Genomic DNA, 72,089 nt, shown 5'->3' with positions numbered 1-72,089 from the left:
TAATCGTAATGGTGAGGTCTCAACGAATGCCGTCATCAGAATAGGTAGCCGCTGGGGACAACACGTTGCATGAACCGTTACCGAACCAAGCAAAGTATCGATATCCATAGGTACTGATGATGGTAGTGTGAGACAGACGTCCAACACGCATTCTTCTCCGCATATCAGGCATCGTAGAACAGGTAGGATGCAATCTTGCCAGATTGGTCTGAATGAAAGAAACCATGTGGTATTCAGATCTCTTAGCCGAGCTAAGCTGAGTACTTTAGTTATTCTTTCTCGGTATCTCATCACTAGGATCGTTTCTTCCATGGGTGCCTGAGTTTTGTTTGTGGCTGGATTTGCCATATCGGAGCAGAAGGAACAAAAATAAAATTCCTGCTACGAGTCCCAAGATGAGAGGCAGGCCGCCAAACACAGAGTGCATGAAATTCGGGAAGATGCTCAGGACTGCTTCAAAGGATGCTAACAGTCCCGAAAAAATTGTCTTAAATACATGTGCGATGCCACTGGTATCAGACATGTTTAAAATTTGACCTAACATGTCTACGAAATGCACGGGGCAATTTGTTGGTAATAATGTATGTATCTCTGCTGCTGTCCTTGCAACTTGCAGATCATACGTCTCTTTAGACGAGGTTAAAGGCACAGTTGTTTGTAAAAGAATAGACTTCATCCTGCTTAAAGTATCAATTTGAATAGAAGAGATAGAAGAGATATTCAGAGAAGGCCATATTGCTGCCTCCTTGTCTGGTTTGCTGTTTGGATACAATACTTGCATACAGCAAATGACCCTGGAAGTAACGCTCACGAGATAGGCCATTCCTGGCACCATGCCACAACAGCTGTGGTCATTTATTATAACGTAGCTGCCGTTGGAAAGTTGTCTGAAAAAAGGCTCTATCTGTGTAGCAGGGGTGCCGTGCAGGTGGCATGAAAGGTTATTTGATGAACCTTCGCAGGCTCCATGCAAGTTAATACCTTGACACAGAAGTGTACCGCTTAGTGAATTTTTACAGTTGTTACCACTAAGAAATACCTCTTTTTTCCCTTCACTGTAACATCTATGTGTATAAGGTAGATTCCAGGTCGACTTGATGTAACCTTTACCCAACCTTTCATACAGGCCTGCTGGTATATGCTTTTGGCAATGTTGAAACTGAAAAGTCGTTATCGGAATTGTAATTGTACCATGTATTATCCATTCAATGACAGGTCGTTCTGACATTGTTAATGGTAATTTTTCTATTTGTCAATGCTCAGCACCGTATAGTCTGCTCCTTTTTGTGCCAAAGAGATTTGTTTATCTGTAAGGTTAAAGATAGAAAATAATGACGTTGAGTTGATTAGACGCCATGGCACGTAGCCTGAACGGAGACTTTGTAACGTCCAGCCTAGCTGTACAATAGAACGTAATTGGGACTGGCCATGTTGTAACATGAGCATGTCCTGTTCTATTATATCAATAGCAGATGATACAATGCTGTCCAGTGAATATATTCTGGAGGACAGAGTCGTTAACCCATTGTCCACTACAGACAGTGATTTTTCCAAATTAATACGATCAATTTCTTGTATTTTTTCAGCAGTTTCAATTTGCATTACTTTCCAAGCTTCGTTGTAAGCAGCGTATATACCGGCGTATATGAAACGTTTTTGACGCTGTTTGCGAGGTCCCAATATGAAATCTCGGAAGTCAGCACCTTTTTTAAGTAAAGTCAAGTGTTGCTTAATTTCAGGCAGTGTGGATTTCTGTAGCCATTCGAGGCATAGTTTCCCTACACTGTATGTTGTAATTATCTCTGGATGTTGTCTCTGGGAATACCTTGGGTCTGGCCTGTTTTGTTTCAACCCCTATTTTTTATTCAGAAATCTATCTTGACAGTTATTTGTGTCTGTAGGCCAGATCAACCATTTTTTCCAATCAGGATAAGTTCTGTTTTGGTGTAAAATATGGGATACGTCTATTTCCACATCTATAGTGCTATTACTGTCAGGTATGGGCTTTGGTATTGACGGTTTGTTTAAGTCCTTTATCTTGGCTAGGCCAAGACAGGTTGTTTGTTGAATGGTGTCATTCAGGAATATTATCCGTTCTGGGATCATGCAGGCTCTAAATAATGATTCTAGACCTTGTACCCGCCAATCTTTTGTACCCCAAATGGTTTTTGTTTCAATGTTGTCTTTCCAAAATTCAAAACCAAATGTAGACATTTTTTCATAACATTTTGTGGAATATATCAATTTAGTGTTTGTCAACATGTTTTTCATTCCTGTCTTATTTAACATTTTAAAATAAAACGTTTCTGGATCTGTGTTGTTAAACCCTGATGTAGCATGGGAATTTCTCATAAAATGTTTTCGAGCTGCCTTTTGACAGTGTTGGACAATGTTCCCATTGATTGTAAGTAAAAACATTTCTAGGATTAGCAAATTTATGCAAATAGTGATGACCATAATGATTATAGCAATACATTTCTTCATAATGTGATGAGCCTTCTAAATAGTCATGTTCTGTAAATTTTGATGACATTTCTAAATCTGACATCATATTATTAATATTTTCAAAGTCCCAATCATCAGAGAAAGTACTAGGTGATACAAAGTCACTTAATGAAACCTTGAACTGATGTGGATACTTCAAGAGTTCAACCAGGCCATAAATGTTGTAATCAGTAGCGTCCCATGCTACACCACCAGGTATAGGAATGGCTGTGATGTTCACTGATGATAGTTCTCTTTTTTCAATGTGAGAAGATCTGTGAGGTTTTAGGACCAAGTTGATGTTCTGACTTGCTGGGTCCATTGTACTATATTTTCCATCAATGAATGTTCCCAAGCTTAAAACCAAAATGAGCCAGAGTAGGAGGAAAAGTACACCTAACACAATCCATAATTCAATCCATGGTGAAATCAGATATGTTTCTTTGAGTTGATGAAAGAGTTCAGTCATTTTTTCTTTGAAAGTTATAGTTGCTGGCGTTTCTTCATGTTCGCTTGGATCATCAGAAAAGTCATCGAAATTGATGAAGTAGCCAGATGCAGTTCTGTCAATTGTCGGAATTGCTTCCGGATTTTCATTAATCTTTGCACTTGTGTATTCAGAGGCTACATCATTGTAGATTGGTGTTTCTTGACGAACTGTTGCAATTTGGGTTTCAAGAGGCACAAGTTCCATGGCTTTGTTGCATAGTCCTTTTTTATTCATTGCAGGTTTTTCAAATGTGATTAGTCTCTCAGTTTGAACCTCTTGAATTGTAGCAAGGTTTGGTCTTCTGCTACTTCTTGGGAGTCCACTGGGCCTACTACTTAATATTGGCCACATGATTGTGGTTTTACCAGGTCGATTGATACAACTCTGTTCTCCTTTTTACCAGCAAGGGGCGGTAGTACTGCTGATCTTGTTCCGCTGACAGCTAAGACAGGTACTGCTTTTCTGTAAGAAGGCCCAAATTCCTTCTTCACCGCGATCTTTTCTCTGACCAGATCCCCAATCTTTGGAATCCAGACAGGTCTTGCTGGGACAGGTGGTTTTTCTTCAGTGGCCGTTGGCTTTAGCTTTATGTTACTTAGACTTCTTCTTGTTTCATTTAAGTCCTGTAAAACAGCCAAGCGATCTTTGATATCAAAGGTTTTTTGTTCCACCACTGAAGTCTGACAATCGAGGTCACTGATGATCATTCTAGTACCAAACAAAAGTTCATATGGAGTGATTCCCCCCAGAGAATTTCTTGGCAGATTGTTAAGACTACGTTGGACACTTAGATGTTTGACCCACCCGTCACCCGAACCTAATACCCTCGCTGTTATAGATTGCTTTATGTCACGGGTTTTTCTCTCCATTACCGCATTTCCCTCGGGATGGAATGGACTAGAGTACCGCAATGCAATGCCCTAGCTGGCCATGGCCTCCTTGTAAGCTCGAGAGCTAAATGTAGGACCCTGGTCAGAATGTAGCATGCCAATTGCGTATGTGCCGATAAAGACTCGCAAATCTTTTATAACAGTTCTGGCGTCAGCCGAGCGCTGGGGCCACAACCAAATGAATCTTGTCTTAATAATTATGGGATCGCATTTTTCCTCCTGGATGTCTGCGTGTAGATAGCCTAATGCTGTCTAATAGTGGTGTCTGGGCTGGTGTCTGTTCAGGTTCACAACTGCGATCTCTGTTGCAGTCCTGACAATTCATTGCAAAGTTGTAAATTTGCACGCTCATCCCCAGCCACCAGTATTGCGATTGCAATTCTATTAGAGATTTCAAGATCTCTTGGTGCCTCAGACCCATTCCCATGTGTGCTTCTTGAATCAAGTAAGCTCTCCGTTTCGTGTTTGGAATTACTCTGTCCCCCACTCCAGGGATTCGAGTAAACGGAACGGAGTTCGCATCAATTATGTATATATTTCCGAGTGGATAATTTAGAGGTAACGCGGCATAGTTGCCTTCCATTGAGGCTTTTACTGCTAGTAGCGTTTCTCCATCTATTTGTTTTTTAGAACGCTTTTTTGAAGCTACAGAAGCCGGTTTGACAGCTGCCGCTGTGGCTCTGTTAGCCAATGAATTCCCCGCCACGTGAACGCCATCACGTTGAAGACTCTGCGTATGTATCACGTGAGTCTTTTATAGTTCTTTCTGCAAAGGAACAACTTGTTCCCAAAGTTTTTTATGCTTTATTGTGGCACCTGTCTCATCTTTATAACCGTTTTTGATCCAGGTCTGCATGAAATTATTATAAGAATGGACGCAATAATATGAATCGCACACTATTAGTGTGGGGAATTCGCGATCGGCATTTTCAAGCGCCATCTTTAAAGATCTTATTTCAGCTCGCTGAGCTGTACAGTTTCTGAGTGATTCAGTTTTAGTGACCATCGGCCTAAATTTACCTAAGCGCCAGCGACCTTTAACAATCGCGCATGCTGTATTGTAAACTTGTTTGTCCACAACGTAGTGTTGTGCAAATCTGTCCATGTAGATTACACAGGTGTATTGTTCGAGAGGCAGAATTTCGATTGACAGAGGACATTCATGTTGGTATTCTAGATGTTCTAGATTTTTCATTTTGGGATCAAATTCGTGTATCACGTCTGTTGCAGTAAGAGAATTTTCCCATTTTGGATCTAATGCCACAGCATTTGGAATGCTCGGTCTTGTTACTGCCTCAAGGGCTGATACTGCTGTTAATACAGATATGCTCTTCCCTTGGGCTAGGGCTCTTTCTCTTGCTACAGCAGTTTGAACCGCAGTCAGAAATTTTTCAGTAGAACTGAATTTCATTTCAGCTTGTGTGTACAAGTGTGATTTATAAGTTATTGGTACCGTTTCTCCCTCATTAGAGGTCAGGTACGTAAATCCGCATCTTCCTGGGATGACTCGGATTTCAAGGTTGCGTTCGTTTGCGCGTGTTTGCAGTTTTGTTTTAGTTAACATGTCCGTTTGTAATGATCGTAAAATTTCGGTGTGTTTCTGAGTCCAATTAATTGGTCTGAAATCAGGTTTTATTAATTCGTAGAGGGGTTTAACCCTCTCTGCGTAATTTAGAATGTACGTTCTTCCTAAATTCAGGAAACCTAGAATTGATTGTAAGTTTTTCAGTGTTTTTAGAGCTTGGAGTATTGCACACTTCTCTAAGAAGTTGTATGCTAGGCTTTTGCCTTCACTTGATAACTCATATCCCAAAAATAGGACAGTGAGGTGGGCAATTTGTGACTTTTTAATTTGAATTTATACCCTTCAGCTGCGAACCCAAGTATAATGGTGTTCACTCTTTTCAAGTGTGTCTCCAAGTCATCGTCTGTAAGATAGATGTCATCGACATAAGATAATGCCTCATCATCATACATTTGTAGTAATTCTGTTACCCTGGCTGAAAACAATCTTGGGCTGTTCTTGAATCCCTGTGGGAGACGACAAAATTGCTTTTGGCCCCCATACAGGAGAAAGCGGTCAAATACCAGCTTTCTGGTGCAATATTTTGACAGAAGAAACCATTTGAAATATCTAATGTTGTTTTATATTTTTTGCGCACAATGTTATTCATTAGTGCTGCACTGCGTGAATTTTGTACTGCAAATGTTTTGCAGCAGGAGTTTAGGTGTCTGTAGTCCAAAACTAGACAATATGAATCGTCTGGCTTGGAGACAGGAAACAAAGGATTGTTCATTTGTGAGGTGCACGTTTCAATCACCCCCTGATATTCAAGTTGATCTAAGATCTCCCTGACTTGTTTTTTTAGCTTCTTGCTTAACAGGATACTGTCTCTGTGCAGGAGGTTGATTTTTTAACTGAATTTTATGGTGAGGAGAATCCTCATCCCTCCCTACATGATTTTTATATAATGCAGGTACTTGGGCCACTGCCCATTTTCTAGCATATGTGTATGTTTTATGAATTGGAATGCGATTTGAGAAGGCAGGCATAATCATTTCTTCGCCATGTGGGCACTCCCTGACAAACTCTGGTGGCCAGTCTTTCTCTGCTAGAAGGATATCATAGCCTTTTGATAGGTTCTCCCAAAAGAGACCTCTTATTTTCCTAGTTTTGTCCCCCTCTATACGTAATGTTATTTCATATAATTTATGGGGTACACTAACTCTGGTGTCTGCAGTTTCCACCTGAATGTATTCATTCGTGTCCACTGTCTCCAGAAGATTCATCAGGATTTTGCGTGCTATGGTCACTTCTGCTGCACTGTCTAGCATTGTCTGGGCCCATTCTCCGTTCTTGAGTTGTGTCCTCAGAATCATCGGCATGTTTTATTTTAATACTGGCTAGCTTCTTTTTTGGAAATTGTAATTTTTTACTTTGATGAGCAGGTTCCTTGTCTTTGGACTTGACGTGCTCTTCTTTGTGTTCTGACCGTCCTCTTCTTTCCGATTTCTGTGAGGAAGTCTGAAAAGATCGAGAGGGACGTGTATCAATATCTTGATATCTGTCAGGTTTTCTTAATTTATCACTATCTCTAAGGTTGTATCTTTTCTCAGAGGGCTCCCGTTGTGGAGACCTGCCCCCCCGTTCTGGAGATATATTTCTCCGTTGGGTAGACCTTCCTCTGGACTGGAACTGTTTTTCTCTGGGAGTGGTTTGTTTGTTACCCTCCCACTTCTTTTTTGGAGTAATGAGATTATTTTTAATAAAGGTTTTTTCAGGATTTTCAGTTAGTTGGGGTTTTAGTGGTTTCCCACCCAAACTATCTCTACCTAATTCTTCATAGGATTTCTCAATTATTCTGGCAAGTTCAAAAGGTTGTTCTGCTACATCCGTTTCTTTCAATTTTTGGCAGCAGGTTGTACCGTCAATTGTTAACTGAACTAATTGTCTATATGCCTTTGTTAATTCTTTTAGTTTAACTAAAAGTTCTCCGTTTGATATTTTTTCAAAGTCTGGATGTGGTGTATAGCTGGCTAGAACCGGCCATGTGGCTCCTGGTCTACCTAGTGGACCGAGCCTGGTGAAGTGATTTTGATGTTTTAGGGCGCCATTAAACCAGAGCTGGTGCTCTTGGTATGTTAGTGGAATTTCAATGTCCTTGAAAGGAACGTATTCCGTTGGAGATTCCCCTACTTTGTAGTAGTGAAAATCGTGTGTCACAGCATGTGCTGCTTGAAAATGTATCCAGGAATAGAATACCTCTGTCTGCCGATATTCATGGGCCTCTACCACCTCTTGGTGATACTCCATTTTCTATAAGTTTGTAAGTTACACTCTTCCTTACATTGACTGGTATTAGTATAGCCTCCGGGTCATCTTGCCGGAGACTTGTGTCTTGCGCTAAGAGTTGAGCTGCTATTTTAGCTCTCTCCCTTTCGTCGTCACTTTCTGACATGTTTTCTGACAGAATGTTTTTGCAGAGCAAGTATCAAGGAAACAAAGATTAGGTGCACAATATTTTGGAACACTGTATCCTTCAACGTTGACTAAACCAATAACTAATACATAGGATTCTCATCCCACTAAGTTTTGGCGGATATTAACCTTTCACCCACTCAAGATGTCTATTGGAGTATTTACGGGAAAAAGGGGCCTGTGTGAAAAGCACGACTGAGTTACTCTAGTATCTAGCGTTAAATTATCGCCTTACCAAACGTTGGGCGCCATGTAGTGTAGTTCCTATATTCCCAATAGGCTCTGCGCATTGGAATAACATAAACGATAGTTTAGACATAGGACTGAGGTCGACTAGGTCTCTATTGAATATGTTAGACTTAATTATGAATATGGAGGAAAATAAGAGGGGCAAAACGTTACGACCCGAGGAGACCTACTTCTCAGGTTCAACAACACAGATCAAGGGAAGAATTGCGAAAGGTCGGAAAGAGGGAGCCTCTGGGCCAAACGGAACTCCACCTGCCCTTTACAAGCAAGATCCAAATTACTGGGCCGAGCAATTGCTCCCACTCTTTGAAAAAATGTGGGTGGCGGAGCAAATCCCGAGCTCTTGGATGGGTTCAATTATTGCCCCAATCTATAAAAAAGGCCCCAGGAACGAAGCCAAGAATTATAGACTTATTGCTCTTAGTGATATAGATGCTAAATATGTTTCGGGGCTCCTACTAGAAGAGCTAACAGCCTGGGCATCAAAGAAAAATCTAATCCCCATTAATCAGACCGGTTTCCAAAAAAATACAGGGACTACAACAAACATTCTGGCCCTCTCCCTGCTAATAGATTCTATAATCAAATACAAAAAAATGCTATATGTGTGCTTCATCGACTACTCAGCTGCATTTGACAGTATAGATAGAGGAAAACTCTGGGCAAAGCTCTCAAGTTGGGACGCAGATCCCAAACTCCTGAACCTACTAATCTTATTGCACACAGAAACCTGGATCCAAATAAAACTGGGGGCAGGCAATTGCCTATCAAGGAAAATAAAAACAACAAAAGGTCTAAAGCAGGGGTGCGTTCTTGCACCGACCCTGTTCAACCTCTTCATGTCCGACCTTTCCAAAGACCTTGACAAATGCCACCATCACTCTCCAAAATTAGGGGGCCTTACTTTATCGAATCTATTGTACGCGGACGATTTGATACTAATAAGCCAAACTCCTGTTGGCCTTCAACACCTCATCGATACAACAATCAATATCTCAGACAAGAACGGATTAAGCATAAATCAAGGGAAATCAAAGATGATGATATTAAACCAAACAATGAAAAAGCGACACCCACAGTGGTTTCTGCGAGATCAGAAAATGGAAACTGTTAAAGAATATAAATATCTGGGTGTAATTTTCGACTCAAAAGGCTCTTTCAAACAACAAAAAAAGGCAATTAAGAACAGAGGGGTATCACTGGCCATTGCACTAAAGAGCATTAAGAGCAAAATAGCTGGTCCAAACTTAATCTCCCTGCTAGATGTTCTACAAGCAAGATTACTGCCATCGATAACCTACGGTAGCGAATGTATGAGAGGGAGAGATGAGTCCACCTTAGATAAAGTAGTAGCAAAATCAATGCGAATACTATTCAGTCTACCACCGTACACCTCCCCAGCTCAATTAAGGCTTGAGTTTGGCCTACAGCAACAACAATTAGCACGTAAAGGTGCTTATGTAAAATGCTGGCACAAAGTAAAGAGTGCTGAGCTGGGCACCCTGAATACTTATCTATGGAAGGAGCTGGAAAGAGATAAGGACAGCCCTGCAATGGCCTATCTCTAGGCAGCAATAAACACCCTTGCGCTAAAAGACCTTTGGGAAGCAAGATGCACGCAAAAATGTTCCAATCGGCTCGTCAACAAAACTGTTAAGATCTTATCCCTGGAAGAAGACAAAGCAGTACTAACCGGGAGGAGACGCATGGATGGTTCGTGATCCAGAGTTACACCAGGCTGCAACCACAGGCCTACCTAGGCACTGGCTTCTCACGGGCAGCGAAGGAAACCTTCTTGCAGTTGAGGATGGGGGTAATACCATCAAAAGAACACCTACCCCCATGGAAACGCTTGCATTCCAACATAAAGTGCAGACTCTGCAAGTAAACTAAGGAGGACGTATTGCATTTGCTATGCAGCTGTAAAGCTCTAGATACCGAACGAAGGAAACATCTAACACAGCTGTGGAACCAAAAACACCTGCGAACCCGTCGACAGGCATTGCTGGCCTGCTTTATCGGGGAGGACATTCAATTAGCTTGCAGACTGGTTCACTTCATGAAGTCAGTAAACATTGCCCTAAACCCAGCCATTACTCCATGAACTGGGAAAACCATGACCAGCGAAAAACTCCGACAAGTAAAGAACTTTTCACTAGTGAGTGCTTGTCTGAGTTTTTGACTTCCTTGCTACTGCAACTACAAAAGCTACTCACGGACAGTGCCTCACAGGTTTCATTGGGTTTTTAACTTTTTTTCACTTAAGGTCAGCACAAGATGCATTTTTGCACACACTGATTCTATTTCATATTTATTAATATTGCAAATTAAGAAATGTTTTATACTAATGTGATTGTATGAAATGTCTAATTTTTATATCTAGCTTTTATGTACTTTGAATGGTGCTTACCAAGTATTTTTATGAACAATTGCAAAGATTTTTATTAATCAAGCAATAAAGAATTTACTTACTTACTTACTTAATTATGAATGCCAGCTATCTCAGAGGTCATTAGAAACTTTCTCGAGTAAACAAGAAGGTGTTTTTTTTACAGAGTTTTATATAGCGCGAACTAGAAACCAAAGCACACAGCAGCAGACCAAGGTTTCGCACATCAACTTTGCCTGTTTCACAGTTATTAGGTGGTGCTGCTACTCTCACCATCCGCTGCCAGGGATGTATATCATAGCAATAGAAAAAAGAAGCAGAGAGGCGCACTCAATGAAATTAGTAATGCAAAACGTCCATTAAAAATTCAAATCTTCCGTTTCCTTGAGTATATTCTTTATTTTCGTTCACATAAAAACGGCACAGCCAACGCGTTTCATCCCCAATTGTGCCTAGGGAATTTCGTCAGGGCATATACGTAACAAGCCGGTTAATGCGGTGGTCCTAGAGAAGGATGCTTGTGGAAGCTGATGTAATAAAGGTCACAGTGGGTCACGGAGTTTTCCTGAGCAAAATGAGCCACTCAGGTCCGGTTCAGACTAGAAAATCGCGTCCCGCCGGTTAACTGAAGATGTGACTAGGAGCTCCAAAAGTAAATCGGCGTGCTCCGGGCACAATCCGGTATCTGTAGTCAGGTCTCCGCGTAGTAGTGAACAGTACCTCTGATATGGTAGCTGTTCGCCGCTGCTCCTCCTCACGGATTAGTGGAAGCCACTAATCCGTGAGGAGGAGCAGCGGCGAACAGCTACCATATCAGAGGTACTTTTGGAGCTCAATCCCCGCAAGTTACCACATTGACTATAAACAGGGGCCCAGGATCAACTGATACCTGGTCCATTCCTAGTCACATCTTCAGTTAACCGGCGGGACGCGATTTTCTAGTCTGAACCGGACCTGAGTGGCTCATTTTGCTCAGGAAAACTCCGTGACCCACTGTGACCTTTATTACATCAGCTTCCACAAGCATCCTTCTCTAGGACCACCGCATTAACCGGCTTGTTACGTATATGCCCTGACGAAATTCCCTAGGCACAATTGGGGATGAAACGCGTTGGCTGTGCCGTTTTTATGTGAACGAAAATAAAGAATATACTCAAGGAAACGGAAGATTTGAATTTTTAATGGACGTTTTGCATTACTAATTTCATTGAGTGCGCCTCTCTGCTTCTTTTTTCTATAGCGCGAACTAGACCTGAACTGAATCGGGTATCAGAGCGCTTTACATAGCACCAGTTACGTTACATGAGGACACGCATTCATTTTAGGCACGGGGAGATTAAGTGATTTGCCCAGAATCACAGGAGGATTTTTTGGCGTCGTTACCGAGACTCGAACCCAGGTCCCTAGGTCCGAGGTCAAGCGCCCTATCCGTTAGGCCAACTCCTCTCCCCTAAGGTGTTAACTTTCCTGAATAGACAAGAAGGGATTCGTTTCTGACAACCGCATAAACATGACAACTTTGCTCCCTTCAGAATAAGGACTATCAGCCTGATTCGTCAAGCTAAATTGCACTTGCAAAGGGCAAGATTCTCAGAATCTTGCCTTTTGCGAGTGCAATTTTTGCATTTGGGATTCATCATCCCAAATGCAAAATTCGCTAATAAAGAATTCGCACATTTGCGAAGAATTGCATTTAAGGAATCTCTATTTGAGATTCCTTAAATGCAATTCATGAATCATTTTAAAATTGCGAAATTGCAATTTTGGGCCGCTATTTACCGAGAGGTCAGACCTCGTGGTAAATAGCAAAAACTTAGAAAAATACATTTAAATGCATTTTTCTAAGTTGCATGTTACACACACACATGTCCTTTGGACATGTGTGTGCGCAACACCAATGTAGATTACATTTCAGGGGTGCTACAGGGTGTCCTTTGGACACCCCTGCACCCTTGAAATCGCATCCTTATTTGCGATTAGCTAATTGTTAATCGCACATAAGGAATAACTCCCCATGCATTCCTATGGGCCTGTAGGCCCATAGGAATGCATGGGGAGTTATTCCTTATTTGCGATTAGCAATTTGGTAATCGCAAATAAGGAACATGTAGGAATCGCAATATTTTTTGCAATTCCTACATGAATCCCGTTTTGCAAGTCCTTAATAGCGATTTCTTATGAATCGCTATTAGGGGCTCGCAAAACGGGAGAATGATGAATCTGGCTGTATATCTCCAGAGTCGCGGAAACAATAGATAACTATTTTACTCAGTCAATCGTGCATGCTTAGTTTCACCAGAAGCGCAGCGAAACAGAGAGACGAGCGTTTTCAATAAAAGAGGTTATTTATTGAACAGTCTTCTTTCTCATGCAAGAGAAGTGAGTTGCCACAATTGCAATACTTATCATAAAGTAAAGTGCGTACAGTAAAAGAAGTATTATGAAATAATACTGTAAAAGCATGGTACGGTTTCTAAGCCATACCGTGTTTAAAATAGATAAAATATATACATATATAAAATCATTGACTAAACGTACTCAACTGGTGCTTCTAAGATACGCCTACCCCGGTGTACCTAACCTAAGCCTAGTACGTTGGAAGGAGTAAGTGAACTATAGTTTGAGTTAAGATAGTTTTGCCAAGAATCTGAATAAAGAATTCTCTAAGGGTCTAATCAGCTCCATACCTTGTTTATAGAATGAAGGAGGTCTTGTATCTCGTTCTCAGGACTCGATCTCCCAGCAACCCGCAAGGGTGACTGGAAACACTGGAGCTGGATTTCTCGGCCGGAGAAAAGACAGCATCTCTCTCAGTGCGTCAATGGGAGGGTCGGCTTCCTTCTGCACTTGCCACAGCAGGGCGTCGGGCAAGTAGATAGCTGATCTGCTCCAAACCACTGTGTGTTTTGCTAGGGCAGCTGTTGGTATATTTATACCTGGAAGGTGCCGAGTTTGACGTAAAGTTGGACATAAGACGTCACTAAGAACTTGCAGTTCTTTTTAAGACTCCAGGAGTTCTAGGACAAATCAATACAGAAGCAGGGGGAATTCCTGGGCTGCTGGAGGCTTTGTTTGTTTAAGAACACGTTGTGCTTTCTAGGAGTCTATGGAAGTAGCCTTGCCGTATTTGGACTGCATTGGCTATGACTAAATATGGATATGATTCTTATGCCTTTATAAGGATATGATTTGTTATAACCACATAAGGGCATAAATCGGGAATATTTAAATCGGGTCCTAGATATGTTCACAACACCTGCTATGTGGAGAAGAATGCGTGTTGGACGTCTATCAAACACTTCCATCAGCGCTGCCAACGGATGTTGATGCTTTGCTTGGTTCAGTAATGGCCCATGCATCGTGTTGTCCCCAGCGGCTACCAATCCTGATGACGGCATTCATTGAGATCTCACAGACGCAATCGGCTGACGGTGAGATAAGTGGATCGACAGGCACACAGGTACCATCTCCATCTCCGATGAACATTGCTAATGCGGCTAAGGCTGACGGCGATGCTTAACATTTTTGTGCTATCGGTTTACTTAATGAAGTGTTCCAAATGTCACCTACTATGGTAGACGATTTCTTTACCAGCCTAGATGATTTAAATGTTTTCTCCAAACAACGAGAATGACTTTTGAAGTCAGCACACAGCATTCTATGGGACTCTGTATTCGACCTTCACTTTTCAAAGCAGAACTTCCAACTTTATGAACTCTATTTTTTTTTGGGGGCGATTTGACTTTTTCCAAAATTGAACTTTTTTTTGGCACAAAGTAATCTGCTTAAAGTAGAACTATTCTTAGAGAACAAGAAATTCTTTGAAACACTTCCAAGTGACAATATTTGACCTTGTCCACAACCTAAACAATTTATATATTCTGTCATGGAATGGTCTCAACCTTTTTTCTGTATATCAGAGCCATTTCATAAATGTTATTTCATGGCTCATTCTGATAAGCATTTTCGAATGTCACACTACATGTTTTGAATGAAAATATTGCCTTTTAAAAAAAAGATGCGTACACCACAAATGCTCATCTTTCGTGTACAACCATTTCAAATGCATTTTATGTATTTTGGGAGGGATTTTTTAACACATCATGCTTTAGATATGTTCAAAATGCTTAGAATTTAGTAATTTCGAACATAATAAAGTAGAGTGGGTGTTGTGTAGCATTTTAGGATCCAAGCATAATTAACCGAATCATGCCCCTATAGAGGTATAATTTACATTGCCCTTATATAGACATAGAAATCATACCCATATTTAGACATAACCCATCCAGTCCAAATACAGGCATGGCTACTTCCACTAGTTCCAAAAGCCACAACGATTTCTTGGAAAACTCGGCTTCGCAGTCAGGGACATCCCCTTGCTTGAATATTGATTTGTTCAAGAAATCATGGAGTTTTCAAAGAACTACCATTCCCTTGGGGTTCTTTGATGATGTTATTATGTCCGACTTTACGTCAAACTAGGCACCTTCAAGGTATAAATATGCCTACACTTGCCCTAGCAAACACACAGTGGTTCGGAGCAGCTCGACTATCTACTTGCCCGACGCAGCTCGCTACAGCAAGTGCCGAAGGAAGCCAACCCTCCAGCTGACGCACTGACAGAGAAGCTGTCCTTTCTCTCGCTGATAATCCAGCTCCAGTGTTTCCAAGCTCCCCTCACGGGGTGTTGGGAAATCTAGTCCCGAGACAGAGATACCAGACCTCCTTCATTCTACAACCAAGGTACGGAGCTGATTAGACCCTAAGAAAAATCTTGGTTAGATTCTTGGCAAAGACAAACTAAACCTTTGCTACACCTCACTTACTTGTTCCCTCGTACTAGACTTAGGTTAAGTACATTGGGGTAGGCATATTTTAGAAGCACCAGTTGAGTACTTTTTAGCCTCTGTTATTTATGTAGGTATTTATCTATGGTCTAGGAACCATACAATGCTTTTACAGTATTATTTCATACTACTCTTCTTACTGTACGCATTATACTTTGCAACCAGTATTACGATTGTAGCAGTTCATTTCACTTGTTTGAGAAAGAAGACTGTTCAATAAAACTTTTATTGAAAACGCCCGTCTCTCTATTTCTCTGCAACTCTGATGAAACAAAGCATGCACGATTGACTGAGTAAAATATCTATCTATTGTCTCCACGACTCTGAAGATCAGTTTTATTCATGGGGAAACAAAGTTGTCATGTTTATGCGGTTGTCAGAAACTAATCCCTTCTTGTTTATTCAAGAAAGTTTCTAGTGACCTCTGGGCTAGCTGGCACTCACAATTAAGTCTAATATACTCGATAAAGACCTAGTCGACATAAGTCCTAAGTTAAATCTATAGGATATGTTATTCCAATGCGCAGAGCCTATTGGGAATATAGTAACTACACTACAGGTCCTCTAATGATATTGGCTGCAGTCTCCATGTTGGTATTGGGGTAGGGATCCTACCCCACTCATGTATTAACTCCAAGGGATTAAGAACTGATAGTGTCTTTCCAAGGTAGGTAGCGTGTGAAACGTTTCCAAGTAGAGGTGTTGAGCAAAACACCCTATCAATGCATGTATGCAACATATGTGTTGGGGACTAAAATGAGTATTCCTGACTTGTCGGATTATGTACTCGCCATGCATCCACAAGTGCCCAACCCGCCGCCCAGCTCACTAGTGCCTCAGATTGCTATTGGTTCCCGTTACGGGTGGGTGCAAACTGTCCAGGTCCGTATTCAATATAGTATTAAAATCTCCTACCACCACCCAAGGGTACAGGGCCGGACTGGGAACCAAAACCAGCCCTGGCAAAGTGCTCGGCCGGCCCCCCGGGGGAGGTTGGGGGTGCGACCGAGCTCTTTGCCGGGCTATGCTGCAAAAACGACCCTGTAACAAAAACGGCACCCGGCGGCCCAAAACCAACCCCCACCCTTGCGGCGCACCGGGGGATTGCCCGGTGCCCGCAACGGCCAGTCCGGCCCTGCAAGGGTAGCCCTCCCAATCTGCCAGTATTGTGTTCAGTGATGTTAGAAATTTGTCTTGTTCGGTATTAGGGGCATGGATGCTTCCGAGTATAAGTGGCTCCCCATCTAGCGTACCACGGAGAAGAACATATCTACCATTTGTGTCAATTTCCCTACTATAAATGGGGTGCCGGTCCTAACCCAAACAGCTGCACCCCTCGCAAAGGCAGAGTAGGATGTACTGAATATTTGTCCCTGCCATTTTGTCCGCAACTTAACCGCCTCACTATGTGTAAGGTGCGTTTCCTACATTAGTACAATGTGGGCTTTTCTTCTGTTCAGTTGTGCATATATTCTATGTTGTTTATGCACCGGCCTCATCCTCCTAATATTCCAGGTCAAAATTTTGTATTTCCCCACAGTAGACATAACACAAGCTGCGTTGTTGTAGCATGGTTAACCCAATGCAGTCTTGTGTGACAATGAAGAAATTGACAGTGTGTGAGTCTGGTGAAAACTAACCACAATCCCCAATATTAGGTTCCCCCGTAAAACATTACTGGACCAAACTATTACGTTAATAAGAACTAAATGGTCTAACAATTCAAACAATTTAGCAGTTGCGGGGGGGGGGGGGCAACCATGGTCAGTGAGGAGCCCAGGGGTACCTCATATCGGAGTAGCCACACAGCCGGCCAGTCCAGGGCCCCATCATACTCTTTATGTAAACGGTGCCACAAATACCTGTCAATCAGTAAACAGTTACAAAAGCTAGTAATAGCTCTTCTCAACACTTAGACTTACAAACCATTGATTTAAACCCAAGTAGTAGTTCACTGTTTGAGGGGTGATAGAAGGAAATAGTGCCAGGCTACTTTGTGAATCAGAGTGTACAGTGGTATCTTCTGAGGAATCATGCAAGTCCGCTATTGAGTGTGTATCTTGGACGTCCAGCGCCGCAGCTGTCTTTATTGCAGATGTTTTTCCGTCGACAATTTGTTCTCTGGAGGAACTTGCTGCATCATCTAATCCATTTACAACAAGGGGTGGTGATGGACAGAGTCTCTGAATTAAGCAGAGTACTCTCACCCAGTCAAGAGATCAGGGCTAGATCCAACACCGTTTTTTAGCTCATTGCACCATCCTAGTTTCAGAACCTGGCTGTATGCAAATTAGTCTGTCCCTGGCCCAGTGCATCATGGGAACAGGGCAGACCAGACTACAAAAGCCAATTCTTACACTGGGAAGGAAACAAGCTTCCGGGGACCGGTTTCTGGCATTACAGCCGTCTTCGGCCCGGCTTGCTTGAATCCTGATGGTGCAATGAGCAAGGGACTCACATCTGAGTATACCCTTCCACGCTAAGGGTGGACAAAATTATTTACAACAAGGGGTGGTGATGGACAGAGTCTCTGAAATAAGCAGAGTACTCTCACCCAGTCAAGAGATCAGGGCTAGATCCAACACCGTTTTTTAGCTCATTGCACCATCCCAGTTTCAGAACCTGGCTGTATGCAAATTAGTCTGTCCCTGGCCCAGTGCATCATGGGAACAGGGCAGACCAGACTACAAAAGCCAATTCTTACACTGGGAAGGAAACAAGCTTCCGGGGACCGGTTTCTGGCATTACAGCCGTCTTCGGCCCAGCTTGCTTGAATCCTGATGGTGCAATGAGCAAGGGACTCACATCTGAGTATACCCTTCCACGCTGAGGGTGGACAAAATTATTTACAACAAGGGGTGGTGATGGACAGAGTCTCTGAATTAAGCAGAGTACTCTCACCCAGTCAAGAGATCAGGGCTAGATCCAACACTGTTTTTTAGCTCATTGCACCATCCCAGTTTCAGAACCTGGCTGTATGCAAATTAGTCTGTCCCTGGCCCAGTGCATCATGGGAACAGGGCAGACCAGACTACAAAAGCCAATTCTTACAGTGGGAAGGAAACAAGCTTCCGGGGACCGGTTTCTGGCATTACAACCGTCTTCGGCCCGGCTTGCTTGAATCCTGATGGTGCAATGAGCAAGGGACTCACATCTGAGTATACCCTTCCACGCTAAGGGTGGACAAAATTATTTACAACAAGGGGTGGTGATGGACAGAGTCTCTGAATTAAGCAGAGTACTCTCACCCAGTCAAGAGATCAGGGCTAGATCCAACACCGTTTTTTAGCTCATTGCACCATCCCAGTTTCAGAACCTGGCTGTATGCAAATTAGTCTGTCCCTGGCCCAGTGCATCATGGGAACAGGGCAGACCAGACTTCAAAAGCCAATTCTTACACTGGGAAGGAAACAAGCTTCCGGGGACCGGTTTCTGGCATTACAGCCGTCTTCGGCCCGGCTTGCTTGAATCCTGATGGTGCAATGAGCAAGGGACTCACATCTGAGTATACCCTTCCACGCTAAGGGTGGACAAAATTATTTACAACCAGGGGTGGTGATGGACAGAGTCTCTGAATTAAGCAGAGTACTCTCACCCAGTCAAGAGATCAGGGCTAGATCCAACACCGTTTTTTAGCTCATTGCACCATCCCAGTTTCAGAACCTGGCTGTATGCAAATTATTCTGTCCCTGGCCCAGTGCATCATGGGAACAGGGCAGACCAGACTACAAAAGCCAATTCTTACACATCTGAGTATACCCTTCCACGCTAAGGGTGGACCCCCTTTTTGAAATTATTTTGGCCACCATGAGTGTGGAAGGGTATGCTCAGACATGAGTCCCTTGCTCACTGCACCATCAGGATTCAAGCAAGCCGGGCCGAAGACGGCTGTAATGCCAGAAACCGGTCCCCGGAAGCTTGTTTCCTTTCCAGTGAAGAATTGGCTTGGTAGTTTGGTCTGCCCTGTTCCCATGATGCACTGGGCCAGGGACAGACTAATTTGCATATAGCCAGGTTCTGAACTGGGATGGTGCAGTGAGCTAAAAAACGGTGATGGATCAAGCCCTGATCTGTTGACTGGGTAGGAGTGTTCTGATTAACTCAGATACTCTGTCCATCACCACCCCCTTTTTGAAATTATTTTGGCCACCATGAGTGTGGAAGGGTATGCACAGACATGAGTCCCTTGCTCACTGCACCATCAGGATTCAAGCAAGCCGGGCCGAAGACGGCTGTAATGCCAGAAACCGGTCCCCGGAAGCTTGTTTCCATTCCAGTGAAGAATTGGCTTGGTAGTTTGGTCTGCCCTGTTCCCATGATGCACTGGGCCAGGGACAGACTAATTTGCAAATAGCCAGGTTCTGAACTGGGATGGTGCAGTGAGCTAAAAAACGGTGATGGATCAAGCCCTGATCTGTTGACTGGGTAGGAGTGTTCTGATTAACTCAGATACTCTGTCCATCACCACCCCCTTTTTGAAATTATTTTGGCCACCATGAGTGTGGAAGGGTATGCTCAGACATGAGTCCCTTGCTCACTGCACCATCAGGATTCAAGCAAGCCGGGCCGAAGACGGCTGTAATGCCAGAAACCGGTCCCCGGAAGCTTGTTTCCTTTCCAGTGAAGAATTGGCTTGGTAGTTTGGTCTGCCCTGTTCCCATGATGCACTGGGCCAGGGACAGACTAATTTGCATATAGCCAGGTTCTGAACTGGGATGGTGCAGTGAGCTAAAAAACGGTGATGGATCAAGCCCTGATCTGTTGACTGGGTAGGAGTGTTCTGATTAACTCAGATACTCTGTCCATCACCACCCCCTTTTTGAAATTAGCATCATCTAATCCAGCAAGTTTCTAACAATCCTTTTTGCCATGGGCAATCTTCAGAGCTTTGTATGGTTTCAGCTGCAAGGTCTAGGATGCAGTTTGTGAGGGATCCAGCGTCAACGTAACCTCCATCCATTCTTCCACCTCAGCTGGGCTATCGAAAAACATGGATTTTTGCTCGTAAATCACTTTCAGCCTTGCCGGAAAAAGGAGAGCATATTTTAAATTGTGGCCTCTGAGCTGCGTTTTAACTCCTTGGAATGATCCTTTCAGTTTTGTACCGCCAAAGTAAAGTCTGGGTATAGTGATACTCTTTTGTTCTCAAATTGTATTGAGGCTTTTTCACGAGCAGCACGAAGCAGGCTTGCACGATCTTTAAAAATCAGAATACACGCTATTAGCGGCCTTGGTGGGGTGACTGGGGGAGGTGATCGGGCAGGTTTTCCTGTGTGTTCGCTCCACACTGAAGAGCTCAGTGAGGCCTTCTGGTGCAATCACATCACTAAGCCATTGTTCTATATATTGGGTAGGGTTGGATCCTTCGCTCCGTTCTGGTAATCCGACAATTCGCATATTGTTGCGACGGGCCCTTCCTTCACCATCGTCCACTCTGTCACATAGATTCGAGAGCTCTCGTCGTAAGTGTTCAATCGTTCAGAATGGTTCTTGTGTTGAGGCATAATTTCTGCAAGTTGTAACTTGTTGTTGAGGACCGTATCTGCCAGTTTACTGTGATCGGCTTTCAAAAGCATGAGTCCAGTCGCAAGTGTAAGCACTTGCCTTTCGATTGCCTGTCTGGAATCATTTACTTCCTGAAGGATCAGGTTCAATTTGTCAGCTTGACTATCCACATTAGTCGGGGTATACAATCTTGGTCAGAGGCACTGTTTGCATCTTCCTGCTATGTGTGGTCTTGCTTTCCAGACGCCAGTGGGTCTGTCCGTTTTCCCCTGGTACGACCCATTATATATCAATAGTGTTGTGCACTGCGTGCAGTAGAGTATGCAGCATTTTTAGGCAAGTCAAGCAATGTCCACACTACCTAGTTCAGCGGCACATTATAAATTTCAGAGTTATGCTGCCCTCAATAGGACTCCATCCATGTTTCAGCTGCAACACCAATAAATTCCCATAATGCTGGAAAAATGCTGGAAAAACACAACAAACTTTAAGCCACGATCCTTGTGCTCTGGATGTGTGCAGTATACTGTCCATGCAGTCCCAGTACTCACTGTTTGGCTTTATAGAAGCTCTCCTGGGTTTTCAAGCATCCGGTCAGGTCCCTAAACAGTGGGCATAGGAACGTTCCACGTTAATGCTGAAATTCAGGGACAATACCTGCAAGTTTTGTGGGCATTCGGAGTTGGTTGGATGCCCCTAATAGTCTCTGTATATGCAGTCACCGTTATTCCTGCGCCATGTTGGATTGCACTTCCTCCCACATCGACAACTCTGGTCCTGGTGTGCAGTCGGAGGGAGGCACTAAGGTGCCCCAGGGGGCATCTGTGTCAGCCGCCTCAGTTCGTCATTGTGGCCGTCAGCATTTGTACTGAGACTCATGTGAACCCCCACGCAATCCCGATCCAGGGGTCTTCAACTCCGCAGGTCTGGGCCTCCACCCTCTGGCGAAGGAAGTGTTGAGTGCCTCAAGCCCCAGTTAGGGGCAGAATGCCCCACAGGTTTGTTAAGGCTTTCCGGCACTTTTGTTACAGCCCCAGCCACTTCCGATCAAATGCTGCATAGTTCGGCCTCCGCCATTATCTGCCCGGCATACCTCATCAGATCCTCCTCTTCCACACCAAGCCGTATCGCTAGTCTGTGGCAGTCAAGGTGGTGTCTCCAGTAGGTCACAATCGGAGCTGTTGGGCTCCGCAGGTCATTGTATAACTCCACCGTATTTCCGCCGTCGTCATTTGAGATGTCATCAGTGATGTCATGAGTGATGTCACTGACCATGTCATGAGTGATGTAATATGTGACGTCATCAGCAGTGCATTGCGGGCGCGCGAGTTATAGTTAGCTTAACTAACTATAACAGGGGAATTTCAGTGGTTTTATATGAGTGAAATGTCCAGCTAACATGTGTCAAACCTACGGTTAACATGTGTCAAACCTACGGTTCTTTCAGTGAATTTCAAAGGTTTTGCAAATGCTACTTCCTAACTATAACGTGTGTAAAACCTACAGTTTTTTCAGTGAATTTCAAAGGTTTTTTAAATGCTAATTCCTAACTATAACGTGGCTGTAACCTATGGTTTTTTCAGTGAATTTCAATGGTTTTGTAAATGAAAAATTTTTAATGTAATAATTGTTATATTTTTTATACTGATTTACTATAATATTATACATTTTTTATTTTTAGATATATTATTTTTTAAATTACATTATATATTTTTAATATAAATTGATAAAAAATGTTAGTAGTATGGTGATAAAGATTCAGGCCTCAAACAGTTAAAACAACAGACAACACAACACTATCCATACCAGTGCTTGTCTTAGTAAAAAATGGAGTACTGTGAGAAAGTGGGTTTCTGGTTGACTGGGGTGTGAGCTGTGGTCAACCAGCAACCACACACCTTGTCAGAGTAAGGCACAAGCAAACCCCAAATTAACCTGTGCTCGACCCCCTGGTAGCTTGGCACAGATCAGTCAGGCTTAACTTAGAGGCAATGTGTGAAGTATTTGTGCAAAACTTCAAACAGTAAATCAGTGAAACCACCACACAAATAGATCCCACATATGTTAGAGAAATAGAGTAAAAAGTAATAAATAAAACAAGGCCAAAACGACAAAAGTCCAATCAGTAGAACCGGAGTTATGAATTTGTAAAGAATAAAGTGTAAAATAGCACCTAAAAGCACAAAGCGCCAACCGTGGCTATCTGGTTGGACTGGACTGGGTCAAAGTCAAAAGTTCAGTCGGATCGTGATGGAGAGTGCAGGTTGGATAAAGTCCCAGATTAGTCCAGCTTAAGTTTTATCTTCTCAAGTTTTGTGCCAAGGGTACGTTCATGTTGAAGAGGGCTACAGGGCAGAAGGAAAGCATCACGGGAAGCTGTCGGAGTGGCACGAAGAGCAGACCGGGCATTCCGGACAGGTGAGCTGGAGCTTTGCGTGGGTATTTTCCCTCGAACAGACAATGTTGCAGTGCGAAGGGACAGGCTGGAGGTGCTCTGTGCTGATTATCAATGCAAGTTGCACAGTGTTCATACGAACAGGCCTGCTTGCGGTCGCAAAGGGCCCAAAAGCTTGATTTTAGTTCACTGAGCCACTCCACAGGTCCTGGACCTGAGGGGCACTACTTGGGGGCCAGGAACTCGCTGCAGCTGGGTCCAGGAGCTGATTGGGGAGCCTTTTATGTCCCTGTGGCTTAGATCAGGAGGCCAGCAGACTAGCCCTTGGAGTTACTCTGAGGTACTGGGTTCAAGATGAAGTTGCAGATCCAGTTCTTCCCCGGGCAAGAGGGCAGCAGACAGCAGACCAGCAGATCAAGGCAGCAGTTCCTTTAAAACAGTAGTCCAGCAGAGTGGCAGTCGTGCTAGCAACACACCATTCCTTTCTGGCAGAGTATCAACAGGTTCAGAAGTGTACTGAAGAGTTTGTCTCTAAAGTCCAGTATTTATACCCAGTAGTGCCTTTGTAGTGGGGGATAAGCTTCTAGAGGTTTCTCTTTGAAGTCCCCAGGCATCTTGCCTTCCCCACCCTGGCTCCAGGCTAACCACAGGGAGTATGCAGCCCTTTTGGTGGAGGCAGGACAACGCCTTTTCAGATGGAAGTGGGGCTGTGCCCGGCTCCTCCTTCTCATCCTGCCAATGATAGCCTATCCAGGCACACCTAAGCTTCCCATTGTGTGTGGCTGTCTTGGAGGAATACACAAAGCCTAGTTGTCAGCTACACCCAGTCATGTGACCAGATACAGGCTACATGAACTGAATGGCTAAGGCAGGAAAATGCCAACTTTCTAAAAGTGGTACAAAAGTGGTACAAAAGGGGGCGGTGATGGACGGAGCATCTGAAGCAACCGACCGGAAACAAGCTTCCGAGGACCGGTTTCTGGCATTACAGCCGTCTTCAGCTGGGCTTGCTTGAATCCAGTGGCAAAGTGAGCAAGGGGCTCACGTCTGAGCATACCCTGCCACACTTATGGCGGCCAAAGCGGTACAAAAGCTTGTTTCCGGTCCAGGGAAGGCATGGCTTGGCAGTTCGGGCTGGACTGTTCCCATGAGGCACAGGGTCAGACTGATTTGCATATGGCCATGTCTGAACTGGGGTGGCAGAGTGGGCTAAAGAACGGTGATGAATTAAAACCAGATCTTTTGACTGGGTGTGAGTGTTTGATTGGTTCAGATGCTCCGTCCATCACCACCCCCTTTTTGTACAACTTTCCAAAAGTGGCATTTTCAGAATTGCAATTTACAATCCAACTTTACCATAAGTTAGGATTTTAAATTAGGATTCCAAAAAACCAAACATGACCTGATTACCTATTTCTATCTGTAAATGACACTTATAAAATGTAATAAGGTAGTTCCAATGTTATTGGAGAGGGAGGCCTTGCAGTAGTGAAAAACAAATTTAATAGTTGTTCACTAAAAGGACATGTAAAACTTAAAAGTACCTATCCTGCTTTTTAGATACATTGCACCCCGCCCTCTGGGCTGTCCAGGGGTAACGTATATGTATTAAAAAGGAACACCGCAACAATCTAAAACCTTGAGCTTGTTTCAAATGTTTGGGAAACATGGTGTGCATTTTACCAACTCTGAAGAATTTACATATTTCTTTCCGTCCAAGGTAGCTGACCTAAATGAAGAGTTGAGACAACAATGAGAAAGGTCCCAACATCAGACGTCATCTCCTTATGTATACTTGAAATTGTTGCGCTCGTTGTAGTAGACGAGATGGCAAAATAAGTTGCTCTACATAGCAATAAGCCTTTCAAGGTAATAGTGGGAACGGTCTGGATACGTACATGTACAAGTCGCTTGTATATAAATAAAGCTGGCGTGCTCATAATGGTAAGCGGATCCTCAGTCCAGAATGTATCTTTTCATCAGTATATCATACGTTATCCGGGCAGGTATGACCTGTGCAGTAAACAGTTTCCCACTTAACCTGGAGAGATCTCTTGATTACCTTTGAAAGGCTTATTACTATATTGAGCAAATTATTTTGCAATCTTGTCTTCTACAACGAGCGCAACAATTTCAGTATACCTAAGGGGATGATGTCTGATGTTGGGACCTTTTCCATTGTTGTCTCAACTCTTCATTACAACTAGGGGACTGTGGGCCATATCTGTGTCTGTACAGTCTAATTTAGAGCCTTGAAAAAGTTGTCCACACGACGAAACACGTTTCGGCTGTCTGCATCCATGCTACAACTTTGTGTCAACAATACCAAGAACTTTCACAATTTGTATACTTGTTTCTGGACTGTATCATCTTGTATATTCGTTTTTTCTTTGATGTTGTTTGTTGAAATTAAATCTAACTGACAACAGGGTCAGTTTTGTAAACTACCTTGATGCTGTGCTCTGTACTATAAATTTTGAGTTTACGTGTATAGGGAAAATGTACTTTTCCCTATACAGGGTAACACTGATTAGGTGGCACAGTATTTACATGAGCACGCATACACATTAAGAAACAAACACATTGCCAACGTTACGGAGGTGCTGACCTTTCTCTTAAAACCACTGCCACTTGGTTCTAGTGTTATACTGGTTTATTCATTTTGGGAGAGCTTTGTGTCAGGGCACATTTATTTAGCATAGGCAAGAGTTTGTTTGTTTCATTAATTTATCTATTAATTAATTTTTTTACGATGACTGTACATCTTAGTATTATACATTTTCTGTTCATTTATGGGTTACATGAAAACAGTGGTGGCTGGTGACATCTGACAGTAGTGGGGCGTAAAAGTTCAGGATGAGTGTCAACAATTTTGTGTTGTATCCACGGTTTGAACTGACCACTCTATTGTCCTCTGTACTGGTTGGAAATGCCTACAGTCAATAGCTGCCGCCCCATATCCTGCATACTAGCCATGCGTGGACAAGCACCCACTTAAATCTTTCTCACTAGATACTAGTGCCAGACAAAGCAACTCATGAAAGCAACTCACATGAGTCCTCATATGTACCCGCTTCCTAAGACCTGTCCGATACCACGAATAACGATGTACAAGGCAATGTGGAAAACATCCAAGAAAGACTGGTTAAACAGAAGCCAAAAACTATATGGAGAACCAAACAAGCCCTTTGTCATCACAGTCAACTCATAGCCCTACCACGGCCCGCTGGCATGCAGAGACAGTCTGATGTGGATGCCGGGGCTCAGAAAGTTCCACCGAGGCACAGAATGCACAGCAGCCAACCCATAAGCAGTGGCACCAAATATTGAATTTGCAATGGAAAATAAACAAATAGAAGGCCCACACTTCTATCACAGAAACCCTTCTCTATCAATAAGCTGGTGTCTGACGCACACTGGAGCAGCTTCAAGCTTGCCCGACATCCATGGGCACTTAGACACCCACCTGGCTCGCACACACAGAACTATGTTGTTACAAGAATGAATTTTGCCTAAATCCCTTAATTATCACTCATGCGGACACCAGAAACAGACTGGAGTGGCAGGAATGCGGGTTTACGCAGGGAAGCACACACAGTGTGATGCCATGCTGCGAGGTTTTAGGCTGGCCTAAAGCAGAAATCAATACTAAACAAAGTTAATCAGTGCGCACTTGCTTTAATCACAAACTTCATAGCACTCACCCACTCTGCCCAATCAGTAACAAAAAAATGTATAAAGGTGCGTTATCTACTTTACAGTAACACAGATGCCCCCTACCTTTCTGCTCATCCAAAATCTTCATTGTCAGGCATATCAGCCTTTTGTGCGAGTGTTGCACAGCGGTGCCACATTAACCCTTTGAAAAAGGCAGTCAGACGTGATTAATCAGTGCTGGCTTTTTTTTTTCCAGAATGGCTTTTTTTTGCTAGCTTTTTTTTCAGACGTCTGCATACACATCAGTCATGTCTGTACAAACGGTATTAAACGTTATTCTCGCAGGTTCCGTGTGCAGGAGCACACCATGCGTCATGCATGGAGAGGAAGGTGCCGATGTGGCAGCTGAAGGACAGGGCCTTCATAAGGAGTATAATGATACATTAAGAAATATAAACTAAAGTACAACTCAAGCCTTTGCAGTGCCAAGAAGGACGACCAAAGTGCCCTGCAATGTAATTTAAATTAAGGTGCTGAAACAATCGAGTACCACCACAAATTATATTTCAGTGATTCATGGTATTAAAATGCTAAACAAAGATTACAGAGAGATTGTCATAATTTAGTGGTCCAGTGATGACCATATTTTACTATTTGGAGCAAAACCGAACGGAACAAACCCGGACAGATTTTTGTTTCTAGGCTAAAAGTTCCAAACCTAACTAGCGCATTATAAAACGAATAATAAACATCCCCATACATTTGTGCTCTTTTTTCTTTTACCTAGTAGTGGCCGGCGGCAATGACTCGCGGGGGAGGGTTCATGGTTCATGGTTTTAATTAAATTTACAAATTAAAAAAACGTACCTTACCATGCCCGGAGTTCCATGCCGCCTCAGCTCCTGGCAGTGGCCGAGTCCGACTCTGGAACGTTTGCCCACTAGGAAGCAGGCACAGGCAGCCTCCCTCCTTGGGCCCTAAGCCAATCACAGCGTTGTGATTGGTGAGGCGCAGCAGAGAGCACCCCAGCGGGAGCCTAATCGGATGCCCTTTTCAATATGTAGGCTGCACGCAGCCTACATAGAGAAAAGGGGGAGTGTGCATGACTGCTTTGGTCAGACCCAGGCCGACCAAAGCAGTCAGGGCCCCCAACATTGGGCAAGCCACTCCCCCCCTGCCCTTGAGCAGGACCGCCCGCCCTCAACCAGGCACTCCAGCCACTTCTGCTTTCTCACATTGCGAGAAGCAGAAACATAAAATGGAAGCTTTACCATTTTATGTTTCTGCATTCTCGCACTGCGAGAAAACAGGGGGTGATGCCCTCACGCCCCTATGGATGAGTCGCCACTGCATGAAAACGAACGTTAGATTGCAATTACAACAAGCATTGGAAATGCAATAGGTCTCGCACCATTAGAGTTAGTGTTTTTAGAATTGTTTATGGGTTTTTTTTGTAAATGTTTAGCATTTTTGTTTCCTGTAGCCAATGCTAAAGTATTACAAATAAAAAAAGCCATAAACATTTCTAAAAGCTCTAACTGAAATGGTCTGAGAACTATTGCACTGTGTGAGGGTGAGGGTGAGTGAGGGTGAGGGTGAGTGAGGGTGAGTGAGGGTGAGGGTGAGTGAGGGTGAGTGAGGGTGAGTGAGGGTGAGTGAGGGTGAGTGAGGGTGAGGGGTTGAGGTTGAGGGTGAGGTGTTGAGGGTGAGTGAAGGTGAGTGAGGGTGAGGGTGAGTGAGGTGTTGAGGGTGAGTGAGGGTGAGGGTGAGTGAGGGGTTTTGGGTGAGTGAGGGTGAGGGGGAGTAGTTGAGGCTGAGTGAGGGTGAGTGAGAGTGAGGGTGAGTGAGGGGTTGAGGGTGAGGGTGAGGGGTTGAGGGTGAGGGGTTGAGGGTGAGTGAGTGAGGGTGAGGGGTTGAGGGTGAGTGAGGGTGAGGGTGAGGGGTTGAGGGTGAGTGAGGGGTTGAGGGTGAGGGGTTGAGGGTGAGTGAGGGTTTGAGGGTGAGGGGTTGAGGGTGAGGGAGGGTGAGTGAGGGTGAGGGGTTGAGGGGGAGGGGTCGAGGGGGAGGGGTTGAGGGTGAGTGAGGGTGAGTGAGTGAGGGTGAGGGGTTGAGGGTGAGTGAGGGTGAGGGGTTGAGGGTGGGTGAGTGAGGGTGAGGGTGAGGGGTTGAGGGTGAGTGGGTGAGGGGTTGAGGGTGAGTGAGTGTGAGGGGTTGAGGGTGAGTGAGGTTGAGGGTGGTTGAGTGAGGATGAGTGAGAGTGAGGGTGAGTGAGGGGGTGAGGGTGAGTGAGTGAGGGTGAGGGGTTGAGGGTGAGGGGGAGGAATGCGGCCTGCTCTTCCTACTTGTGTGGCAAGTATTTAAAGTTGCTGCCGTAGCTCAAGCTGCTGAGACGGGGGGACATGGGGGGCTGCGACAAGGAAAGGATTGGCAGGGAGGGCGCAACAGGAAGGCTCTCACTGGACGTGCGTGGCTCCACCTAATGCAGGAAAAGGAGGAGTTTCTGACACAAAATATCTGTTGAAAATTATAAATTTAAGTAGGGAAGCTGTGATTTGTCCCGATTTCCTGGGTTCACTGTGTACAAATCGGCCAGTCAACGAGTGTTTATTCGTGTTTTCTTATGTTGAGGCTTTGTTTTTGTTTTTTTACCCCTTAGTGCAGTCTTCTGCAGTTTGTAGAATATAGCGTGAATTCGATCAGAAGGGATCAGAGCACTTTGCGTAAGCGAGAGTTACATTACACTAGGCCACATGCATTGTTCAAGGCATCAGGAAATTAGGGGATTTGCCCAGAATCTCAAGAGTTTGAGCCAAAACTGAGATTGGAACCGGGTTCCCGAGTTCCAAAGACTGCAGATCGGGCTGAAACACCACATCGCGTTTAGAGGGAGGCAGAACCCACATGATGGAAGCTTGGCTCGTTATGGGGTCGAGGTTCCGGTTTTATGAACATGACAATTTAGCTGTAATGAAATAAAGGATTAAATAACGCAATGCCTTGCAGCCAAAAGGTTAATTTAGATCACGGTTTCCTTTTATTATTTACAGCATTGTTCGGGGGGGAGGGGGGTGGGGGGGGATATAGAAACAACACGAGGGTCAGCGTGTGGGTTAAAGTAAAAGCAACATGGTGGAGGGTGTGTGCAGGCAGTGGAGCTAAGCATCAGGATGAGCACAACAGGAAGGGGACCGAGACCTAGCCGTACTTGCAGTGCTGGGAGACGTGAGGCAAGGGATGGGAGTGGAGGTGAGGGGGTGTTTCTGACGTGAATCCTGTGTTAATGAAAAGAAGGCGAGATCTCACTTCTTATGCTCAGCAGTCAGCTCTGCCACTCCCAGCTCTGTAATTCAAAAGTGAAAGCGCTTGCTAAACAAACAATTCATCCTCTCGTGGTCTAGAAGCTGCAATTTTTCACAAAAACACATATTTCGGATGCTATTTATTAGAAATTTAACAAGCATTTGCACCGGAGGCCAGTACTTACCAGCATAGTCCTAGGTCTGTACCGCATTGATGCTGGCTGCGGGTCGGCGGCTCTTTTGCCGAGGATGATCTTCCGAGCTGGGAAGAGAGCAGTGGGCTAACTCGGGAGGGGGCGGAGCGGGTAAAATAAACAAACGAGACGGAGGGAAGAGAGGGGAGGGGGGAGGAGAAATGCGACACGGCGGGAAGGGGAGGGGGCGGAGCGGGTTAAATTAAACAAACGAGACGGAGGGAAGAGAGGGGAGGGGGGAGGAGAAATGCGACACGGCGGGAAGGGGAGGGGGCGGAGCAGGTTAAATTAAACAAACAAGACGGACGGAGGAGAGGGGAGGGGGGAGGAGAAATGGTACACAGCGGGAAGGGGAGGGGGCGGAGCGGGTAAAACAAGACGGACGTGCACGCGCTTTTAAGCTCAATGCGCATGCGCATTGAGCTTAAAAGTCACGGGCACTGCAAGGAATCGCCACGATTCCTTGCAGTGGATAAAGAGTGGATAAGCCCCCATAGTCTCGCTTGCTCGATGCGCATGCGCATCGACAGGCGAGACCTAAATAAGCATTTGGTAAGAACAGCGTGATTACAAGCAGGATGTGTTGTTGACACCTGAGGAAGGGCATGTGCTGTCCGAAATGCATTGGGTCCTACAACAAAATTAATGTCATGCTATAAGGAGGGGTAAATCCCCAGGCGTTGTTTAGAACGGCCTGTCTAGGCATTCGTTGAATATGGATTAAAATATTTGATTAACACATTGACATGAATTGATTACGAATTGAGATCTCAAAGTAATAAAATGGATTAAAATGAGGAAGAAATCTTTGAAATTCAATTGTTAGTGAAATTCTCTCTTGACAGTACACCCTGTGTTGGGACCTGCCAAGGCTCCACTATTATTTCAACATACTTTGTGCGAATGGATGGACGACCTTCAGGGTTGCATGCGGCATCAATCTAAAACATTGAGCTTGTTTAAAATGTTTGGGAAACATGGTGTGCATTTTACCACCTATGAAGAAAAGGTTTACTTTGCCAGGTTGACATGGCAGTTTAAAAACTGCAAACACAGGCTGCAATGACAGGCCTGAGACATGTCTAGGGCTATTTAAGAGGGTGACACAATCAGTGCTGCAGACCCACTAGTAGCATTTAATTTACAGGCCCTGAGCACATGCAGTGACACTTTAGTAGGGACTTTTAATTAAATGAAATATGGCAATTGGGTATAAGCCAGCGGTACCATGTTTTAAGCAGAGAGCCCAAGCACTCTAGCACTGGTTAGCAGTGGTAAAGTGCCTAGAGTTTTAAGGCCAACAAAAACCAATTAAACAAAAATGGAAGGCAAAAGTCTGGGGATTATCCTGCTGAAAGGGCCGAGTCATACAAGTACTTTAGTTTATAGTAATGGGAGTTCAGGTAAAGCGTTCATCAAGGTACAACTACAGTATTCTAGCAAAGTACTACAGTTCTCACACCTGGTATGTGCCCCAATGTAACCCAATATAGGCCTAGGTAGCTGCACGACCTTTTACCTGCATTTGTCATACCTTGCACTGCATAACAGCTCTGGTACTGAACTTTTACCTAGTTATCTGCTGTATAAATGACGTGTGGTTTTCTTTGAAACCTAACATTATTTATTATGCATGAGGATTCTTAGTATCATATCTTAATCCGACTGCCCAGGAAATAGACAGCAGATTTGCCATCTTCTGTAAAATAACTCTGTACAAAAGTCAACGCTTTCGCCATCCTTGGATGACAGGCCCACAGTACCATTACACATCTAGGTAGGAAACCTAAGAGCACCTTTTTGGGTATAAAAGAATAACATCTTCGCTGGGTAACCAGAGGAGAAGCTTCCATGCTGACCTAAGACGCTGAGATACCTGCACACAGAAACTTCAGCATGCAGTGGTCTGACATTATTTGCGGGGTGTCCAACTCAAGACCATGAAGGGGTCATTCGTTCTCTCTCATCAGGTAACGAGGTTGGCTCTTTCCTGGGGGATTCTTGGCTTTACGCTTACAGACATGCTAGGTATCCCTATGAGAATTCTACCTTTTATTTACTCTGTTGGTGCTTGTAATCCTATACATCTGTTTCTGTCTAATGATTGTCACAGCAAGCATGTTTTATACTAGAATGATGCTGATCAATAAATGCTTATTGAAAACGTCCCCACTGTTTATTCTGTCTATCTCTCTGAGACTGAGTGAGTACGATTTACTGAGTGAAAAGTATTGTACTGTTTCCACAATCCCTGCAGGATCAAGGGTTGCCATGTTCAATAGTTGCCAGAAACTATTCACTCCTTGGTAAGGTTAGGGGGCTTATAGTGGCACTGTGAGCTATCTGATCTAAAGGCTAACGTATCCTTTGAGGGTGTCTGAAATCAGTCTGGATACCAATCCCCTAGTTTATGTTGTCTAAACACGCAGATCCTATATAGATTTGTAGGAACTACACAACACACCAACTATGGTGTTCTAAAAGCAATGCAAACATCATAGGCAGGATTCAGGCTGAGGTGCAAGTGCAATTAGACTGTGTGAGCAAATAGCCTAACCTATAGGTCAGTTTAAAAAAACATATTTTTTTGTTTTTTATTATGAACACTGCAAATTATTACAGTGAAACAGAGTATACAGAGTATATACCATACAGTTATCAAACAAACTAAACCTTCTCCCCTCCCTGATAGTAGCAACAATCTATCCCTCTCTTCCTCCCCTCCATACTCATTTTTGCGATTTCATTACCTAATACTATCAACCAAGACACAATGCACTTCATTAATTCCTGTAATCCAGTTTACAACTCTGTTAGAAATGGTCCAGTTGGGTTACCACGGGCCCGTTATGGGCTGGGGTTGAGATGTCTACAACAGGTCTAGTGCAATTAACGTTAATGCAATGATTGTTCAGCAGCTATAAATTCCATTGAAATCGGGTGTTTCCTAAGCCCTTTATTCTCTTCTCTCCTTCTCGCCATACTTTCAGCCCTACCCCAGCGCACTACATCACCATGCCATGATAATGCCATCAGGGGCTAAACAGACTTCCAGCGTATTGTGATTGCCTGTCTCGCTAGTATTAATACTAGATTGGCAAACCTAGCCGGAGTTCCTTGTGATTTTCGTTGTTTACCTATGCCTAGTATGCAGTATTCTACAGTGTCTTTCCCCACCCCTGGTGCTAACTCATTAATAAGTTTATAGACTGTCACCCAGAAGGGTGTCAGTTTTGGGCATGCCCAGAGCATATGGAGCAGCAGCTGGTTGCATGTGGCATCTGGGGCAGTCATCTGCTGTGCCTAGAAACATTTTGCTCAGCCTATGAGGAGTCTAGTATGCCCTGTGTACTATCATGTACAGAATTAGTTTTCATTTAGGATTCCTCGAGACTTTCTTGGGGCATTCCAGTATTTTCTCCGAGTCCTTATCTGAAATATAATGTCCAATATCTACAGACCACTTATTTTTGAGTTCCTGTAACTAAACCGCTGCCTGTGTCCGGCAACTGCTATGTAGCCATTTTATGAGGTGTCCTCCATTAACTATAAGATATATCATATGGATGAGTTCATGTTTTTGGGGTTCTGTGCCACCAGGAGACCAAGTATTTCTCACATATCTACTGATACTAGCATGTAGTAAATATAGTGTATTAGGAACTCCTTGTTCTTTCACAAACGTGTTGTTATCCATAACCATGTTATCTGCATATAGCATTCCTACTGTGTTAACGCCTCCGTCCATCAATTTGGCCAGACATCCATTAGAGAGTATCCCAGATGGTGTAGGAATCCCCAGTAATGGGATATTTGGAGCGTATGGATGTGTTCCCTTGGTATATTGGATAGCTTTTTTCCAGTAGGATATAGCTACTTTTAGTAATTGCAGTACCGACGGTGGGATTTTACTATTTGATAGTAACAGTGTGTGTAATGCACCTTTGTCCCAAGCAGTCCATGACAGATCTATCTCATGTGAGTGGTGTCCAGCCGTCCAGTAAGAGAGCCACTGGAGTTGACTAGCATAGCAATACGCCATCAGGAGACCAAGTATTTCTCACATATCTACTGATACTAGCATGTAGTAAATATAGTGTATTAGGAACTCCTTGTTCTCTCACAAACGTGTTGCTATCCAAACCCTTTTATCTGCATATAGCATTCCTACTGTGTTAACGCCTTCGTCCATCAATTTGGCCAGACATCCATTAGAGAGTATCCCAGATGGTGTAGGAATCCCCAGTAATGGGATATTTGGAGCGCATGGATGTGTTCCCTTGGTATATTGGATAGCTTTTTTCCAGTAGGATACAGCTACTTTTAGTAAGGGCAGTACCGACGGTGGGATTTTACTATTTGATAGTAACAGTGTGTGTAATGCACCTTTGTCCCAAGCAGTCAATGACAGATCTATCTCATGTAAGTGGCGTCCAGCCGTCCCGTAAGAGAGCTACTGGAGTTGACTAGCATAGCAATACGCTCGGAAATCTGGGACTCCCAAGTCCCTTTGATCAGTACTCAATTGTAGCTTAGAAAGACCCACCCTCCTTCTGCCTTTAGCCAAAACCAGTTCAGTTAGCATTGTGTTTAGCATTTGAGACATGTTCGGCGGGATCATGATCGGCAAATTAGTAAAATAATAAAGCAATCTGGGGAGCATCACCATTTTTGAGATAGCTATTCTGCCCACCACTGAAAGTGGTAAAGATACCCAAAATGTGATTTGCATTTTTAGTGCTTTAATTGCTCTCCCCAGGTTACCCTCCAGCATGTCCTGTGGTTCTCTGTAGATTTGTATTCTTAAATATTTAAATTTGGTTGATGCTACAGTGAATGACCAGGGCCCGAACCAAATTCGTTCCAACTGGCCAGTATCTTTAAAAAAGAAAGCATAGGATTTGACTTTGTTTATGGTGAGGCCAGAAAGTATCTGAAAGAGCTTGACTACCATTGGAAGGGGTTCATTGGGGCCTCAGAGATTGCTAAAGTAAAGTATAATATCATCAACGTAAGCGGACAGTATATGTAATGTAATGTAAATAAAACTTATAGAGCGCAACTAATGCCCAAGAGCATCTTGGCGCTATAGAAAGCTGAAATGTATGTAGCAGAGGTGGAGCTTACTGCTATAGACGAGAACTACGAAAAGCTTCTTATCTGGCTTGTATAAATAACCAGGTTTTTAGGCCCTTTCTGAAACTGAGCAATGAGGGTGCTAATTTTAGGGCAAATGGCAGTTGATTCCAAAGGATTGCTGTTGTCCTAAAGAAACTTCTGCCTTCCCATGTAGCCTTCTTAGATGGGGGGACCATCATATTCTTCGCCAGACCTGAACGTAGAGTTCTTGCTGGCATATACCATCTCAATTTGTTCTTAAACTGCTCTGGTCCCAGTCCATGCAAAGATTTAAACGCCAAGCAAAGGGCCTTGAATTTGCATCTTTGTCTAACTGGCAGCCAATGCAATCTTCTGATGGCTTCTCTTGCTGATTCATTTTTTGGAATCTTGAAAATGAGGCAGGCTGCCGCATTCTGTAAAATCCGAAGTCTGTTAACAAGACCCGCTGCAAGTGTAAGATAAAGACTATTACAATAGTCAAATCGGTGTATGGACCATTGCAAGGGTTACTTCTTTTAAAAGTTCAGTCGGTATGTATTTTTTGATCTTTTCAATCAACCTTATAGAATAGAAGGATGCCGATGAAATTTTGCTGACTTGTTCTCTAAATTTAAGATCCCTGTCTTTTATAATATCTACGTTTATTACCGTGGTTGAGGGTATGGGTAGTGTATCCAACTCCGGCGGCCACCAGTCCGGTGTCCAGAGGGAGGGTTTGTTGCCAACGATGATGACCTGGGTCTTTGAGGCATTCAGCTTCAAGCAATTTCTGTCCATCCAGTCGCTCTCCTTTCTCATGTAAGTACTAAAAACACTTCCAGGGATGTTTCCTTATTTGTCAGAGACACCACAATTTGGGTGTCATCAGCATAACAGACCAGGATAAAACTGGAGTTTTTTATAATCAATGCTAGTGGCGTAACATAAAGATTAAAACGTGTAGGGCTGAGTGCCGATCCTTGTGGGACTCCACATGATAGGGAGAACTGCCTGGAGACAAACTTCCCCATTGCCACATTTTGCTGTCGATTTGTTAGGAATGATTTTAGGAGATTAATTGCTGTTAGTTTTATCCCTAACTCTTGGAGCCGGCCAACCAGAATCTCATGGCTGACTGTATCAAATGCCGCCAAAAGGTCAAGCATTACCAGCGTCACTGTCCCTCCTCCATCGAGAACTTCACGTATTTCTTCCTTGTCTATGATTAAAGTGGATTCAGTGCTATAGTTTTTCCTGAAACCATGTTACGATTTGTCAAGCAGTGAGTTCACTTGTATATATTCTGAAATTTGCTTATTCATAATTTTCTCCATCAGTTTAGCAGCAAAAGGGAGTCTCGATATATGGCGAAAGTTGATATGTGTTGTATTCCCCAATTTAATATCTTTATCCTGTCCTACTGCTCGCAATTTAGCGGCCAGCGGTTCAAGTGCCAACACAAACAGCAGGGGTGACAATGGGCATCCCTGCTTTGTACCCCTGGCCACCTAGTACGGCCATGAGATATGGTTCCCTGTACGGGCCCGCGCCGTTGGGTCCATATATAACAGTTTCCCCCAGTATGTATTCCTGCGGTCTGCCAAATAGTGAAAGAGCACGTAACATATAATTCCAATCTAAAGTGTCAAAGGCCTGACGCATGTTGAGTGAAATACAGCCGGCCACCGCGTCCCCTGAAGGTATCAACATGAGTATCTGATGTAGACGTCCAGTATTTAGTGAAGTACTTCTGCCTGGAACAAAGCCACACTGATCAATATGTATCAATCTAGGTAGATGAATGAGTAGTCTGCTAGTTGGAATTTTACTGAGGATTTTATCATCAGTATTTAATAGGGAAAGGGTCAGTATCCCTTCATTTCCGTTGGGTCCCGACAAGGTTTCATCAGTGAAGTAACCAACGCTTGTCTCGTGGTGGGGGGGGTAGGAAACCTGTCTACAATGCTGCTTGGTATATTTTTTCAAGATGGGGAGTCAGCTGTGCGGAAAAATTGCGTAGAACACTGCAGGCAGGCTGTCAAGCTCTGGGGTCTTATTACGTGGGAGGTCTTTTAGAGCCGATCAGATTTCAGCTTTTGTTATGGATTTAGCCAGGTCCTGCTTTTGTATATAAGCAAGTTGGGGGAACTCTAGGCCCTCAAGGAAGCCAGTCAATTACTCCACAGGAGCAGCATAATAGTCTCTGAATACCCCGTTAATGTCAGCTTGTGTAGTTACCGTATTTCCCTCTGGTGTGTGCACCTTGTGTATGGGGGTAGGGGATGGAGTATCTCGTCTGATTCACGCAAGCAATGTCCCGGCCCTATCTGCTTCCACATGTTGTTTTTGGGTATAGGTACGGTAATCAATTGTCCTCAGTCGTTTGAATAGTTTGGCATGGTTGATACGTGCTTCCTGCAATGCTTTCTTATGTGTGTTATATGATGCTGTAGCACTTTCGAGCCCACCCAGTCGAGCTTCTAAGTCCTGCACTTCTCTATCCACTATAGTACGGTTCCTACTTTAGTACCGATAACCACCCCATGGATGACAGTCTTGAACGCCTCCCACTCCACCTGATGTGTACTTGCAGTGTGTGCATTTTCATTAAAGTGATGTTCTATGGAAGTGGAGATGGCAGTACGAAAGACAGGGTCTGTAGTGTAGCATTTTAGGATCCAAGCGTAATTTACAGATTCATGCCCCTATATATTTATAATTCACATTGCCCTTATATAGACATAGACATCATCCCCATATTTAGACATAACCCATCCAGTCCAAATACAGGCATGGCTACTTCCACTAGTTCCAAAAGCCACAACGATTTATTGGAAAACTCTGCTTCATCCGTCAGGGACATCCCCTTGCTTGAATATTGATTTGTCCTAGAAATCATGGCGTTTTCCAAAAACTACCATTCCCTTGGGGTTCTTTGATGACGTTATTATGCCATACTTAACGGCAAACTAGGCACCTTCAAGGTATAAATACACTTGCCCTAGCAAACACACGGTGGTTCGGAGCAGCTCGACTATCTACTTGCCCGACGCAGCTCGCTACAGCAAGTGCGGAAGGAAGCCGACCCTCCAGCTGATGCACTGACAGAGAAGCTGTCCTTTCTCTCGCTGAGAATCCAGCTCCAGTGTTTCCAAGCTCCCCTCACGGGGTGCTGGGAAATCGAGTCCCGATACAGAGATACCAGACCGCCTTCATTCTAAAACCAAGGTACGGAGCTGATTAGACCCTAAGAGAAATCTTGGTTAGATTCTTGGCAAAGACAAACTAAACCCATGCTACACCTCACTTACGTCTTCCCTCGTACTAGACTTAGGTTAGGTACATTGGGGTAGGCGTATTTTAGAAGCACCAGTTGAGTACTTTTTAGCCTCTGTTATTTATGTATGTATGCATCTATGGTCTAGGAACCATTCAATGCTTTTACAGTATTATTTGACAATACTCATCTTACTGTACGCATTATACTATGCAACCAGTATTACCATTGTAGGAGTTCATTTCACTTGTTTGAGAAAGAAGACTGTTCAATAAACCTTTTATTGAAAATGCCCGTCTCTCTATTTCTCTACAACTCTGATGAAACGAAGCATGCACGATTGACTGAGTAAAATACCTATCTATTGGTTCCACGACTCTGAAGATCAGTTTTATTCTTGGGGAAACAAAGTTGTCATGTTTATGCGGTTGTCAGAAACTAATCCCTTCTTGTTTATTCGAGAAAGTTTCTAGTGACCTCTGGGCTTGCTGGCACTCACAATTAAGTCTAATATACTCGATAGAGACCTAGTCGACATAAGTCCTATGTCAAATCTATAGGATATGTTATTCCAATGCGCAGAGCCTATTGGGAAAATAGGAACTACACTACATGGCGCCCAACGTTTGGTAAGGCACTAATTTAACGCTAGATACGAGAGTAACTCAGTCGTGCTTTTCACAGAGACCACTTTTCCCGTAAAATACCGCAATGTACGTCTGGAGTGGGTAAAAGGATAAAATATCGGCCATAACTGAGTAGGACGAAAATCCTATGTTTTAGTTTTTGGTTTGTTCAACGTTGAAGGATATAGTGTTCCAAAATATTGTGCACCTTATCTTTGTTTCCTTGAAACTTGCTCTGCAAAACTTTCAGCCAACAAAAATGACTGAAAACGAGAACGGTGGAGCTGCAGCCCAACCAGGTTTAAACATTGCAGGTTTCCAAGAAACTGACCCGGATGGTATACTCATCCCGGAAAACCTAAAGAAAACCATTGCTATCAGGCTTATAACGAATGGCCTATCACCTAGAGGTGGTAGGGTAATTTTTGTCGTAGAGGCACACGAATATCGGCAGACAGAGGTATTCTATTCATGAATAGTCTTCTGTGAAGCAAATGCAGTATCGCATGTGTTTCACTTCTACAAAGTAGAGGATAATCCAACGGAATACGTTATTTTCAAGGACATTGAAATTCCACTACCTTACCAAGAGCATCAACTCTGGTTTAAAGGCGCCCTACAACATCAAAATCACATTACCAGGCACAGTCCACTAAGGAGACCAGGAGCAACATGGCCGGTACTAGCCAGCTATACACCACACCCTGACATTGAAGAAATGTCAGGTGCGGAACTATTAGTTCAACCAAAACAACTAATTAAAATACATAGACAATTGGTTCAATATGTCATGCGGACTCTAACAGTCCAACCTCCTATAAGGATTCCACAACAAACCCCTCACCAGGGTAACACAAATAAAATCACACCATAGACTATACAATCAGTCATTGGTAAATTGCCCGCAAAAAGGGAACACATTCCATTTTGGATAGCTCTGAAAATTACTCAAATAGAGGCAGTATTTCCTGACAGTACACCTCATGAGAAACACAGAATTTTAAAGATCTGTTTACCAATGGGGATCGCACCACACCTGGAGGACTGCGACACTTGGGGTACAGTCTTTGCTGCAATCTACACAAAAACACATGTGTACCGTCTATGGCGGTTATACCAGACGTCCTGAAACAGATTAAAAATGAATACGGGGCAGAACCTGCTTTAAATCTGGGTATGAAATTACTGAGCGATTTCAAACAGGTCTCAGCTATAATATTAAAGGTGAGGCAGCATCCGTGGCGATCCACCAAAAGTTAAGAGAATTTGATGTAACTGAGCAACCATATGAACTGGCCAGAATAACTGAAAAATCCTATGAAGAACTAGGTAGAGATAGTTTGGGTGGGAAACCAGTAAAGCTCCAACTAACAGAAAGTCCTGAAAAGGTCTGTCAAAACATTGCACCTGAAAGCAGGGACTTGACCGATTTCTCAATTATGGGGACACAGCGTCACTTCTGTCGTCTCCCCCAGGGATTGAACAATAGTCCATGGTTATTTTCAGCTAAAGTAACAGAGCTACTACAAACGTATGATGATGAGGCATTATCTTATGTCGATGACATCTATCCAACAGAGGATGACTTGGACAGGCACTTGAACACTTGAACAGAGTGAATACCATTATACTCTGATTCGCCTCTGAAGGGTACAAATTCAACTTTAAAAAATCAAGAATTGCCCACCTCAACATCCTATTCTTGGGATACGAGTTATCAAGTGAAAGCAAAAACCTGGCAGCCAACTTTTTAGAAAAATGTGCGCTGCTCCGACCTCCAAAAACGCTGAAAAACTTACAGTCAATTTTAGGTTTCCTGAATTTCGAAAGAACTTACATTCTAAACTACGCAGAACCTCTCTACGAATTAATCAAACCTGATTTCAAAACTACTAATTGGACTCAAAAACACACAGAAAATTTGTGTTCAGTGCAAACAGACATGTTAACAACATCACATTTACAGACACGCATAAACATATGCAACCTTGTAATCAGAATAATCCCAGGAAGATGCTGCTTTACGTACTTAACCTTTAATGAAGGTGGAAAAGTACCAATTGCTTACAAATCACACTTGTACAAACAAGCTGAAATGAAATTCACTTCAACAGAAAAAATTCTGACAGCGGTTCAAACTGCAGTAGCAAAAGAAAGAGCTCTCGCACAGGGTAAACGCATAATGGTCGTTACTCCTGTACCTGCCCTAGAAGCAGTGACAAAAGAAAGCATTCCGAATGCAAAGGCTTTATATCCAAGATGGATACAATGGGTTAACTCTCTTGCTGCAACAGATATTGAATACGTTTTTGACCCCTATTTGAAAACACAAGAATTTCTACAATACGAACAAGAATGTCCTCTGTCCACTGAAATTCTGCCTCTGGAACAGTACAAATGTATAATTTATACAGACGGATAAGCACATCCCCCAATTGGGAGTAAACAAGCTTTTAGTGCGGCGTGTGCGATTATTAAAGGTCGCTGGCGCAATGGTAAATTCCGACCTATGGTCAAAAAAACTCAATCTCTCTGAGACTGTACAGCTCAGCCAGCTGAACCACAGATTTTCAAGATGGCGCTTGAAAATACTGATCGCGAATTCCCCACACTGATTGGTGTGCGATTCGTATTACTGCGTCTAATCTTACAATGAATACTTGCAGAACTTGGTTCAAAACGGTTTCAAAGGTGCAAAAGGTGGCACAATCAAGCATAAGTTGCTTTGGGAACAAGTAGTTCAATTACAGAAAGAACTACAAAAGACTCACGTGATCAATACACTGAGTCATCAGCATGATGGCGTTCACGTTGAAGGGAATTCATTGGCTGATGAAGCCGCGAAGACAGCTGTGCAAACGGCTTCCGTAGCTGCAATAACTTGTTCCCCCCAAAAAAATAGACGTCAAAATAATGCAGGCTGTTGACGCTTCCATTAAAGACAGCGGTAAAATGTTACCAAAAGGCTTTCCACTCAAGTACTCATATATAACTGATGTAAATAATGTTTCTTTTGCTCAAATCCCTGGATGGAGGATAGAGTAATTCCAAACATGGAACATAGATCAGGACTAATTTTAGTAGCACATGAAGGGCTCGTCTCTTCACACGCAGGGGTTTCCGCCACAGTGTCACTATTAAAACAAAGATACTGGTGGCCGTGCATGAGGAAACAGACCAGAAACTATGTTTTGGAATGTGAAATCTGCTAGAAAAAGGTTTCAACAGTGAATTGCCCGGCGCAGACGCCCCTTTTAATTTCAGATAAACCATTAGCATGCGTTTACCTGGACCACTGTGGTCCCTTACAAAGGGATGGTACATATAAATATATTATGGTCGCAGTGGATTCATGCTCAAGATTCATTTGGATGTGGCCTCAGCGCTCGACTGACGCCCGAACTGTTATAAAAGATTTGCGAGTCTTTATCGCCACATATGCAATCGGCACACTACATTCTGACCAGGGTCCTGCGTTTAGCTCCAAAGCTTACAAGGAGGCCATGGCCAATCTGGGTGCTGCATTGTGGTATTTGAGCCCATTCCATCCTGAGGGGAATTCTGTAGTGGAAAGAAAAAACCGGCACATAAAGCAACCTATAACAGCTAGGGTTTTAGCCTCGGTTGACGGGTGGGTCAAACTTCTAATAAGTGTCCATCGTAGTTTAAATAATCTGCAAAGAAATTCTCTGGGTGGAATCACTCCATATGAAATACTATTTGGTACTAGAATGCTTGTCCAGGATCTCGATCGTCACACTTTTTTTTGCAGAGTTTTATATAGCGCGAACTAGACGCGAACCGAATCAGGTATCAGAGTGCTTTACATAGCACCAGTTACGTTACATGAGGACACACTTTCATTTTAGGCATGGGGAGATTAAGTGATTTGCCCAGAATCACAGAAGGTTTTTGGCGTCGTTACCGAGACTCGAACCCCAGATCCCCAGGTCCGAGGTCGAGCGCCTTAGCCGTTAGGCCAACCCCTCTCCCCAAGTTTAGTGGTGGAACAAAAACCCTTTGATATCAAAGACCGTTTGGCTGTTTTGCAGGACTTAAACAAGAAAAGGAGAAGTCAAAGCAACACAATACAGAAGCCAACGACAACTAAAGGAGAACCACCCGTCCCAGCAAGGCCTGTCTTGATTGCAAAGATTGGAGATCTAGTCAGAGAAAAGATTGTGGATGAGAAGGAATTTGGGCCTTCTTACAGAAAACCAGTACCTGTACTAGCAATCCACGGATCAAGAACAGTGTTACTGCTGCCCCTTGCTGGAAGAAAAGAGAACAGGTTCGTATCCATCGACCTGGTCAAACCACAACATGTGGCCAATAATAGGCAGTAGGCCCAGTGGACTACAAAGATGTAGCAGAAGACCAAATCTTGCTACTATCCAAGAGGTTCAAACTGAAAGACTCATCACCTTTGAAGGATCTGCAGTAAGAAAAGAAGGACTAAGCAAGAAAGCAATGGAACTTTCGCCTCTGGAAACCCAAAATAACAGTTCTTCAAGACACTCCTGTCTACAATGATGTAGCATCCGACTTCTAATATGACAAAGAATCCGGTAGCCCAAGTGATTTAAAAAAATCCTGATGCAATTCCAACAATTGACAGAACTGCTTTTGGCTATTTCATTAACTTCGATACGTTTTCTGAGGATCCCAGTGAGCCTGAAACTACGCCAGCAAAAAGATCTTTCAAAAAACAAGTAACAGAACTTTTTCATCAATTTGAAAAAACTTATCTGATTTCATCATGGGTTGAATTTTGGATTGTGCTAGGCGCACGTTTTCTCCTACTTTGGCTAATCATGGTAATACCTTTGGGAATGCTGATAAATGGAAAATATAGTAAAATGGACACAGCAAGTAAGAACATCAACTTGCCCCTGAAGCCACACAAATCATCTCATTGTGAACAAAGAGACTTGACAACAGTGAACATCACAGCCGTTCCTATACCTGGTAGTATAGCATGGGACGGATCTGATTATGCCATCTATGGTCTTGCAGAGCTGTTGAAAATTCCACATCAATTTAAGGTTTCCTTGAGTGACTTTGTTTCACCCAGCACATTTTCTGATGATTGGGACATTGAGACTGTTAATAATATGATGTCGGATTTAGAGATGTCTGCAAAATTTACAAAACATACTTAGAAGGTTCCTCAGATTATGCACAAATGTATTGTTATAATCATTATGGTCATCATTATTTGCACAAATCTGCAAACCCTAGAAATGTTTATACTTTCAATCAATAGGAACATTTTCCAACGCCACCAAAGGGTAGCTCAAAAACATTCTATGATACGTTTCCGTACTTCTCAGGGTTTAATGTCTCAAACCCAAAAATGTTTTACTTTAGAAATGTTAATAAGACAGATATGAAAAGTATTTAACAAACACAAAGCAGATTTATTCAACAGCCTTTTATGCCCAGCTGTCCTCACTAGGTTTCGACTTTTGGAGTGACAACATAGAAGCAAAAACTGTCTGGGCTCAAAAGACTGGCAAGTGCAAGGAATAGAAGCTTTATTTTGAGCCTGCATTATCCCTGAACAAATAATGTTTTTGAACAACACTGTGCAACAGACATCCTGTCCTGGCTTGGCCAAGATAAAAGATTTGAACAAACCATCTATACCTACATCTACACCTGATAGCAAAAAACACTTCAGAAGGAGGGGTCAACTTAAAAACTATTTTACTTAAAAACAGAGTGGCTACAAAAATCTACACTGACAGAGGTTAAACAACACTTATCTTTACTTAAAGGTTGCGTTGATTTAAGGGACTTCTTACTAGGTCCTGCGAAACGACATCATAAACGTTTCATATATGCAGGTACACTTGCCATTTATAATGAAGTTTGGAAAGCGACACAGGCAGAGACTGCAGAAGGAATACGAGAAATTGATCGTATTAATTTAGAGAAAGCACTCTCTGTAGTTGACAATGGGTTAACAACCCTGTCATCCAGAATTTATTCTTTGGACAGCATAGTATCCTATGCCATAGACATAATAGAACAGGACTTGCTCATGCTACAGCATGGACAGTCGCAATTACGTTCTATAATTTTTTTAGGCTGGACGTTGCAAAATCCTCATTCTGGATATGTGCCATGGCGTCTAATCAACACCACATCATTGTTTTCTGTATTTAACCTTACAGATAAACAAATCTCTTTGGCACAAAGAGGAGCAGACTATACGGTGCTGAGCATTGAAAAACTGGAAAGATTACCATTAACTGTTTCAGAAAAACCTGCAACAGAATGGATAATACACGGGATAATCACTCTGCCTGTCACAATTTTCAATACTGTTTGAAACATATACCAGTTGTCGTGTATGAAAGGTTGGGTAAGGAATTCATAAAGTTAACCTGGGAATTACCATACACACACACAAATGTTAGAGTGGGGGAAAAGAAGTATTTCTTAGTGGTACACGATGTAAAAGCGCACTAAGCGGTACACTTTTATGCCAGGGTATTAATTTACATGGAGCCTGTGAAGGTTCTTCGAACAACTTATCCTGCCACCTGCAAGGTTCCCCAGCTGCAGTGATAGATCCAATTTTTAGGCAGCTTTCTAACGGGAGCTATATAATGTTGAATGATCACAGCTGTTGTGGACTGATGCCAGGAATAGCCTATCTCGTAACTGTGTCAGCCAGGGTCACTTGTTGTATGCAAGTATTGTTTCCTAAAGCTAAGACAGAAGGGGAGTCGCCGTTATGGCCTTCACTGAACATCTCTTCTATTCAAATTGATACTTTAAGCAGAAAGAAAGCCATGCTTTAACAAAAAACGGTGCCACTGACCTCGTCCAAAGAGACGTATGAACTACAAGTTGCAAGGTCCTCTGCAGAGATACATGCCCTATTTTCAACAAACTGCCCTGTACATTTCGTAGAAATGTTAGGTCGTATCTTTAACATGTCTGATACCAGTGGTATTGTGCATATATTTAAGACAGTTTTTTCTGGACTATTAGCACCTTTTGAAGCAGTCCTCGGCATTTTTCACTCGTGCACTCTGTGTTCTGCGGCCTGCCTCTCATTTTGGGACTCTTAGCAGGGATACTATTTTTGTTCCTTCTGCTCCGATATGGCAAGTCCGGTCAGCTACTACACCCAGATTACCATCAAGATCACTCTCCTGGCAATGAAGTGTTGTGAACGCATGATACAGATTCTGGGCCTGGCACATCTACGAGACCTGAATACCACATAGTTCCTATCATTCCGACCAATCTGGCAAGATTGCATCTTACCTGTTCTACGATGCCTGTGTAGTGTAGTTCCTATATTCCCAATAGGCTCTGCGCATTGGAATAACATAAACGATACTTTAGACGTAGGACTGAGGTCGACTAGGTCTCTATTGAATATGTTAGACTTAATTATGAATGCCAGCTAGCTCAGAGGTCACTAGAAACTTTCTCGAGTAAACAAGAAGGTGTTAACTTTCCTGAATAGACAAGAAGGGATTAATTTCTGACAACCGCATAAACATGACAACTTTGCTCCCTCCAGAATAAGGAGTATATCTCCAGAGTCGCGGAAACAATAGATAACTATTTTACTCAGTCAATCGTGCATGCTTAGTTTCACCAGAAGCGCAGAGAAACAGAGAGACGGGCGTTTTCAATACAAGAGGTTATTTATTGAACAGTCTTCTTTCTCATTCAAGAGAAGTGAGTTGCCACAATTGCAATACTTATCATAAAGTAAAGTGCGTACAGTAAAAGGAGTATTATGAAATAATACTGTAAAAGCATGGTACGGTTTCTAAGCCATACCGTGTTTAAAATAGATAAAATATATACATATATAAAATCATTGACTAAACATACTCAACTGGTGCTTCTAAGATACGCCTACCCCGGTGTACCTAACCTAAGCCTAGTACGTGGGCAGGAGTAAGTGAGCTATAGTTTGAGTTAAGATAGTTTCGCCAAGAATCTGAATCAAGAATTCTCAATGGGTCTAATCAGCTCCATACCTTGTTTATAGAATGAAGGAGGTCTTGTATCTCGTTCTCAGGACTCGATCTCCCAGCAACCCGCAAGGGTGACTGGAAACACTGGAGCTGGATTTCTCGGCAGGAGAAAAGACAGCGTCTCTCTCAGTGCGTCAATGGGAGGGTCGGCTTCCTTCGGCACTTGCCACAGCAGGGCGTCGGGCAAGTAGATAGCTGATCTGCTCCAAACCACTGTGTGTTTTGCTAGGGCAGATGTTGATATATTTATACCTGGAAGGTGCTGAGTTTGATGTAAGGTTGGACATAAGACGTCACTAAGAATTCGCAGTTCTTTTTAAGACTCCAGGAGATCTAGGACAAATCAATGCAGAAGCAGGTGGAATTCCCGGGCTGCTGGAGGCTTGGTTTGTTTAAGAACACGTTGTGCTTTCTAGGAGTCTATGGGAGTAGCCTTGCCGTATTTGGACTGCATTGGCTATGACTAAATATGGATATGATTCTTATGCCTTTATAAGGATATGATTTGTTATAACCACATAAGGACATAAATCGGGAATATTTAAATAGTGTCCTAGATACGTTCACAACACCCACTCCACGTATAATGTCCATCATTACTAAATACTAAGCAATATTAAACATATAACTATGCATGTGTTTTCCAGCCCACCCCAAAATACATAGAATGTATTTGAAATGGTATGTACACGAATATGAGTAGTATACTGTACGCTTTTCAAGCAATGATATCATTCAGATTATGCATATATTGTATATTTGGAATGATGACTGAATGAATCACGAAAATTACATTTATGAAATGGCTCTTAATACAGAAGAGAAGGTCGAGACCATTTCATCACATATTTATACAATACTGTACATGTGCTAGAGGCCAAGGCAAAATATTGTCGCTAGAGTTTCAAAAATAGAAATCTTGTTCTCTAAGAATAGTTCTACTTTAAGCAGAGTATCATGTGCCCAAAAAAATATTTTGGGAACGGGGAAAAATAGTTTCGCTTTCAGGAAAAATTAGTTCCACGCTTTTGTAGAAGTTTTTTGTTTTTCAAAATTGAAGGTCGAATTCAGAGTTCAGGGAATGCTATGTGCTTGAAAGTTATTCTCGTTGTTAGGAGAGAACATTAACTCAGATAGGCTGGCAAATAATTTGTCTACAATAGTAGGTGAAAGTTGGACCAAGTCCGAAAAAGTAGAAATAGTGCATATATGAGAAGCATTGCCATCATCGGTGTCTAGATCAGCAATGGTCACAGAAGGTTGTACCTGTGTGCCGCTTTCATCTCGTACCTCACCGTCACCTAATCGTAATGGTGAGGTCTCAACGAATGCCGTCATCAGAATAGGTAGCCGCTGGGGACAACACGTTGCATGAACCGTTACCGAACCAAGCAAAGTATCGATATCCATAGGTACTGATGATGGTAGTGTGAGACAGACGTCCAACACGCATTCTTCTCCGCATATCAGGCATCGTAGAACAGGTAGGATGCAATCTTGCCAGATTGGTCTGAATGAAAGAAACCATGTGGTATTCAGATCTCTTAGCCGAGCTAAGCTGAGTACTTTAGTTATTCTTTCTCGGTATCTCATCACTAGGATCGTTTCTTCCATGGGTGCCTGAGTTTTGTTTGTGGCTGGATTTGCCATATCGGAGCAGAAGGAACAAAAATAAAATTCCTGCTACGAGTCCCAAGATGAGAGGCAGGCCGCCAAACACAGAGTGCATGAAATTCGGGAAGATGCTCAGGACTGCTTCAAAGGATGCTAACAGTCCCGAAAAAATTGTCTTAAATACATGTGCGATGCCACTGGTATCAGACATGTTTAAAATTTGACCTAACATGTCTACGAAATGCACGGGGCAATTTGTTGGTAATAATGTATGTATCTCTGCTGCTGTCCTTGCAACTTGCAGATCATACGTCTCTTTAGACGAGGTTAAAGGCACAGTTGTTTGTAAAAGAATAGACTTCATCCTGCTTAAAGTATCAATTTGAATAGAAGAGATAGAAGAGATATTCAGAGAAGGCCATATTGCTGCCTCCTTGTCTGGTTTGCTGTTTGGATACAATACTTGCATACAGCAAATGACCCTGGAAGTAACGCTCACGAGATAGGCCATTCCTGGCACCATGCCACAACAGCTGTGGTCATTTATTATAACGTAGCTGCCGTTGGAAAGTTGTCTGAAAAAAGGCTCTATCTGTGTAGCAGGGGTGCCGTGCAGGTGGCATGAAAGGTTATTTGATGAACCTTCGCAGGCTCCATGCAAGTTAATACCTTGACACAGAAGTGTACCGCTTAGTGAATTTTTACAGTTGTTACCACTAAGAAATACCTCTTTTTTCCCTTCACTGTAACATCTATGTGTATAAGGTAGATTCCAGGTCGACTTGATGTAACCTTTACCCAACCTTTCATACAGGCCTGCTGGTATATGCTTTTGGCAATGTTGAAACTGAAAAGTCGTTATCGGAATTGTAATTGTACCATGTATTATCCATTCAATGACAGGTCGTTCTGACATTGTTAATGGTAATTTTTCTATTTGTCAATGCTCAGCACCGTATAGTCTGCTCCTTTTTGTGCCAAAGAGATTTGTTTATCTGTAAGGTTAAAGATAGAAAATAATGACGTTGAGTTGATTAGACGCCATGGCACGTAGCCTGAACGGAGACTTTGTAACGTCCAGCCTAGCTGTACAATAGAACGTAATTGGGACTGGCCATGTTGTAACATGAGCATGTCCTGTTCTATTATATCAATAGCAGATGATACAATGCTGTCCAGTGAATATATTCTGGAGGACAGAGTCGTTAACCCATTGTCCACTACAGACAGTGATTTTTCCAAATTAATACGATCAATTTCTTGTATTTTTTCAGCAGTTTCAATTTGCATTACTTTCCAAGCTTCGTTGTAAGCAGCGTATATACCGGCGTATATGAAACGTTTTTGACGCTGTTTGCGAGGTCCCAATATGAAATCTCGGAAGTCAGCACCTTTTTTAAGTAAAGTCAAGTGTTGCTTAATTTCAGGCAGTGTGGATTTCTGTAGCCATTCGAGGCATAGTTTCCCTACACTGTATGTTGTAATTATCTCTGGATGTTGTCTCTGGGAATACCTTGGGTCTGGCCGGTTTTGTTTCAACCCCTATTTTTTATTCAGAAATCTATCTTGACAGTTATTTGTGTCTGTAGGCCAGATCAACCATTTTTTCCAATCAGGATAAGTTCTGTTTTGGTGTAAAATATGGGATACGTCTATTTCCACATCTATAGTGCTATTACTGTCAGGTATGGGCTTTGGTATTGACGGTTTGTTTAAGTCCTTTATCTTGGCTAGGCCAAGACAGGTTGTTTGTTGAATGGTGTCATTCAGGAATATTATCCGTTCTGGGATCATGCAGGCTCTAAATAATGATTCTAGACCTTGTACCCGCCAATCTTTTGTACCCCAAATGGTTTTTGTTTCAATGTTGTCTTTCCAAAATTCAAAACCAAATGTAGACATTTTTTCATAACATTTTGTGGAATATATCAATTTAGTGTTTGTCAACATGTTTTTCATTCCTGTCTTATTTAACATTTTAAAATAAAACGTTTCTGGATCTGTGTTGTTAAACCCTGATGTAGCATGGGAATTTCTCATAAAATGTTTTCGAGCTGCCTTTTGACAGTGTTGGACAATGTTCCCATTGATTGTAAGTAAAAACATTTCTAGGATTAGCAAATTTATGCAAATAGTGATGACCATAATGATTATAGCAATACATTTCTTCATAATGTGATGAGCCTTCTAAATAGTCATGTTCTGTAAATTTTGATGACATTTCTAAATCTGACATCATATTATTAATATTTTCAAAGTCCCAATCATCAGAGAAAGTACTAGGTGATACAAAGTCACTTAATGAAACCTTGAACTGATGTGGATACTTCAAGAGTTCAACCAGGCCATAAATGTTGTAATCAGTAGCGTCCCATGCTACACCACCAGGTATAGGAATGGCTGTGATGTTCACTGATGATAGTTCTCTTTTTTCAATGTGAGAAGATCTGTGAGGTTTTAGGACCAAGTTGATGTTCTGACTTGCTGGGTCCATTGTACTATATTTTCCATCAATGAATGTTCCCAAGCTTAAAACCAAAATGAGCCAGAGTAGGAGGAAAAGTACACCTAACACAATCCATAATTCAATCCATGGTGAAATCAGATATGTTTCTTTGAGTTGATGAAAGAGTTCAGTCATTTTTTCTTTGAAAGTTATAGTTGCTGGCGTTTCTTCATGTTCGCTTGGATCATCAGAAAAGTCATCGAAATTGATGAAGTAGCCAGATGCAGTTCTGTCAATTGTCGGAATTGCTTCCGGATTTTCATTAATCTTTGCACTTGTGTATTCAGAGGCTACATCATTGTAGATTGGTGTTTCTTGACGAACTGTTGCAATTTGGGTTTCAAGAGGCACAAGTTCCATGGCTTTGTTGCATAGTCCTTTTTTATTCATTGCAGGTTTTTCAAATGTGATTAGTCTCTCAGTTTGAACCTCTTGAATTGTAGCAAGGTTTGGTCTTCTGCTACTTCTTGGGAGTCCACTGGGCCTACTACTTAATATTGGCCACATGATTGTGGTTTTACCAGGTCGATTGATACAACTCTGTTCTCCTTTTTACCAGCAAGGGGCGGTAGTACTGCTGATCTTGTTCCGCTGACAGCTAAGACAGGTACTGCTTTTCTGTAAGAAGGCCCAAATTCCTTCTTCACCGCGATCTTTTCTCTGACCAGATCCCCAATCTTTGGAATCCAGACAGGTCTTGCTGGGACAGGTGGTTTTTCTTCAGTGGCCGTTGGCTTTAGCTTTATGTTACTTAGACTTCTTCTTGTTTCATTTAAGTCCTGTAAAACAGCCAAGCGATCTTTGATATCAAAGGTTTTTTGTTCCACCACTGAAGTCTGACAATCGAGGTCACTGATGATCATTCTAGTACCAAACAAAAGTTCATATGGAGTGATTCCCCCCAGAGAATTTCTTGGCAGATTGTTAAGACTACGTTGGACACTTAGATGTTTGACCCACCCGTCACCCGAACCTAATACCCTCGCTGTTATAGATTGCTTTATGTCACGGGTTTTTCTCTCCATTACCGCATTTCCCTCGGGATGGAATGGACTAGAGTACCGCAATGCAATGCCCTAGCTGGCCATGGCCTCCTTGTAAGCTCGAGAGCTAAATGTAGGACCCTGGTCAGAATGTAGCATGCCAATTGCGTATGTGCCGATAAAGACTCGCAAATCTTTTATAACAGTTCTGGCGTCAGCCGAGCGCTGGGGCCACAACCAAATGAATCTTGTCTTAATAATTATGGGATCGCATTTTTCCTCCTGGATGTCTGCGTGTAGATAGCCTAATGCTGTCTAATAGTGATGTCTGGGCTGGTGTCTGTTCAGGTTCACAACTGCGATCTCTGTTGCAGTCCTGACAATTCATTGCAAAGTTGTAAATTTGCACGCTCATCCCCAGCCACCAGTATTGCGATTGCAATTCTATTAGAGATTTCAAGATCTCTTGGTGCCTCAGACCCATTCCCATGTGTGCTTCTTGAATCAAGTAAGCTCTCCGTTTCGTGTTTGGAATTACTCTGTCCCCCACTCCAGGGATTCGAGTAAACGGAACGGAGTTCGCATCAATTATGTATATATTTCCGAGTGGATAATTTAGAGGTAACGCGGCATAGTTGCCTTCCATTGAGGCTTTTACTGCTAGTAGCGTTTCTCCATCTATTTGTTTTTTAGAACGCTTTTTTGAAGCTACAGAAGCCGGTTTGACAGCTGCCGCTGTGGCTCTGTTAGCCAATGAATTCCCCGCCACGTGAACGCCATCACGTTGAAGACTCTGCGTATGTATCACGTGAGTCTTTTATAGTTCTTTCTGCAAAGGAACAACTTGTTCCCAAAGTTTTTTATGCTTTATTGTGGCACCTGTCTCATCTTTATAACCGTTTTTGATCCAGGTCTGCATGAAATTATTATAAGAATGGACGCAATAATATGAATCGCACACTATTAGTGTGGGGAATTCGCGATCGGCATTTTCAAGCGCCATCTTTAAAGATCTTATTTCAGCTCGCTGAGCTGTACAGTTTCTGAGTGATTCAGTTTTAGTGACCATCGGCCTAAATTTACCTAAGCGCCAGCGACCTTTAACAATCGCGCATGCTGTATTGTAAACTTGTTTGTCCACAACGTAGTGTTGTGCAAATCTGTCCATGTAGATTACACAGGTGTATTGTTCGAGAGGCAGAATTTCGATTGACAGAGGACATTCATGTTGGTATTCTAGATGTTCTAGATTTTTCATTTTGGGATCAAATTCGTGTATCACGTCTGTTGCAGTAAGAGAATTTTCCCATTTTGGATCTAATGCCACAGCATTTGGAATGCTCGGTCTTGTTACTGCCTCAAGGGCTGATACTGCTGTTAATACAGATATGCTCTTCCCTTGGGCTAGGGCTCTTTCTCTTGCTACAGCAGTTTGAACCGCAGTCAGAAATTTTTCAGTAGAACTGAATTTCATTTCAGCTTGTGTGTACAAGTGTGATTTATAAGTTATTGGTACCGTTTCTCCCTCATTAGAGGTCAGGTACGTAAATCCGCATCTTCCTGGGATGACTCGGATTTCAAGGTTGCGTTCGTTTGCGCGTGTTTGCAGTTTTGTTTTAGTTAACATGTCCGTTTGTAATGATCGTAAAATTTCGGTGTGTTTCTGAGTCCAATTAATTGGTCTGAAATCAGGTTTTATTAATTCGTAGAGGGGTTTAACCCTCTCTGCGTAATTTAGAATGTACGTTCTTCCTAAATTCAGGAAACCTAGAATTGATTGTAAGTTTTTCAGTGTTTTTAGAGCTTGGAGTATTGCACACTTCTCTAAGAAGTTGTATGCTAGGCTTTTGCCTTCACTTGATAACTCATATCCCAAAAATAGGACAGTGAGGTGGGCAATTTGTGACTTTTTAATTTGAATTTATACCCTTCAGCTGCGAACCCAAGTATAATGGTGTTCACTCTTTTCAAGTGTGTCTCCAAGTCATCGTCTGTAAGATAGATGTCATCGACATAAGATAATGCCTCATCATCATACATTTGTAGTAATTCTGTTACCCTGGCTGAAAACAATCTTGGGCTGTTCTTGAATCCCTGTGGGAGACGACAAAATTGCTTTTGGCCCCCATACAGGAGAAAGCGGTCAAATACCAGCTTTCTGGTGCAATATTTTGACAGAAGAAACCATTTGAAATATCTAATGTTGTTTTATATTTTTTGCGCACAATGTTATTCATTAGTGCTGCACTGCGTGAATTTTGTACTGCAAATGTTTTGCAGCAGGAGTTTAGGTGTCTGTAGTCCAAAACTAGACAATATGAATCGTCTGGCTTGGAGACAGGAAACAAAGGATTGTTCATTTGTGAGGTGCACGTTTCAATCACCCCCTGATATTCAAGTTGATCTAAGATCTCCCTGACTTGTTTTTTTAGCTTCTTGCTTAACAGGATACTGTCTCTGTGCAGGAGGTTGATTTTTTAACTGAATTTTATGGTGAGGAGAATCCTCATCCCTCCCTACATGATTTTTATATAATGCAGGTACTTGGGCCACTGCCCATTTTCTAGCATATGTGTATGTTTTATGAATTGGAATGCGATTTGAGAAGGCAGGCATAATCATTTCTTCGCCATGTGGGCACTCCCTGACAAACTCTGGTGGCCAGTCTTTCTCTGCTAGAAGGATATCATAGCCTTTTGATAGGTTCTCCCAAAAGAGACCTCTTATTTTCCTAGTTTTGTCCCCCTCTATACGTAATGTTATTTCATATAATTTATGGGGTACACTAACTCTGGTGTCTGCAGTTTCCACCTGAATGTATTAATTCGTGTCCACTGTCTCCAGAAGATTCATCAGGATTTTGCGTGCTATGGTCACTTCTGCTGCACTGTCTAGCATTGTCTGGGCCCATTCTCCGTTCTTGAGTTGTGTCCTCAGAATCATCGGCATGTTTTATTTTAATACTGGCTAGCTTCTTTTTTGGAAATTGTAATTTTTTACTTTGATGAGCAGGTTCCTTGTCTTTGGACTTGACGTGCTCTTCTTTGTGTTCTGACCGTCCTCTTCTTTCCGATTTCTGTGAGGAAGTCTGAAAAGATCGAGAGGGACGTGTATCAATATCTTGATATCTGTCAGGTTTTCTTAATTTATCACTATCTCTAAGGTTGTATCTTTTCTCAGAGGGCTCCCGTTGTGGAGACCTGCCCCCCCGTTCTGGAGATATATTTCTCCGTTGGGTAGACCTTCCTCTGGACTGGAACTGTTTTTCTCTGGGAGTGGTTTGTTTGTTACCCTCCCACTTCTTTTTTGGAGTAATGAGATTATTTTTAATAAAGGTTTTTTCAGGATTTTCAGTTAGTTTGGGTTTTAGTGGTTTCCCACCCAAACTATCTCTACCTAATTCTTCATAGGATTTTTCAATTATTCTGGCAAGTTCAAAAGGTTGTTCTGCTACATCCGTTTCTTTCAATTTTTGGCAGCAGGTTGTACCGTCAATTGTTAACTGAACTAATTGTCTATATGCCTTTGTTAATTCTTTTAGTTTAACTAAAAGTTCTCCGTTTGATATTTTTTCAAAGTCTGGATGTGGTGTATAGCTGGCTAGAACCGGCCATGTGGCTCCTGGTCTACCTAGTGGACCGAGCCTGGTGAAGTGATTTTGATGTTTTAGGGCGCCATTAAACCAGAGCTGGTGCTCTTGGTATGTTAGTGGAATTTCAATGTCCTTGAAAGGAACGTATTCCGTTGGAGATTCCCCTACTTTGTAGTAGTGAAAATCGTGTGTCACAGCATGTGCTGCTTGAAAATGTATCCAGGAATAGAATACCTCTGTCTGCCGATATTCATGGGCCTCTACCACCTCTTGGTGATACTCCATTTTCTATAAGTTTGTAAGTTACACTCTTCCTTACATTGACTGGTATTAGTATAGCCTCCGGGTCATCTTGCCGGAGACTTGTGTCTTGCGCTAAGAGTTGAGCTGCTATTTTAGCTCTCTCCCTTTCGTCGTCACTTTCTGACATGTTTTCTGACAGAATGTTTTTGCAGAGCAAGGATCAAGGAAACAAAGATTAGGTGCACAATATTTTGGAACACTGTATCCTTCAACGTTGACTAAACCAATAACTAATACATAGGATTCTCATCCCACTAAGTTTTGGCGGATATTAACCTTTCACCCACTCAAGATGTCTATTGGAGTATTTACGGGAAAAAGGGGCCTGTGTGAAAAGCACGACTGAGTTACTCTAGTATCTAGCGTTAAATTATCGCCTTACCAAACGTTGGGCGCCATGTAGTGTAGTTCCTATATTCCCAATAGGCTCTGCGCATTGGAATAACATAAACGATAGTTTAGACGTAGGACTGAGGTCGACTAGGTCTCTATTGAATATGTTAGACTTAATTATGAATATGGAGGAAAATAAGAGGGGCAAAACGTTACGACCCGAGGAGACCTACTTCTCAGGTTCAACAACACAGATCAAGGGAAGAATTGCGAAAGGTCGGAAAGAGGGAGCCTCTGGGCCAAACGGAACTCCACCTGCCCTTTACAAGCAAGATCCAAATTACTGGGCCGAGCAATTGCTCCCACTCTTTGAAAAAATGTGGGTGGCGGAGCAAATCCCGAGCTCTTGGATGGGTTCAATTATTGCCCCAATCTATAAAAAAGGCCCCAGGAACGAAGCCAAGAATTATAGACTTATTGCTCTTAGTGATATAGATGCTAAATATGTTTCGGGGCTCCTACTAGAAGAGCTAACAGCCTGGGCATCAAAGAAAAATCTAATCCCCATTAATCAGACCGGTTTCCAAAAAAATACAGGGACTACAACAAACATTCTGGCCCTCTCCCTGCTAATAGATTCTATAATCAAATACAAAAAAATGCTATATGTGTGCTTCATCGACTACTCAGCTGCATTTGACAGTATAGATAGAGGAAAACTCTGGGCAAAGCTCTCAAGTTGGGACGCAGATCCCAAACTCCTGAACCTACTAATCTTATTGCACACAGAAACCTGGATCCAAATAAAACTGGGGGCAGGCAATTGCCTATCAAGGAAAATAAAAACAACAAAAGGTCTAAAGCAGGGGTGCGTTCTTGCACCGACCCTGTTCAACCTCTTCATGTCCGACCTTTCCAAAGACCTTGACAAATGCCACCATCACTCTCCAAAATTAGGGGGCCTTACTTTATCGAATCTATTGTACGCGGACGATTTGATACTAATAAGCCAAACTCCTGTTGGCCTTCAACACCTCATCGATACAACAATCAATATCTCAGACAAGAACGGATTAAGCATAAATCAAGGGAAATCAAAGATGATGATATTAAACCAAACAATGAAAAAGCGACACCCACAGTGGTTTCTGCGAGATCAGAAAATGGAAACTGTTAAAGAATATAAATATCTGGGTGTAATTTTCGACTCAAAAGGCTCTTTCAAACAACAAAAAAAGGCAATTAAGAACAGAGGGGTATCACTGGCCATTGCACTAAAGAGCATTAAGAGCAAAATAGCTGGTCCAAACTTAATCTCCCTGCTAGATGTTCTACAAGCAAGATTACTGCCATCGATAACCTACGGTAGCGAATGTATGAGAGGGAGAGATGAGTCCACCTTAGATAAAGTAGTAGCAAAATCAATGCGAATACTATTCAGTCTACCACCGTACACCTCCCCAGCTCAATTAAGGCTTGAGTTTGGCCTACAGCAACAACAATTAGCACGTAAAGGTGCTTATGTAAAATGCTGGCACAAAGTAAAGAGTGCTGAGCTGGGCACCCTGAATACTTATCTATGGAAGGAGCTGGAAAGAGATAAGGACAGCCCTGCAATGGCCTATCTCTAGGCAGCAATAAACACCCTTGCGCTAAAAGACCTTTGGGAAGCAAGATGCACGCAAAAATGTTCCAATCGGCTCGTCAACAAAACTGTTAAGATCTTATCCCTGGAAGAAGACAAAGCAGTACTAACCGGGAGGAGACGCATGGATGGTTCGTGATCCAGAGTTACACCAGGCTGCAACCACAGGCCTACCTAGGCACTGGCTTCTCACGGGCAGCGAAGGAAACCTTCTTGCAGTTGAGGATGGGGGTAATACCATCAAAAGAACACCTACCCCCATGGAAACGCTTGCATTCCAACATAAAGTGCAGACTCTGCAAGTAAACTAAGGAGGACGTATTGCATTTGCTATGCAGCTGTAAAGCTCTAGATACCGAACGAAGGAAACATCTAACACAGCTGTGGAACCAAAAACACCTGCGAACCCGTCGACAGGCATTGCTGGCCTGCTTTATCGGGGAGGACATTCAATTAGCTTGCAGACTGGTTCACTTCATGAAGTCAGTAAACATTGCCCTAAACCCAGCCATTACTCCATGAACTGGGAAAACCATGACCAGCGAAAAACTCCGACAAGTAAAGAACTTTTCACTAGTGAGTGCTTGTCTGAGTTTTTGACTTCCTTGCTACTGCAACTACAAAAGCTACTCACGGACAGTGCCTCACAGGTTTCATTGGGTTTTTAACTTTTTTTCACTTAAGGTCAGCACAAGATGCATTTTTGCACACACTGATTCTATTTCATATTTATTAATATTGCAAATTAAGAAATGTTTTATACTAATGTGATTGTATGAAATGTCTAATTTTTATATCTAGCTTTTATGTACTTTGAATGGTGCTTACCAAGTATTTTTATGAACAATTGCAAAGATTTTTATTAATCAAGCAATAAAGAATTTACTTACTTACTTACTTAATTATGAATGCCAGCTATCTCAGAGGTCATTAGAAACTTTCTCGAGTAAACAAGAAGGTGTTTTTTTTACAGAGTTTTATATAGCGCGAACTAGACCTGAACTGAATCGGGTATCAGAGCGCTTTACATAGCACCAGTTACGTTACATGAGGACACGCATTCATTTTAGGCACGGGGAGATTAAGTGATTTGCCCAGAATCACAGGAGGATTTTTTGGCGTCGTTACCGAGACTCGAACCCAGGTCCCTAGGTCCGAGGTCAAGCGCCCTATCCGTTAGGCCAACTCCTCTCCCCTAAGGTGTTAACTTTCCTGAATAGACAAGAAGGGATTCGTTTCTGACAACCGCATAAACATGACAACTTTGCTCCCTTCAGAATAAGGACTATCAGCCTGATTCGTCAAGCTAAATTGCACTTGCAAAGGGCAAGATTCTCAGAATCTTGCCTTTTGCGAGTGCAATTTTTGCATTTGGGATTCATCATCCCAAATGCAAAATTCGCTATTAAAGAATTCGCACATTTGCGAAGAATTGCATTTAAGGAATCTCTATTTGAGATTCCTTAAATGCAATTCATGAATCATTTTAAAATTGCGAAATTGCAATTTTGGGCCGCTATTTACCGAGAGGTCAGACCTCGTGGTAAATAGCAAAAACTTAGAAAAATACATTTAAATGCATTTTTCTAAGTTGCATGTTACACACACACATGTCCTTTGGACATGTGTGTGCGCAACACCAATGTAGATTACATTTCAGGGGTGCTACAGGGTGTCCTTTGGACACCCCTGCACCCTTGAAATCGCATCCTTATTTGCGATTAGCTAATTGTTAATCGCACATAAGGAATAACTGTAGGCCCATAGGAATGCATGGGGAGTTATTCCTTATTTGCGATTAGCAATTTGGTAATCGCAAATAAGGAACATGTAGGAATCGCAATATTTTTTGCAATTCCTACATGAATCCCGTTTTGCAAGTCCTTAATAGCGATTCCTTATGAATCGCTATTAGGGGCTCGCAAAACGGGAGAATGATGAATCTGGCTGTATATCTCCAGAGTCGCGGAAACAATAGATAACTATTTTACTCAGTCAATCGTGCATGCTTAGTTTCACCAGAAGCGCAGCGAAACAGAGAGACGGGCGTTTTCAATAAAAGAGGTTATTTATTGAACAGTCTTCTTTCTCATGCAAGAGAAGTGAGTTGCCACAATTGCAATACTTATCATAAAGTAAAGTGCGTACAGTAAAAGAAGTATTATGAAATAATACTGTAAAAGCATGGTACGGTTTCTAAGCCATACCGTGTTTAAAATAGATAAAATATATACATATATAAAATCATTGACTAAACGTACTCAACTGGTGCTTCTAAGATACGCCTACCCCGGTGTACCTAACCTAAGCCTAGTACGTTGGAAGGAGTAAGTGAACTATAGTTTGAGTTAAGATAGTTTTGCCAAGAATCTGAATAAAGAATTCTCTAAGGGTCTAATCAGCTCCATACCTTGTTTATAGAATGAAGGAGGTCTTGTATCTCGTTCTCAGGACTCGATCTCCCAGCAACCCGCAAGGGTGACTGGAAACACTGGAGCTGGATTTCTCGGCCGGAGAAAAGACAGCATCTCTCTCAGTGCGTCAATGGGAGGGTCGGCTTCCTTCTGCACTTGCCACAGCAGGGCGTCGGGCAAGTAGATAGCTCATCTGCTCCAAACCACTGTGTGTTTTGCTAGGGCAGCTGTTGGTATATTTATACCTGGAAGGTGCCGAGTTTGACGTAAAGTTGGACATAAGACGTCACTAAGAACTTGCAGTTCTTTTTAAGACTCCAGGAGTTCTAGGACAAATCAATACAGAAGCAGGGGGAATTCCTGGGCTGCTGGAGGCTTTGTTTGTTTAAGAACACGTTGTGCTTTCTAGGAGTCTATGGAAGTAGCCTTGCCGTATTTGGACTGCATTGGCTATGACTAAATATGGATATGATTCTTATGCCTTTATAAGGATATGATTTGTTATAACCACATAAGGGCATAAATCGGGAATATTTAAATCAGGTCCTAGATATGTTCACAACACCTGCTATGTGGAGAAGAATGCGTGTTGGACGTCTGTCAAACACTTCCATCAGCGCTGCCAACGGATGTTGATGCTTTGCTTGGTTCAGTAATGGCCCATGCATCGTGTTGTCCCCAGCGGCTACCAATCCTGATGACGGCATTCATTGAGATCTCACAGACGCAATCGGCTGACGGTGAGATAAGTGGATCGACAGGCACACAGGTACCATCTCCATCTCCGATGAACATTGCTAATGCGGCTAAGGCTGACGGCGATGCTTAACATTTTTGTGCTATCGGTTTACTTAATGAAGTGGTCCAAATGTCACCTACTATGGTAGACGATTTCTTTACCAGCCTAGATGATTTAAATGTTTTCTCCAAACAACGAGAATGACTTTTGAAGTCAGCACACAGCATTCTATGGGACTCTGTATTCGACCTTCACTTTTCAAAGCAGAACTTCCAACTTTATGAACTCTATTTTTTTTTGGGGGCGATTTGACTTTTTCCAAAATGGAACTTTTTTTTGGCACAAAGTAATCTGCTTAAAGTAGAACTATTCTTAGAGAACAAGAAATTCTTTGAAACACTTCCAAGTGACAATATTTGACCTTGTCCACAACCTAAACAATTTATATATTCTGTCATGGAATGGTCTCAACCTTTTTTCTGTATATCAGAGCCATTTCATAAATGTTATTTCATGGCTCATTCTGATAAGCATTTTCGAATGTCACACTACATGTTTTGAATGAAAATATTGCCTTTTAAAAAAAAGATGCGTACACCACAAATGCTCATCTTTCGTGTACAACCATTTCAAATGCATTTTATGTATTTTGGGAGGGATTTTTTAACACATCATGCTTTAGATATGTTCAAAATGCTTAGAATTTAGTAATTTCGAACATAATAAAGTAGAGTGGGTGTTGTGTAGCATTTTAGGATCCAAGCATAATTAACCGAATCATGCCCCTATAGAGGTATAATTTACATTGCCCTTATATAGACATAGAAATCATACCCATATTTAGACATAACCCATCCAGTCCAAATACAGGCATGGCTACTTCCACTAGTTCCAAAAGCCACAACGATTTCTTGGAAAACTCGGCTTCGCAGTCAGGGACATCCCCTTGCTTGAATATTGATTTGTTCAAGAAATCATGGAGTTTTCAAAGAACTACCATTCCCTTGGGGTTCTTTGATGATGTTATTATGTCCGACTTTACGTCAAACTAGGCACCTTCAAGGTATAAATATGCCTACACTTGCCCTAGCAAACACACAGTGGTTCGGAGCAGCTCGACTATCTACTTGCCCGACGCAGCTCGCTACAGCAAGTGCGGAAGGAAGCCAACCCTCCAGCTGACGCACTGACAGAGAAGCTGTCCTTTCTCTCGCTGATAATCCAGCTCCAGTGTTTCCAAGCTCCCCTCACGGGGTGTTGGGAAATCTAGTCCCGAGACAGAGATACCAGACCTCCTTCATTCTACAACCAAGGTACGGAGCTGATTAGACCCTAAGAAAAATCTTGGTTAGATTCTTGGCAAAGACAAACTAAACCTTTGCTACACCTCACTTACTTGTTCCCTCGTACTAGACTTAGGTTAAGTACATTGGGGTAGGCATATTTTAGAAGCACCAGTTGAGTACTTTTTAGCCTCTGTTATTTATGTAGGTATTTATCTATGGTCTAGGAACCATACAATGCTTTTACAGTATTATTTCATACTACTCTTCTTACTGTACGCATTATACTTTGCAACCAGTATTACGATTGTAGCAGTTCATTTCACTTGTTTGAGAAAGAAGACTGTTCAATAAAACTTTTATTGAAAACGCCCGTCTCTCTATTTCTCTGCAACTCTGATGAAACAAAGCATGCACGATTGACTGAGTAAAATATCTATCTATTGTCTCCATGACTCTGAAGATCAGTTTTATTCATGGGGAAACAAAGTTGTCATGTTTATGCGGTTGTCAGAAACTAATCCCTTCTTGTTTATTCAAGAAAGTTTCTAGTGACCTCTGGGCTAGCTGGCACTCACAATTAAGTCTAATATACTCGATAAAGACCTAGTCGACATAAGTCCTAAGTTAAATCTATAGGATATGTTATTCCAATGCGCAGAGCCTATTGGGAATATAGTAACTACACTACAGGTCCTCTAATGATATTGGCTGCAGTCTCCATGTTGGTATTGGGGTAGGGATCCTACCCCACTCATGTATTAACTCCAAGGGATTAAGAACTGATAGTGTCTTTCCAAGGTAGGTAGCGTGTGAAACGTTTCCAAGTAGAGGTGTTGAGCAAAACACCCTATCAATGCATGTATGCAACATATGTGTTGGGGAATAAAATGAGTATTCCTGACTTGTCGGATTATGTACTCGCCATGCATCCACAAGTGCCCAACCCGCCGCCCAGCTCACTAGTGCCTCAGATTGCTATTGGTTCCCGTTACGGGTGGGTGCAAACTGTCCAGGTCCGTATTCAATATAGTATTAAAATCTCCTACCACCACCCAAGGGTACAGGGCCGGACTGGGAACCAAAACCAGCCCTGGCAAAGTGCTCGGCCGGCCCCCCGGGGGAGGTTGGGGGTGCGACCGAGCTCTTTGCCGGGCTATGCTGCAAAAACGACCCTGTAACAAAAACGGCACCCGGCGGCCCAAAACCAACCCCCACCCTTGCGGCGCACCGGGGGATTGCCCGGTGCCCGCAACGGCCAGTCCGGCCCTGCAAGGGTAGCCCTCCCAATCTGCCAGTATTGTGTTCAGTGATGTTAGAAATTTGTCTTGTTCGGTATTAGGGGCATGGATGCTTCCGAGTATAAGTGGCTCCCCATCTAGCGTACCACGGAGAAGAACATATCTACCATTTGTGTCAATTTCCCTACTATAAATGGGGTGCCGGTCCTAACCCAAACAGCTGCACCCCTCGCAAAGGCAGAGTAGGATGTACTGAATATTTGTCCCTGCCATTTTGTCCGCAACTTAACCGCCTCACTATGTGTAAGGTGCGTTTCCTACATTAGTACAATGTGGGCTTTTCTTCTGTTCAGTTGTGCATATATTCTATGTTGTTTATGCACCGGCCTCATCCTCCTAATATTCCAGGTCAAAATTTTGTATTTCCCCACAGTAGACATAACACAAGCTGCATTGTTGTAGCATGGTTAACCCAATGCAGTCTTGTGTGACAATGAAGAAATTGACAGTGTGTGAGTCTGGTGAAAACTAACCACAATCCCCAATATTAGGTTCCCCCGTAAAACATTACTGGACCAAACTATTACGTTAATAAGAACTAAATGGTCTAACAATTCAAACAATTTAGCAGTTGCGGGGGGGGGGGGCAACCATGGTCAGTGAGGAGCCCAGGGGTACCTCATATCGGAGTAGCCACACAGCCGGCCAGTCCAGGGCCCCATCATACTCTTTATGTAAACGGTGCCACAAATACCTGTCAATCAGTAAACAGTTACAAAAGCTAGTAATAGCTCTTCTCAACACTTAGACTTACAAACCATTGATTTAAACCCAAGTAGTAGTTCACTGTTTGAGGGGTGATAGAAGGAAATAGTGCCAGGCTACTTTGTGAATCAGAGTGTACAGTGGTATCTTCTGAGGAATCATGCAAGTCCGCTATTGAGTGTGTATCTTGGACGTCCAGCGCCGCAGCTGTCTTTATTGCAGATGTTTTTCCGTCGACAATTTGTTCTCTGGAGGAACTTGCTGCATCATCTAATCCATTTACAACAAGGGGTGGTGATGGACAGAGTCTCTGAATTAAGCAGAGTACTCTCACCCAGTCAAGAGATCAGGGCTAGATCCAACACCGTTTTTTAGCTCATTGCACCATCCCAGTTTCAGAACCTGGCTGTATGCAAATTAGTCTGTCCCTGGCCCAGTGCATCATGGGAACAGGGCAGACCAGACTACAAAAGCCAATTCTTACACTGGGAAGGAAACAAGCTTCCGGGGACCGGTTTCTGGCATTACAGCCGTCTTCGGCCCGGCTTGCTTGAATCCTGATGGTGCAATGAGCAAGGGACTCACATCTGAGTATACCCTTCCACGCTAAGGGTGGACAAAATTATTTACAACAAGGGGTGGTGATGGACAGAGTCTCTGAAATAAGCAGAGTACTCTCACCCAGTCAAGAGATCAGGGCTAGATCCAACACCGTTTTTTAGCTCATTGCACCATCCCAGTTTCAGAACCTGGCTGTATGCAAATTAGTCTGTCCCTGGCCCAGTGCATCATGGGAACAGGGCAGACCAGACTACAAAAGCCAATTCTTACACTGGGAAGGAAACAAGCTTCCGGGGACCGGTTTCTGGCATTACAGCCGTCTTCGGCCCAGCTTGCTTGAATCCTGATGGTGCAATGAGCAAGGGACTCACATCTGAGTATACCCTTCCACGCTGAGGGTGGACAAAATTATTTACAACAAGGGGTGGTGATGGACAGAGTCTCTGAATTAAGCAGAGTACTCTCACCCAGTCAAGAGATCAGGGCTAGATCCAACACTGTTTTTTAGCTCATTGCACCATCCCAGTTTCAGAACCTGGCTGTATGCAAATTAGTCTGTCCCTGGCCCAGTGCATCATGGGAACAGGGCAGACCAGACTACAAAAGCCAATTCTTACAGTGGGAAGGAAACAAGCTTCCGGGGACCGGTTTCTGGCATTACAGCCGTCTTCGGCCTGGCTTGCTTGAATCCTGATGGTGCAATGAGCAAGGGACTCACATCTGAGTATACCCTTCCACGCTAAGGGTGGACAAAATTATTTACAACAAGGGGTGGTGATGGACAGAGTCTCTGAATTAAGCAGAGTACTCTCACCCAGTCAAGAGATCAGGGCTAGATCCAACACCGTTTTTTAGCTCATTGCACCATCCCAGTTTCAGAACCTGGCTGTATGCAAATTAGTCTGTCCCTGGCCCAGTGCATCATGGGGACAGGGCAGACCAGACTACAAAAGCCAATTCTTACACTGGGAAGGAAACAAGCTTCCGGGGACCGGTTTCTGGCATTACAGCCGTCTTCGGCCCGGCTTGCTTGAATCCTGATGGTGCAATGAGCAAGGGACTCACATCTGAGTATACCCTTCCACGCTAAGGGTGGTCAAAATTATTTACAACAAGGGGTGGTGATGGACAGAGTCTCTGAATTAAGCAGAGTACTCTCACCCAGTCAAGAGATCAGGGCTAGATCCAACACCGTTTTTTAGCTCATTGCACCATCCCAGTTTCAGAACCTGGCTGTATGCAAATTAGTCTGTCCCTGGCCCAGTGCATCATGGGAACAGGGCAGACCAGACTACAAAAGCCAATTCTTACACTGGGAAGGAAACAAGCTTCCGGGGACCGGTTTCTGGCATTACAGCCGTCTTCGGCCCGGCTTGCTTGAATCCTGATGGTGCAATGAGCAAGGGACTCACATCTGAGTATACCCTTCCACGCTAAGGGTGGACAAAATTATTTACAACCAGGGGTGGTGATGGACAGAGTCTCTGAATTAAGCAGAGTACTCTCACCCAGTCAAGAGATCAGGGCTAGATCCAACACCGTTTTTTAGCTCATTGCACCATCCCAGTTTCAGAACCTGGCTGTATGCAAATTAGTCTGTCCCTGGCCCAGTGCATCATGGGAACAGGGCAGACCAGACTACAAAAGCCAATTCTTACACATCTGAGTATACCCTTCCACGCTAAGGGTGGACCCCCTTTTTGAAATTATTTTGGCCACCATGAGTGTGGAAGGGTATGCTCAGACATGAGTCCCTTGCTCACTGCACCATCAGGATTCAAGCAAGCCGGGCCGAAGACGGCTGTAATGCCAGAAACCGGTCCCCGGAAGCTTGTTTCCTTTCCAGTGAAGAATTGGCTTGGTAGTTTGGTCTGCCCTGTTCCCATGATGCACTGGGCCAGGGACAGACTAATTTGCATATAGCCAGGTTCTGAACTGGGATGGTGCAGTGAGCTAAAAAACGGTGATGGATCAAGCCCTGATCTGTTGACTGGGTAGGAGTGTTCTGATTAACTCAGATGCCTTTATGGACTTGTCCACGGCTTTTGATCTAGTTAATAGATCAAAGCTGTGGACAATTCTCCTAGAAATGGGACTGGATCGGGCACTTGTGGATTTTCTAGCGCGACTCCACAGTGACTTAAAGGCAACCATCCGTATGACCCAAGAAGGGAACTGCACCTCTTTTTTTAAATCGGGAAGGGGAGTGCGCCAAGGGTGCATCTTGGCGCCTATGCTTTTCTCTCTGTATATTAACTCCCTGGGTGAGTCGCTAAAAACTGCCTCTGCAGATGTGCCCTGCATGGGTGGAGCCGTGACGCCGGTACTTCTATATGCCGACGACACGGTGCTGATGTCAAGGACCCCGAGGGGTCTTCAGCATCTACTTAACACCTTTGGGGCATTTATGCAAGACCTGGACCTGGTAATTAATGCAGGAAAGTCGCATGTCATGGCTGTGGGCAACTCTAAAAGTAATATCAGAACCCTGACCTGTAATGGTGCCGCACTTAGTAAAGTTAAAACCTTTACATATCTAGGTGTGGTGTTCGATGCTAAAGGGACATGGGCACCACAAATCCAGAACAAGACCGCAGCAGTAAAAAGATCATCTGCAGCTATATTGGGGTTCGCCAAACGTCTTGGCGGCAAACCACCAGAGGCTATATTATCCATATATAAAGCTAAAACCATAGCAATAGCAAGATATGGAGCCTCTATTTGGGGATATAAGAACACAACCCAAATCCAAAGGGCAGAGAACATATTTCTGCGAACTGTTCTGGGCTTATCAAAATCCACACCTGCTCACTCAGTCCATTTGGAACTAGGGATGGGTTACATTGAAGATATGTTGTCCCTTGCACCTCTAGGGGCATGGATTAAAACTTGGCTTAACCCTAATTTAATATTGAACCACACGATCATTAAAGACTGTATGAGGCGGGATCGTGTGGCTGAAATTGAGTGGCTTTCACATATTAAGAAAATAGCACAATATCTGGGCCGCCCTGATTTATATACCAACCCTGAAGGCCTACAAAAAGAGGACATTAGTTGGGTAAAACTGGAATATATAAAGAAAAGAGAAGCTGATAGAGAAACTCGCGAGATTATGAAGCCAACCGTGAGGTCACATTTTTTGACAATAACATCTTTAGCTATCGAACCATATCTGGCGGTAGTAAATAAACCCTTCCATCGGTGGCTTCTCACTAAATTCCGCTTTGATCAGTCTCACTTCCTGTTGGGTGAATACAATAAATGGTGTAAACCGCATGAGAACGCCCCCTGTAAGTGTGACGACTTTTCAGACCAGGACTCTCTTCATTTCCTTTTTTTTTGTCCTTTTTATAGTATTGCAAGAGACAAATATATTAAGCCCATATTGAATGATCATAAGTTTACCCAAGTGAAACCTGCCTTTCTGTTTTTACAATTAATGGAAACACCCCTAATCATGTTTGGGGTAGCAAATTTTCTCACTATGTCCATCAGGTCTCGTCAAAATAGAGCGAAGCTACTGGTAAATTGTCCTAGCCTTTGTTAAAAACTGTATGCCCTGTTGGGGCAGCACTGTAAATGATTGTATTATAGGTTTGTAAATATCATTGTAAATAGATCATCGAATATATTCCTATTACAAACCGTATAAGTGTAATGAAATTCTGTAGTAAACCACAGACAGTGCAATAGGAGGACAAATATTTTAACATTTTAATTATTTAATTCTTGTAAATATGAAATTTGTAAATATGAAACTTGGTTTTGTATATAATGTGTTTTGTTTTTAAGTTATATACACAAAAATTTTTTTTATACTCCAATAATCAACTATGAATGTATAGCATACTTGTGTGATTTTAATTTAATCGAATAAAGTGATTTTGACTCTGACTCTGAACTCAGATACTCTGTCCATCACCACCCCCTTTTTGAAATTAGCATCATCTAATCCAGCAAGTTTCTAACAATCCTTTTTGCCATGGGCAATCTTCAGAGCTTTGTATGGTTTCAGCTGCAAGGTCTAGGATGCAGTTTGTGAGGGATCCAGCGTCAACGTAACCTCCATCCATTCTTCCACCTCAGCTGGGCTATCGAAAAACATGGATTTTTGCTCGTAAATCACTTTCAGCCTTGCCGGAAAAAGGAGAGCATATTTTAAATTGTGGCCTCTGAGCTGCGTTTTAACTCCTTGGAATGATCCTTTCAGTTTTGTACCGCCAAAGTAAAGTCTGGGTATAGTGATACTCTTTTGTTCTCAAATTGTATTGAGGCTTTTTCACGAGCAGCACGAAGCAGGCTTGCACGATCTTTGAAAATCAGAATACACGCTATTAGCGGCCTTGGTGGGGTGACTGGGGGAGGTGATCGGGCAGGTTTTCCTGTGTGTTCGCTCCACACTGAAGAGCTCAGTGAGGCCTTCTGGTGCAATCACATCACTAAGCCATTGTTCTATATATTGGGTAGGGTTGGATCCTTCGCTCCGTTCTGGTAATCCGACAATTCGCATATTGTTGCGACGGGCCCTTCCTTCACCATCGTCCACTCTGTCACATAGATTCGAGAGCTCTCGTCGTAAGTGTTCAATCGTTCAGAATGGTTCTTGTGTTGAGGCATAATTTCTGCAAGTTGTAACTTGTTGTTGAGGACCGTATCTGCCAGTTTACTGTGATCGGCTTTCAAAAGCATGAGTCCAGTCGCAAGTGTACGCACTTGCCTTTCGATTGCCTGTCTGGAATCATTTACTTCCTGAAGGATCAGGTTCAATTTGTCAGCTTGACTATCCACATTAGTCGGGGTATACAATCTTGGTCAGAGGCACTGTTTGCATCTTCCTGCTATGTGTGGTCTTGCTTTCCAGACGCCAGTGGGTCTGTCCGTTTTCCCCTGGTACGACCCATTATATATCAATAGTGTTGTGCACTGCGTGCAGTAGAGTATGCAGCATTTTTAGGCAAGTCAAGCAATGTCCACACTACCTAGTTCAGCGGCACATTATAAATTTCAGAGTTATGCTGCCCTCAATAGGACTCCATCCATGTTTCAGCTGCAACACCAATAAATTCCCATAATGCTGGAAAAATGCTGGAAAAACACAACAAACTTTAAGCCACGATCCTTGTGCTCTGGATGTGTGCAGTATACTGTCCATGCAGTCCCAGTACTCACTGTTTGGCTTTATAGAAGCTCTCCTGGGTTTTCAAGCATCCGGTCAGGTCCCTAAACAGTGGGCATAGGAACGTTCCACGTTAATGCTGAAATTCAGGGACAATACCTGCAAGTTTTGTGGGCATTCGGAGTTGGTTGGATGCCCCTAATAGTCTCTGTATATGCAGTCACCGTTATTCCTGCGCCATGTTGGATTGCACTTCCTCCCACATCGACAACTCTGGTCCTGGTGTGCAGTCGGAGGGAGGCACTAAGGTGCCCCAGGGGGCATCTGTGTCAGCCGCCTCAGTTCGTCATTGTGGCCGTCAGCATTTGTACTGAGACTCATGTGAACCCCCACGCAATCCCGATCCAGGGGTCTTCAACTCCGCAGGTCTGGGCCTCCACCCTCTGGCGAAGGAAGTGTTGAGTGCCTCAAGCCCCAGTTAGGGGCAGAATGCCCCACAGGTTTGTTAAGGCTTTCCGGCACTTTTGTTTCAGCCCCAGCCACTTCCGATCAAATGCTGCATAGTTCGGCCTCCGCCATTATCTGCCCGGCATACCTCATCAGATCCTCCTCTTCCACACCAAGCCGTATCGCTAGTCTGTGGCAGTCAAGGTGGTGTCTCCAGTAGGTCACAATCGGAGCTGTTGGGCTCCGCAGGTCATTGTATAACTCCACCGTATTTCCGCCGTCGTCATTTGAGATGTCATCAGTGATGTCATGAGTGATGTCACTGACCATGTCATGAGTGATGTAATATGTGACGTCATCAGCAGTGCATTGCGGGCGCGCGAGTTATAGTTAGCTTAACTAACTATAACAGGGGAATTTCAGTGGTTTTATATGAGTGAAATGTCCAGCTAACATGTGTCAAACCTACGGTTAACATGTGTCAAACCTACGGTTCTTTCAGTGAATTTCAAAGGTTTTGCAAATGCTACTTCCTAACTATAACGTGTGTAAAACCTACAGTTTTTTCAGTGAATTTCAAAGGTTTTTTAAATGCTAATTCCTAACTATAACGTGGCTGTAACCTATGGTTTTTTCAGTGAATTTCAATGGTTTTGTAAATGAAAAATATTTAATGTAATAATTGTTATATTTTTTATACTGATTTACTATAATATTATACATTTTTTATTTTTAGATATATTATTTTTTAAATTACATTACATATTTTTAATATAAATTGATAAAAAATGTTTGTACACCTCTCTGCAACGCAGCCCCCTGACGCGTTTGCAGAGGGGGAACTAATTCCCCTTGCATACTGGGGGTCCCTGGGAGCCAACTAGCCCACCAGGAACCTCCAGTATTCTGCATTGCAGAGAGGTGTAATGAGGCCACACCCTTTTTTACACCTCTCTGCAGCGCAGCCTACTGGCGCGTTTGCAGAGGGGGAACTAATTCCCCTTGCATACTGGGGGTCCCTGGGAGGCAACTAGCCCACCAGGAGCCTCCAGTATGCGCCAAGGGGCTGCGTTGCTTTGCCCCGGAGGGTGGCGGTCCCCGGGGCAGTGTGGGGGGGATTGGGCACCCCCCACACTTCTTTATCACTATGC

Source organism: Lissotriton helveticus, chromosome 2_1 (assembly GCF_964261635.1).
Source record: "Lissotriton helveticus chromosome 2_1, aLisHel1.1, whole genome shotgun sequence".
In the NCBI taxonomy this organism is placed as follows: domain Eukaryota; kingdom Metazoa; phylum Chordata; class Amphibia; order Caudata; family Salamandridae; genus Lissotriton; species Lissotriton helveticus.
The sequence above is the reverse complement of the archived record's forward strand: the minus strand, read 5'-3'. Positions refer to the sequence as shown.